Here is a 72,089-nt window from a genome sequence, read left to right as displayed (position 1 = left end):
CTGGCCACTGAAAACGACCACACTCATTTCCAGCCCCTGAACAGAATCTCGTCCTTCCAACCAAGATTTATAAGATGTTTTCTCTGCAACTGCTTATTACTCGTTAGGATGCTTTTTAAAAGCTCGCACATTCCCTTACAGCTTCTAAATGTAATGCAATCTCCTGCCTGCCTTCAAACAATTCTGCAGTGTTCTTCCCCTCACACTGACAAGAAATGTCTCCTGATCTGTGCCATTGCAGGTGGGCTGTTGTATACTTCCTGGATTGTGCACGCAGTTCAGGACGCCAAAGGTGGTGGCAGTCGGAGAGGTAAGTGGGGGGAAGAGAGCGGTAGGTCGGGAGGGGGGAACAGACTGACGAATGGTGCCGGGCGGGTGTTGTAGGGATGAGGGATAAGGGGTTACAAGCAGAGTCACAGGGGTTCTGGGGGTGTCCCCTGGACAATGACGATGGGAAAACATGGGAGAAGAGGAGGGAGGAGTAGGGACGCGAGGAGTAGGGTGGTGTGGAGGGGCACAAGGGTCCCAGGGGTGCTCCAGGGAGAGTGCAGGGTGGGAAGGGCAGGTTAGTGGGGAGAAAGTGAGAGAGACATTTTGGGACTCCTGTTGTGGAAAGACGAGCATGCAAATAACGTACTTAATACCCATTGTTTTTTAAGCAGGGATTGAACCTGTGTTGCTGCGCATCATCTTGCCTCCAAGGTGAGCGCGTCGCCCCTGACCTATCCTCACAAGAAAGGAACACACACAGTTGAACACGTCACCAGGATGCAGCAGCGTCAACAGTAGTTCCGTGACAAAAAGACGGCCTATCCTATTTAAATTTTGTACCTACCCCACAACTTATTCCTATTTCATTGTTCCACTTTTCTCTCAACTAAAGTCTATTCCCTCAACTGCTCTAGCAACTTCCTGCCTCATACTCTGCCTTACAGCACCTCTCCCGAACCTGCCTTATACTCTTCTAGCACAGACCACCCACACCCATTGGTCTGAATGACTGAGAACATTGGGAACAACTCAATTCACCACCAATGCTCACTATACATGGGATTAAGTTCGTGTCAGAAACCTTTCACCCAGATCTAGTGAGGACAAGGGCACTGATAAGGTTCTGGGTAAGTGGAAGGTAGTGAATGGGCAGATCTTGAGAACATTGTGTGGGTGGGATGCCTTGCCATCATCTGGGACCCCCAACGTGATCATCGTACCCCACTAAAGCATTTACAAATCCATGTCTTCTCCATATGATCTCTTTCTGCCCCTCTCCCTCTTTCTCTATCAGTTTTCCTTTCTCTCATCCCTTAAAGCTTTCCTTTTATTGCCACCTGCTTTTCCTTTCCCTCCTTGAGAAGGGCTACCATCCATGCACCTACAGGGGCAGCTTCTAGTGCGCGTTCCCCGCTATTAATGTCCACCGGGTGACTCTGGAACCTTCCGTATTGTACCCGGATGGATGCACACCAATGCACATCACTATCAAAATGCACCTCGCTGCATTTGAACTCCCCCTGCAATATCCCTGATCTCACACCTCACCATGAATGTATTAATCCATCTACAGAGCCCTGTTTGCTAGTGGGAAGCTTCAACTGCTTGAAGAGAACATGAGCCCTGGCTCTAGGACTTTACTATAAGTCGGATCTCCCTTTTGAGGGCGTTCATTATCAGGGCACTGGTTAGGGTCTGGCGTTGGCTTAATTTTGGATCCTGGCCGCTGTTTGCTCACCGTGTGAGGGGTGGAACAAGGATCCAGAGACAGGGGCGCAACAAAGCCTACATTTGGGAGGAGGGGAGAGCTAACTGGTGATGGGAGGGGCCACTTCAGAAACCTGGCAGGGCAAACTTGGAGGCTCCGCCCCCTCTGTTCTACTCCAAAGGTTGTCTGGCGTGCGGCCCAAGTATCAAATGGTACATTTCGAAGCACAATATGCCAGTGAGAATGACAACGTGATTGGATTTAAAGATAACATACACATTTAGTTGCTTTAATAATTGTTATATCTAAACCTAGGTATCCGATCATCACCCTTTAAGCAAAAGCGACTACCAGGGGACCAAGCGGAAGTACAGTGTGCCACAAATCCAACTTCCATATGAGCTACAAACGATCCATTTATGTTCATTATACCATTATATGCCAGTATAAAAACATTTTCACGCTGAGAGTACCCATACATTTATTTTCTGGCTGCACCATAATATGCCATATATGAACATACTCATGTTTGCTTTATGCATAATGCCAGTAATGATACTATAAGCAAACATCCATCCCAGTAAAAAATGTCAAGCCACAGAAAGAAATGGCTAGACAGGCTATACCAAAACGCCAGTCCAGCCACATAATAACACAGGTCATGTCTACTTTTTTTTAAAGTAACTCTTTATTGGCATTTAAAAAAAAAAACATTAACAGTTCTAAACGAGAACAAAGAAAACGAAAGAACCCCCCCCCTTCCCCTTTCCCCTGGTTCGAAAGTAGCCCCACAACAGGAAAGCTTGGCAAAACGTGGCAGTTCATGTTTCACTGAGAAGTCTGTCAGGCCGATTCATGTAATTCCTCACAAAAGTGTCGCACGCGGCTGGCGCACAGCGTGCCCATGCGAATGTCTGCGCCAGCCGCGTGTGATAAAATCAATTTCCGCGCACAGCGTATTCATGGATTCTCGCATCCAAAAGCAGACGTGGCGCAGAGTGGCAGCGACCCTGCAGCAGCGCCAGTTACGCCCCCAAGAACGCCCTCGCGCAAGGAAAAGCCATCAAGATCACCAAACCATTGCAAAGGACTGCGCCAACCCTGTACCAGTTTACCGGACTGGCAAACAGCAAACGCAAAGCGGGGAACGCGTATTACGGGTTCCGGGAACACGCGTGCGTGAGAATTTTCACACGCGATCTGTCCTGGGGAAGCGTGTGCGTGTATATCAGGGTTGCGCGAGAAGTCCAATACGCGAATGGCCTGGGTGCGTGTATTTCAGGGGTGCGCGAGAAGTTCCACACCCGAATGGCCTGGGCACGTGTATTTCAGGGGTGCGCGAGAAGTCCCACACGCGAATGGCCTGGGGGAGCGTGTATTTCAGGGGTGCGCGAGAAGTCTAATATGCGAATGGCCTGTGTGCGTGTATTTCAGGGGTGCGCGAGAAGTTCCACACGCGAATGGCCTGGGCGCGTGTATTTCAGGGGTGCGCGAGAAGTTCCACACGCGAATGGCCTAGGCGCGTGTATTTCAGGGGTGCGCGAGAAGTCCCACACGCGATTGGCCTGGGCGCGTGTATTTCAGGGGTGCACGAGAAGTTCCACACACAATTGGCCTGGGGGAGCGTGTGCGTGTATTTCAGGGGTGCGCGAGAAGTTCCACACGCGAATGGCCTGGGTGCGTGTATTTCAGGGGTGCGCGAGAAGTTCCACACGCGAATGGCCTGGGCGCGCGTATTTCAGGGGTGCGCGAGAAGTTCCACACGCGAATGGCCTGGGCGCGTGTATTTCAGGTGTGCGCGAGAAGTCCCACACGCGAATGGCCTGGGCGCGTGTATTTCAGGGGTGCGCGAGAAGTTCCACACGTGATTGGCCTGGGGGAGCGTGTGCGTGTATTTCAGGGGTGCGCGAGAAGTTCCACACGCAAATGGCCTGGGTGCGTGTATTTCAGGGGTGCGCAAGAAGTTCCACACGCGAATGGCCTGGGTGCGTGTATTTCAGGGGTGCGCGAGAAGTTCCACACGCGATTGGCCTTGGGGAGCGTGTGCGTGTATTTCAGGGGTGCGCGAGAAGTTCCACACACGAATGGCCTGGGTGCGTGTATTTCAGGGGTGCGCGAGAAGTTCCACACGCGAATGGCCTGGGCGTGTGTATCTCAGGGGTGCGCGAGAAGTTCCACACGTGATTGGCCTGGGCGCGTGTAGTTAAGAGGTGCGCGAGAAGTTCCACACGCGATCGTGCCTGGGGGAGCGGGGTACGTGTATTTCAGGGGCTCGTGGGTGGTTTCACACGCGATCGGGCGTGGGGGAGCGGGCTACGTGTATTTCAGGGGTGCGTGAGAAGTTCCACACGTGATTGGGCTGGGTGCGTGTATCTCAGGGGTGCGCGAGAAGTTCCACACGCGAATGGCCTGTGCGCGTGTATTTCAGGGGCTCGCGGGTGGTTTCACACGCGATCGGGCGTGGGTGCGTGTATCTCAGGGGTGCACGAGAAGTTCCACACGCGAATGGCCTGTGCGCGTGTATTTCAGGGGCTCGCGGGTGGTTTCACATGCGATCGGGCGTGGGGGAGCGGGGTATGTGTATTTCAGGGGTGCGTGAGAAGTTCCACACGCGATTGGGCTGGGTGCGGGTATTCCAGAGGTGCGCGGGAAGTTTTACACGCTGGCCTACAACACGTATTCATGGAATCGAACGTGGCTAATCTGGAAACACGTACGCCAGCAGGAAGTAGGCGTACGTCCACCCGCACAGCATAAAAGTGCACGCAAACAACAAACAAGCTCAGACGTCAGGATGAACATACCGTTCCTAGCAGCAGTGGCCGTGGGATACCGCAGGAGGAGGAGGAGGATAGTCCGGGCCAGAATTTTTACACCCAGAACCAGCCTTTTTGGGATGCCTGATGACCATGTGTATGGGAGGTACAGGTTTCCACCTCACATAATGCTGGACCTGGTCAGTGAGTGGGAGGATGACCTCACATCAACCACCCTGTGCTCCCAAGCACTCAGCTCCCTAGAGAAGGTCCTCAATGTACTGCACTTCCTGGCCACTGGATCATTTCAGCGAACAAGTGCCATAGCGGGGGGGGGTGTCACAGGCCACGCAGTCACGCTGCCTACACCAGGTCTTGGCCATCATCACTGCACGCCCATCAGTCCGCAGGCACATATACCTGCCCAGAACACCTGCAGAAAGGCAAGCTGTCGCCCAGGATTTCTACAGGGTGGCACAATTCCCCAAAGTGCTAGGTGCCATTGATTGCACCCATGTGGCTCTACGTCCCCCCAGGGCAACTGAGCACATCTATAGAAACCGCAAGCACTGGCATTCCATCAACGCCCAGGTAGTATGTGATGCCAAGGGAATCATCACCTCAGTATACGCCAACTATCCAGGCTCCACCCACAACAGTTTCATCTACAGAATGTCTACCCTAAACCGGGACAAAGAAGCTGGGCGGCATGGCGATACATGGCTGCTCGGTGAGTATAAATGCCACTGCGCATGCATGCATGTCAGATACTGAGTAATGTCACAACTCCACTAATGATACCCATCACCACCTCCCCAGGGGACAGTGCCTACCCTCTCAGCACCCACATGATGACGCCAATTCGGAACCCCACCACACCACTACAGGTAAGATACAACACAGCCCACATTGCAACCCAGGGCATCGTGGAGTGCACATTCGGAGTGCTCAAGTCACGCTTCCGCTCCCTTGACCGTTCTGACGGGCAGATGTTATACGCTCCCCCAGTAGTGTGCAGGATCATAGTGGCAGCATGTGTCCTGCACAACGTTGCAACATGCCGGGGCCTGGCCGTGGACATGGTGGTGCCCCCACATCCCCAACCACATACATGCCCACTGCGCATGGGAGGGGAAAGGGCACGGGGTGAGGCAGCCCGTACGCAGCTCGTGGCTAATTACTTCACATAAAATCACACCCCTGTGGAGTGCACACAGCCCTGGCACATACCAGCTGACAATCAATGATTGTAACTGACAATTATGATGTGTCAATGGACAGTCAACTGTCACAATCATACCAGCCTGAGATTGTACATCTGGAAGTGTTCCATTGTGTGCTTCCCTACCTACACAAACACCACCAATGCTGTGTTCAAAAGACACACTTCTATGCTGCTAAAATCATTACCCCCTTGCAAGACACAACATGACAACAGTGCCATGTCACCCAACCCCTCCCCAGCACCGCCACCCAACACACCATGGCATGACATGCCATGTGAGAGCAAACAAAGTCATCCCCCAAACATGACACGTGTCACAAAGTACAGTGTCCCCAATGGAAACTGGCCACACACAATATGCCCACATAAATGTAGAAACAACAACACACATGACCAAATACTTACCACAATACAATCGAATCGCATAAACATGACAGTACTAAGGCAAAGGATACGTAGTCTTACAACATGAGAATGCCAGCACATCCACCACCTCCAACTGTACAGTGTTGTTGCCACGCACATCTGGAAGTCCACTGCTCACAACATGCGCTCCATCCCCAAAGTGGACGGCCTTGTGAAGACATGAGGAATGAACCTGCAAATTAGGAGGGAGACATGGATGCACAAGCACACATCAATACACCATGCAGTGCACAATACAACAACAATATGCACTAGGAATGTATACACAGCATTGACTACAGACTGCCCACACATGTCGTGGGAGTCCAAAGTCACTGTGTAAGTCACTGTCACTTGGGCACACCCTTTGCAAGCCCATGGAAACGGGAAGCAGGAGGGGTGTGTGTCTTACGAACCCAAGCATCTAACCCAAACTCAGGACAAGCCTGCATGTGCCCAGCCGGAATACAGTGGATGCCCACGGGAGCCACACAAGGCAACACACTGCAACAAAAAATCAAAAATCAAAAATCAAAAATGGCCATGTGTGGGCCAGGGGGGGTGGGGGAGGCCACCCAGGAGATCCGAGGACAGGGTGCCCACCAACAGCCACCTGCGTGAATGTTGGGAAAAAAAAACACCTCCATGGGCTCATGGCCTGCACGGCTACTAAATTGTGGGAGATTCACTGCTGGATTCGCTCTCCTCAACCTCTGCTGCTGCTGCCACAGGAGGTGGTGGTGCTATGGGAGGCAGCCCACGCAAAGCCCTAGTTTGGTCCTCCATGGCAGCAAGCATGCGGGCATGGAAGGCCTCGTTCTGGAGGGATATGGTGCGGAGATCCCCATGCAACACCCGACGTGTTGCCCGGACCTCCGCCCGAGTTGCCCGGCCTCCGCCCGAGTTGCCTGCATCTCTGATGAGAGCGTAGGGGTGACGCGCTCCAGCAGCTGTTCCGTCCTGGTGACAGTGGAAGCCTCAAGGTCCACAAGAGTCTGCCTGAGGTGCCGGACCTCTCCCCTCAGGGCTTCCCTCTGTCCCTGGGCATCTATAGAAATTGATTCCCTCAGATTGTCCAGGGCCGCCTGTCTGTCCCTGTTGGACGCCAACATGTCCTCCCTGACTGATTGGCAAATGGAGTCTGTTGCCTGCTGTAGTAGCTCCATCTGCCTTTCTGGGGGGACAATGGAAGAGGTCACCCTCTCCATGGCTTGAGCAATCATTTCTGATGATGCTGCCTGTTGGTTGGCCATACCGTAAATGGATTGCTCCCATGCGGTATTGCCCGGTGGCGGACGGCCACCGCGTTGGTGGGCACCACACCTGTCTGGGGCAAGGCAACTGCGCCTTGCTGTGTCGGCACTGCCTGAGGCTGCAGGACTGCATTTCCCCTCTGAACTGCTGGCCCAGGAACAGGATCAGATGTTGCGGAGTGTGGCCCTGCATCCGTAACCACCACAGGCGCACCTACCAACACTGACATCCCCATAGTGGGCTCTACCCCTGGTGCAGGTGGGTCGGACAGAACAGTATCCCTTCCATGAACACATACCTGCGAATCCACATAGGTCTCATCCGAATCAACACCTGAAAAGAGTTCTGGGGAGGTGCAGCCAGGGACACCCCTGGACAGTATGGCCTGCAGCAAGAGAGGGTTCTCCCCACCACCAAACCACGTCCCCCACTGGTGCCTGGTCGTGCTTCAGATCCCTCCTGGGCCTGCACCATCTCCTCTCCCTCAACAGCATCAGGTGCGTCATCCTCTGCAAAAACATGAAAGACAAAAAATGGAAACAGGCATTAGCACCATGGCACACTATTAGGCCAGACAAGCTACAGTACCAGTACTTGATTTACACATGTCCCACATGACTATAACCCTCCCATGCATGCACTGTCCATGAGTTGGAAGGGGAGGAAAATGTCAGACACTGATGACACCAAGATGGGAGAGCAACACATCAGCTGCATGCTGGCTAGCAGTGCCATCACACATTGGCCTGTGAGTGGCATGTCCAATACACATACATGACACATGCCATCACACAGATGGCATGTACCATAGGCATGTCATATATGTGACAATAGGGCAGAGTGATGCGCAGTAGAACCAGGTGAATTTCTACAATCAGCCTGAATGAACACAGCTAAATACGGAACAATGTTGTAGCAAGATGCCACTTCAAGGGCAACTGGCGCGATGTAGTGCAAAACGCCTACTGTGGGCAGAAGGGATACTGTAATACCCAAATCCCGGGGCGCCGAATGCATTGGATGAAGCACATGGGTGGGCCAAACCACTCAGGCACACACACCCTGACCTGGCACTCAACCAGAACCCTTCCCAAAAACAACATACACATGGATCACACACACATGCATGCGCACTCACCGGACAATGCCTCATAATCTGGCAGTTCTCCCACACCTTGGATCTGCTCCTCTGTGATGTAGGTCCCAGCAACATGCTCATGTAGAGTGAGTTCAATGTCCTCTTGTGGAGACCCACCTCCAGTCACCAGAGTTGCGGCATGACTTGAGGCCAGCTTTTTCTTTGCCCTACTCTTGAGGTCGTTCCAGCGCTTGTAGCACTCAACAGCTGTGCGCCTCATAAACCAAAGGGCACTTATGCTGTCCGCAATGGACTGCCAGTGTGCCTGACGTCGAGCAGGTGTAATCCTACACCCTGAAGTGACCAACATTTCGGCGTCATGTTCGGACACATGCTGCACAAGTGCATCCAGTTCGGCATCATTGAAGCTAGGCTTCCTTGGCGTGCCGGACCGTGTAGCCGTGTCAGGGTCATCAGCCTGTACTGGACGAGCACTCTTCCTCTTTCTTTTTGTGGGTGGTGGGGATCCGGAGTGCCCTACGCCGCTCTGGACACTAGAGGCAGGAGCACCGGTGGACTGTGTAGTAGTAGTGTGCGATGGCACAATGACCACATGACTTTCTGGAGGCATTAGCTGAAGTGTGATGATGGCAGGGGGAACCTCAGTCTGATGTACCGGGACCAACACTGTCCTGGCTGGGAGAGTCAGAGCTGGGGTGGACGGAGCTGCAGCTGCCCCTGCAGCCTCCCCACCCCGCCTACTAGGGGCAGCAGATGACATGGCTGCCCCTGTACCACGTGGCCTGGTGACACTGGCTTGCGCCGCCACCCGTGGCCTAGACTTGGCGACCTGGAAGTCAGCCTGGGAGTCACCCTGTGCTAGGTCAGGTGCCACAACGGGCCGGTCCAACAAGGGCTGAGCAGGGATGGTGTCAGCCACGTTTCCCTCAACCATGGGGGGGGCGGATGTGTGTCCCTGACTGGTCCTTCACACGTGGGGGGCTAGGGGGAGTCTACGAATCCTGGCCACGTCCCCTACCACGCCCACCATGCCCACCTCTTGAGGCTCGGCCACCTTTGCCCCCCTTATCACTTGCTCGCCTCCCAGCCATGGCACTGGTGGAGTTGTGCGAATGGGAGTTGCAGTGGACAATTGTCCTGGGCAATTGGGGGTCAAAGGGGTAGGGTACTAGATGGAATTCGTACCCAAGTGCTCTAGCAAGGCTGTATGGAACCCCTGGGGAAAGATGACGGGTCACGCAACGCACAGGCACCCCTAAAACAGAAAATGACGTGCACGCGACCCCTCGTAGACCACGTGCGTGGGAAAAGGAACCTGCACTACGCTGTGGCACCCAGAAACACAAAAATGAACGTGTGCGTGTCACACGCAGCCTACAATGACCTCTGAAGGGGTACGCTACACACGGGGCTAGCACAGTTGGTAAATACGTGCGCGACTCACCGTCTGCCTGGGAAAAGAGCGTGAAAAATACGCGCGTGTGCGCGTTGGCAACACCCCCGCCAAAAGAAGATTTGTACACTGTCTGAGGAGACAGGACAAAAGGAGAAGTCAATGCTGTTTGAGGAAACAGGTCGAAGAGAAAATCAGAAAAATACTGACAGAGGTAACAGGGAGTACGAACTAGAAACGCTGTGAAGTAAATCGCGTGTGAACCGACAAGAAGTACAGATTTCACCCACTCGCTCTCCACGGGAAGCACGTACAAGGAAATGACGTACTACACGTACCTTTTAAACCACACCACACGTCCAACGTCACTTCCGCATATACGCACTGAGGCACTATCCTCCAATTACGAAGGCTGACACTCGGACGGGCAGTTTTTGGTCTTGTAACATTCCCCCGGGTACAGGGACACGCCCGCGCGTGTCACGTCACAGACGCGCCTGCGCTGTCAGGGCCTTTGGTCCAATGGAATCGCGTACACAGGCCAATCGCGTGTGGAACTTCTCGCGCACCTCTGAATTACACGCGCCCAGGCCAATCGTGTGTGGAACTTCTCGCGCACCTCTGAAATACACGCACACGCTCCCCCAGGCCTGATCGTGTGTGTAACTTCTCGCGCACCCCTGAAATACACGCACACGCTCTCCCAGGCCAATCGCGAGTGGAACTTCTCGCGCACCCCTGGAATGCACGCGCCCAGGCCAATCGCGTGTGGAACTTCTCGCGCACCCCTGGAATACACGCGCCCAGGCCAATCGCGTGTGGAACCTCTCGCGCACCCCTGGAATACACGCGCCCAGGCCAATCGCGCGTGGGACTTCTCGCGCACCCCTGGAATACACGCGCCCAGGCCAATCGCGTGTGGAACTTCTAGCGCACCCCTGAAATACACGCGCCCAGGCCAATCGCGTGTGGAACTTCTCGCGCACCCCTGGAATACACGCGCCCAGGCCAATCGCGTGTGGAACTTCTCGCACACCCCTGAAATACACGCGCCCAGGCCTATCGCGTGTGGAACTTCTCGCGCACCCCTGGAATACACGCGCCCAGGCCAATCGCGTGTGGAACTTCTCGCGCACCTCTGAAATACACACACACGCTCCCCCAGGCCCGATCGCGTGTGGAACGTCTCGCGCGTGTAGAACTTTGGCGCACATTTTTTTCCTGCTCAGGGACGCTACCGCCTGCTTTCGTGTGGCGGACATGTATGGGCCTGTGCGCGTCTTTGGCCGTGCGCTGTTTTTCCCTGTTCGATTCCATGAATATGTGTTGTAGGCGAGCGTGTGGGCGTTCTGCGCACTTGCCTCCTGTACTTCCCCCGTGACGCCCACATTTTCACGAGTTGTTCCCCATTCTGCGTGTAACGCCCCGTGTTACGCCTACTTTTGTTATGTGCGCCGCGCTATGTGCGAATTCGCTGTGGCCTTATCGCACGGCGTTCAGTGACCTGTGCGCCAGCGTACGCCAGCGTGCGCCGCGCACTTTTTCAGCGCACATCCCACATTTTGCGCATGCACGGACTTCCATGAATAGATGTGCGATGTTTTCTGTGCGATAATCGCACTTGCACTGCGATTTTTGCTATTTCACTGCGAATCGCACGTTTTCGCACGCGTGTGCCGTTTTTTCGGCGCACATTGATTCCATGAATCGGCCTGTGTATGCGAAGTGAGAGCTATTGTGGGGGGCCAAGAGTCTTTAGACCCCTGGTGGATCGCCTTGCCCAGGGCGTTCTACTATCCCCACGATCCACATGGCCCACGGGCACCATATCACCCTTGACCCGTCCATCAGGTACGCCGCAGGGCAGCCCAGTCTGAAAATTTAACATGGTGCCCCTGAATGCAGTACGTGAGCCACTCCATAGCCAGCAAATTCCCCATTTTTGCAACCCATTCATGGTCCTGGGCGGGGTTGCTTACCTTCCATTTACAGGCCGCTGCCATCATCATTATCACAAAAAGCTTTCATCCCACTTGGATTTTATTGATTTAAGTGCGCCCCCCAGACCTATGAGCGCAAAACCCTTGTAGCCCCTAAAGTCGATTCCCAGGACTTGTTTAGCCACTTCCAGGACACCTTCCCAGTATTTCAGGACATCCCCACCACACGTGTTCCCAAGTGCCCTCCAGTCCACAGTCCCTCCAACAGAGGTGTGTTAACCCTGGGTACATCCTATGAAGCTTTGAGGGGGTCAAGTGCCACTGAACCACCAATTTCAACCACATCTCCCTTATCTTGAGGGACCTAGTTACCTTAGGTATGTGTGACCAAAGGCAGGCCCAATCTTTCTCCTCTACTCTGCACCCTGTAGCTGCTTCCCACCTCCTCATGTATGGTCTCGCCAGAGGTTCCTCTCCTGCCTTCAAGTGTTTGTAAATTGCTGTGATCAGGTGCCTGTCCCCCGACTCCCTACTGAGATACCTTTCAAACAGGGTCAGCTGGTGGGTCACTGCTTGTAGTATAGTGGGGTGGTGGCGCCAATGCCATTACTGAACATATCCCGTAGCATCCTGCAACCACCTTGTTGCGAAGTGTCAAAAGCAGTTGTATTGTACCCCGGGGTAAATTGGGGATTCCCAAAAAAGGGGAGTGTAGGGCAAGGGGAAAGTCGTAAAATGGGCCTCCTGCACTGCCTCGTCCCAAGTTCGGCTCACCAAGTCTAGGAGTGCGCTACTATGCATGCGATTGGGCCTGTCCTGTTTGGGCTTCCATAAAACAATCTCTAGATCTTCTCTCATCGCCGCCCTGTCCATGGGCCTTCATATCTTGCCCTGGTTGTCTTTTTGCCAATCCCAAATCACCTTTAGTTGGGCGGCCTTATAGTATGCCCTAAAGTCAAGACTTCCCATGCCTCCTCAGTCCGTAAGGGCTCTCATAAGCCTAGCCGCCACTCTCGGACGCTTATTGGCCCACACAAATCTGTTGGTCATTCTATTCAGAGCCCTGAAGAAGGCAGGCGGAATATATACCGGGAGTGCCGCAAAGCGATACAGTACTTGTGGAAGCACAACCATTTTTAATGCATTAATGCGTCCCAACCACGAGACAGCTAGGGGGCCCCAGTCAACCAATTTGGTTCTAAGTTTCTCCAGTAAGGGTGGATTATTAGCCTGGTACAGTTGATCGATTGATTTGGCCAGTTTTATACCTAGGTAGGTAATGGAGTGCCCGACCCATCTATAGGGGGAATTACCCATTAAGATCTCGGCGCCTTCCCTTGGGATGGTCAGGTTGAGGATTTCTGTCTTGGAGGGATTAATTTTAAGGCCTGCTGCGGTCCCAAATTGCTGGAGCTCCCATTCCACAGCAGGTAAGGCTGCATCTGGCTGGGTGAGGGACAATATCATATTGTCTGCGAACGCTGCTATTTTGTGAGTAACTCCAGCAAAGGGGATCCCTGTTATGTTCTGATTGGATCTCACCGCCTCCAGAAAAGGCTCAAGATGGAGCGCATAGAGTATCGGGGATAGCAGCCATCCCTGTTTAGTCCCCCTCTCGACGGTCACTGGTTCTATCAGATGTCCATTTACCGCTAACCAGAGAGCTGGATGTCGATAATTAGCCTTGACTCTGTCTAAGAATTTGGGGCTAAAGCCCATTCTCTGCATAGGTGCAAAAGGGAATCCCCACTCCACCTGATCAAAAGCCTTCTCGGTGTCGACTGCCATAAGGAGAGCGGGGACCCCTCTTTTATTGACCTTCTCTATCAGATGAACCAGCCTTCTGACGTTGTCGTCGGTCTGCCGAACCCTAACAATGCCTGATTGGTCCGGGTGGACCAATTTGGGGATTATATGATCTAGCCTTGTTGCTAGCACCTTCGCGTGAATCTTGGAGTCCAATTTATCAGTGCTATGGGTCGGTAGGAGCCGCATTCGGTGGTGTCTTTCTCTTTTTTTGTGGATGAGGACGACCTTCGCCTCCTGCATTGAACTGGTGATCTGACTGTGCCTACCTATTTGGTTAATGAGGGCGGTTAGGATCAGTATTAGCAGTTCCTTATGGGTTTTATTGAATTCTGCCCCAAACCCATCCGGGCCTGGAGATTTAAGAGTTGGTAGGGATTTGATTGCTGCTCTAACTTCGTCCTCCATAATATCCTGTTCTAAGGGTTCCCTCTCCTCCTCTCATTGGCAGGGTAACTGGACTCTGTTCAAATATTCCAACTGGCTCGCATGTGACGGATTATCCGAGGCGTACAAAGAGGAGTAAAATCTAGTGAACTCCCGTTTGATGTCCTTGTTATTGGTGCTAACCCTCCCCTCCCGCACTTTAATTCCCAGTATTGTTTTGTCTTTCTGTTCCCTCCAAAGCATTCTCGCCAGCAGGTGGTCCGCCTTATTGGCCTTGATATAGAATTTTTGCCTAAGCTGTAAGAGATTGCGTTCTGCCGCGTGAGTCTGGATTGAGTCCAGCTGTCCTTGGACTGCCCTGTATGCTCTTTTGATAGCCGGGGTCTGGTTAATTCCCATTTTGGTCAATATCCCCTTCAGCTCCTCCTCCAATCGGGCCTCCTCTAGCCTTATTTCTTGATCCCTTCTCACCTTGACCGCAGTAATTGAGCACCTCAAGGTGGCCTTAAAGTCGTCCCACCTTACCTGGAGAGTCGTGTGCCCCACTTTATTGTTCGTGAAGAAGCATTCTATTTAGGAAGCTGGTCCTTGAATGGTATCGGGAAGTGCCATTTCCAGAGCCCAGAGGGTCTCCTTTTACCCTTGTTATTTAGGATTAGTGGAGCGTGGTCAGATAATATTGTGGTACCTATGGTGATATCGAAGGCCTCACCCAGCAGAATTGACGACAACCAGATGTAATCTATTCTAGAGTGGGATCAGTGGGCATGGGAATAAATGGTGTAACCCTCCATGTCCCCCGTACCCTCCTCCATGCATCGACTAGTGCCAAATTACTAATTTTGACCCTCAGTTCGTGTGATGGCCCACCCTGAGGGCCCACCGCCCCGGAGCTCCTATCTCTGGTCGGGTCCCAGGCGATATTCAAGTCGCTGGTAAGTATGATGGGATATTTGGCGAACCCCTCAAGGGTGTCTAGGGAGGTTTGAATAAAGGAATCTTGTGTTGTATTTGGAGCATAAAGGGTTGCAAGCGTGAGCGCCTCCCCACTCCCTTCCAAGGACACCGCCAGGAACCTTCCCTGGTCATCCAAGACCTTCCCTGTGATGTGCAGATACAACCCATCCTTCAACCCTATTAGGACACCCGCCTTTTTGTTGGGTTGCGTAGCTTGTAGGAGCCTGAAGAACCCCATATTTTAACCCATGTTCTGTCTCGGGTGTGAATGTGAGTCTCTTGCAGCGTCACAAAATCTGGGTGCTCACGTCTAATGTAGCGTTCTAGTTTTCTCCGCTTAACTGGGGCGTTGAGGCCATTGATGTTAAGGGAAAGAATCCTCAACATGCTCCTAGTTGGGTTATTGGGCCCAAGAGTCTCAGTTTTTAAGGCGCCTGTACAAATTGTGGCATTTGGCACTCCACCCAAGCAATCCCCCCACCCCCGATCCCTCCACATTGTTGCCTTCTTCTGAGAGCCGGGTACACTCGAACCTCCCCCCCCAACCCTCTCCTCCGGGTGAGCCGGAGCAACTGGCCAGTGGCCCCCCTCGAATCTAAACCTAGAGAGTCTCTCCGCAAACTGCCCCTCTGCTTGTCCAACGCAGGATGTCCCCAGACCATTCCAAGAATGAGCTCCCCTCCCACCCCGAGGCCCCTCCATTTGGTGCTGCGTGTGATTGTGTGCGTTCAACTCATTGTGTATGCCCCCCCAGGCATTCTTATGGTGATCCAGTGGACTGTGCCCTATAAACTGTTGCTCCCAGGATCTATTATCACTCCTGGGTCTCCTGCTCCTTCCTTGACGGAGGGCCTCGTAGGTGTGGTTGGACGTCGCTCCTCCTCGACTTTTTCGACCAGACTGTGGACCTCTCTCATGGCTTGCGCTCTGCCATTTGGGAGGTAGATGGAGCGGTCAGTACTGGAGGTTCTTCTTCCAGACCCAGGAGGGCTATTCCCTGCTCGCATGTCGTGACTTTCTGAGGGGTCCCCTTCCAATCGAACGTAAGGCTGAAAGGATGCGTCCATCTGTAGCGTATGTCCTGGGATCTTAATGGGCCAGGACCGGTCCCATCCTCCTCCTTTTTGCTAGGGTGACCTGAGTCCTGGTATAGTGTTATCTTAGCTCCGTTGTATGTGATCCTCCCGGCCAGGACTGTCACATGGTATGGTGAGGCCTGAGGCAAAATGTTTGGTGGGGCCCCCTTATAATTTTTTTGCACTGGTCCAGCTGTGGCGCCGTTGCAAACCGAAGACACGAGAAATCTCCCATTGGGTTTGTGTGGAGGAAACCAAATATGGTTCATAATTATAACAGCAAATCAACTACAGAAAAGTTATTTTTCTGTACTCAAGACAAGCTCACTCCAGACTTACAATTTTGTCATATGCATAAGTATATGTAAGATGGCGTGACGACGTGTGGTGCGTGATGCCAGCTTTAGGAAGCGCCCTGCCCCTTTGTGCACATTAAAACACACATCATACATTTTTGAACTGGAGAGGCCTAAATGTCTGCACCAATTATGTGGGATTGAGGGAGCCCAAACCAAACAAGGAGTCCTTGAGATGGTTTCTTGCCCCAAAATAGTTTTGAAACAAATGAAAATGGGGCATTTGACAGCACTTTATTGAAAAATTAGGTTAAAAAGCCATAGAGTTTGCAATTGGTTTTGTATGGTAGCACATGGAGAAAAAGAAACAATAGATGTAAGTCACAAACCACGCACAGGAGCATTTCACATTGCATTTCATGCCGACTTTGCCCACAGCATATGCCCGTATGAAATTTTGTTTATGTTGGCTGTTCCCATACATGTCTATGCAGGTTGCACCAATATGTGTCAGTATTACTATATAAGGACTCACAGCCAATACAGAATACAATACCACGAAAAGTATATCCTGACTGGCTATGCCCCATAAGTGTTATTACTGGCTAGACTGGCCAACATTCAATGTAGGCCAGTCTAGACACCTGGTAAAACTTATGTTTTCTTTACCGAGGCCTGGCTGAAGATGAGTTGGGGCCCATTTCAACATTACGGTTGGGTGCCCCAAATTGCTTACAGCGGACAACAGACTGAGGCACCTGTTCGGTGCCTACATTATAATGGAGACAGAAAAATACAGCCAGGAGTTAATAGCTGCTGATTATTACAAGACGGTCAGCCAGCAGGTAGCTGAAACACTAAATGCCCACTGAAAATCTTTAAATCACCTTTGTCAGAAGTTGGCTGATGTGGAGGAACCGGTGTTAAAAGGTAACAAGGTGATAACATTTCTGTACACCCCAGGAAAGTGACAACTGAAAGGCCCTGACGCTGTCGCTAGCTCTACCTTTATGTTTGCTTTACCCTTGATGCATGGATCCATGCATCCTGGGTAAAGCAACCCAGCAGCCGCCACCCCTTAATTCAGGGGTGGGGACTGGCACATACAACACTTTCATCCACCAGTCACACAACTCCTTGCATGCACGCATACATAAAAACAAACATCATTGTCACTAACATATATGAGCACATATATACACACACAGTTAATTTAAATACACATATATACACACAAACACACATTTAATTTTAAAACAAAACACTTACCTCCATAAAGCAACCCAGCAGACCCCCTAAATGTAGTGCCCCCATGGGCCAGTAAAATTAGGTGTGGGGGCTGGCACATATATATAGCACATTCACCTGCACATTCACCCACCAGTCACACAACTCCTTGCATGCACGCATGCATAAAAATAAACAAACCATTGACACCAACAAACACAGTTCATTTAAATACACACACACTTAATTTTAAAACAAATTTTAAAATTAAAATTTTAGCACCTAGACACAATGCCTGACAGGAGAGGAGGCCTCTCCTGTCAGTCAGCATGTTCATTTTGCTGGTCTCCGCATTGTGAACATGACAGGAGAGGCCTTCTCCCCTGTCATTCAGTGTGCCTGAGCTGCCAGCACAGTAATGAGAGGCGGCGGAGCTTACTTCTGAGCCCCGCCATCTCTCATTTCTCAGTTCAAACAAAAAAAGCATGTTGCATGGGACAGGACCCTGCTGAGAGGCAGGCAGGACTGTCCCCCATGTAAATTAAGAAAACGGGTGGACTGTGCTGCCTTCCACTCCGGTGCCGGGGGGTGCCGCAAGGCCCCTCCCAAGAGCGAGGCCCGGGGCAGATTTCCCACCCCTGCACTCCCCTTGTGACGGCCCTGCTCCTGGCCTTCCGTGCTTGCACCAGTATTTGTTCTTTTAGGGAGTAACTGTGCATTGCCGCCAAGACGTCTCTGGGTCTGGCGCCTGGGTCATTCGACATATCTGCCTTTAGTTTGGCTGCTTTGCACAGGTGGGCTTCGGGGGGGCGGGGGGCCCTCCCGGGAAGGGTGTTCCTCTGAAGCACCAGAGTGCTGCTGTCCGTCCTTCTTTCTTGCGGGAGGAGGTGCCTCCCTGATGTAGCTGTCTATGATACCCCAGCGGGGTGGTCACGGGAGAGGGGAAACGGTGGTCTCGTCGCAGCAGGGTGTATGTGCGAATGTGCACACGGGCCCCCTTCCTCTCTCGGACCAGTGTGTTGGTGCTCGCTCCAGGGCCCCCCACCCACTCAGGCCCAAGTTCAATTGACTTGTGGTGCGGGTCTTGGGTCCTGGAGAGGTGCCCCGGCTGAGCCCGCCAAGAGCAAGATGCACACAGCTGGAGCGTCCCGGCTATAGTATCCTGGCCCAGGGTTAGAGACTGGGGCTGGGCTCAGTGCAGCTTCAGTGGGTTATTTGTTCCCAGGGCACTCATTGTGTTCTCCAAGTCCTGGATGCCACGCGTATGGTGCTGCGCGCAGCGTCTCCTGATGGAAGCTGACTGTGATGGGGTGGCTTCTATATGCACTGTGGAGTAGGACCTGTGGTTTTTGCATGGCCTGTAGTGCTGTATTGTGCTGAAAGTCTGTGGGGAAGAGGTGGGCCACAGTGAGAGGGGGGAGCTGCACGTACCTCAATGGTGTAGCCTCCTGCAGCGTCCGCCCCTCAACGAGACTATCCATTGAATGTCCCCTGGGGGAGCGTTCCGGCCTGGAGCTGGGGTCCCCCCGCGCGGCTGTGGTTGCCGGATGTAGCTGGGTCGGGAGTGCTGATATCGCGTGGGTCCGCCCACTGCACTTATCTCCCGGTGGGACAGCACCCCGGAGCCGATCCTCCAGACCGGGGGTCTCAAGCTATGGTCCGCTGTGGCCCGATCTCTCTGGCGTCTCTTGAAGTCAGCTCCGCGGTCCGGCACGGCAAGCCCCGCCTTCTTAAGCCTGCTCTCCCCGTGAGTCTGTCAGTATGGAGTGGGAGCTCCTGGGAGACCCGGCGGCCGGTGTTGTGTCCTGCAGCTGCAGCTGTTGGGATGTGCTGTGCGCAGTGGTGCTGACACACCCCCCCAAGAGTGGGGGCTCGCCGCTGGTCAAAGTGGGGTGGGGCGGCCCCTGCACTTCCAAGTTGGGTACTCTGTGCCCGCCTCGAGGCCGCCCGCAGCTCCTGCACGTATCGCGTCCGGCACCACTGAGCATGTCATGTCTACTTTGTTATAGATGGCCAGTAAAAACAAAGTTATGCCACAGTAATAAATGACTAGACTGGCTGCACCAAAATGCCATTCTGGCCATATAACACATCATGCTTACTTTATTATGGATGTTCACTAAAATGTTATGTTTAGTGTAATCCCCCTTTCGCCACCTGTCCCTCTCCCACCAACCACCACACACCCCATCTCCCACCCTCAACCTGCCAAAATTAGTTCCTTGTCCTAGCGTTACACATAAGCGCACACGCACACACACAATTACACATTCACTCACTCATTTAAACATCCCATTCACCATACACTTGCTCATTTACATGCGCACCATCCCCTTAAATAACATACACGCATTCAGACACACTGGGCCTCATTCCGAGTATGGAGGTAACCATGCCGCTTTTAGCGGCATGGCTACCCCCATACAGGGTACCAGGTCCGGGTTCCTTGAATGGGGAAATACCGGGCCATTCCGACCTTGGAGGGCCCGGTTTTTCCTCATTCCCATTCGAGTCCCCATAGGGCTCAACGGGCCCGTTGTTAGCATCCTGGTCTGCTCCCAGGACCCGCTAAGGACGTCTGGTAAAACCAGGTGTCCTTAGCGGGTTCCGGAAGCAGACCTCGTAATGAGGTGGTAGAGGGTTAACGGGGCCGGCAGCTCTACCGGCGCTGTTAACCGCCTGGGTCGTAATGAGGCCCACTCACTCCTTCACACATACATTACATACACACTCCTTACACAAATGCATACATACATAATGTGTTAACATGCAACACCCTTTAACACTGCTAGTTTCAGAATAGGCTTCCCACGCCTCTATGTCTAACAGAAAGCAAGCGTGCACATCAGCCCCTCCCCTCGGGTGTGAAAAAACACTTAACATTGTTATATGTTGTTTCGCATCTGTGGGGACGGGGCTAATGTGTGCATTTGATTTCTGTTAGACAGGGAGGTGATGGAAGCCTTTGTTGAAACTAGCAGCTTTAAAGCTTTGCTGCTTTGTGCAGATTGTGTTCTGCACAAACACAACCCTGTGAAGCTGCCGGTTTCAGGAAAAGCTTCTCTCCATCTCCGGCTAACAACAAGTTATGTGAGGAAGCCCCGCCCCTGAGCTCACATCCGGAGGGTCGGGAAGTGAAGCCCGGTAAGCTCAATGGCGTTGCACGACTGTCCAGGGACCAGTCTGATCCTACCTCTGTGCAACTTCTCAGCACACGAAAGACGTCAGCTAGCGGCGTGGGTAATCGGCAGAACAGTTTCGCCTTTGTCCACTCAGCGGGACGGGATCCCATACAAATTCCAATAATGGACTAGTAGGGTGACCAGATTTAAGTAGTAAAAGAAACAGTACAGTTCAACTAACATAAAAGTAGGACAAACTCTTGAAAGTGGCTGTCAGGGCACTACACTTCAGTAGCAGTTGGAGGACATGGGAGTTTAAGGGCCTCATTACACGGATGGCGGTAAGGATTTACCGGTACCGGTAAAATACTGGTACCGGTAAATCCTTACCACTTTACTACGAGGTCCCTTTGCGGGTTGGGGGATTTAACGCCTGCTTTTTGCAGGCGTTAAAAACCAACCCGCAAAGGGACCCAGGGAGCTAATTACGGTACCGCAATTTGCGGTACCGTAATTAGCGCCTTCCCCATTCCCATTGAGCCCTATGGGCCAAAAATGGGAATGGGGAAGGGCAATGGTGGAAGGGGGAATTACCACCCCGCCAACCTTGGAATCGGGCGGTAATTTCCCTTTCCGCCAAGGCGGTGCCGGTATTTTACCGGCATGAACCATGGCGCTAATAGCGCCATGGTTCTCCGCCATCCATGTAATGAGGCCCTAAGTGTTACTGTTCAAATAAACACATGCTACAATTAATTTATCACAACCTAAATCTATCTTAAGTTGTAAAATGCAGCATTTATTCCGTGTGACATTGTGCATTCCAGCCTGTCAGCTATGAAGACCGACTGCCAAAAACCGGGACCACTGCAGCTTCCAATGGAAACATAATCTTGAGAAAGGGGATGTCTGGTTACCCTATGGACCAGCCATTAATGATGCAACCACCTTTCAAAGTCTGTGTTTGCAGGAAAATCGTTCCTAACTGTGCCTCCTTCCTGCACTGAAACTGTATTGTGTGTTTGAAAAATAATTTTTAGCTGTGCCTCCTTGCATTGTAACGCCGTGTGTGTTAGGAAATTGTTTCTAGTTGTGCCTCCTTCCTGCATTGTAACAAATTGGGCCTCATTACGCGGTAGGAGGTAGCCATGGTGCTATTAGCACCATGGCTACCCCCTTACCGCATACCGGGTCCGGGTTCTCAGAATGGGTACTTACCGGGTCATTCCAACCTTGGAGGACCCGGTAAGTCCCCATTATGAGAACCATTCCCCATTCTCATTTTAGCCCCCAAAGGGCTCTATGGGAATGGGGAAGTAGCTAATAACGGTATCGCAATTTGCGGTACCGTTATTAGCTCTGAAGTCCCTTAGCGGGTCCCGTCCTTAACACCTGGTCAGACCAGGCGTTAAGGAAGGGACCCGCTATGGGACCTCGGAATATGGAGGTAAGGGATTACCGGCACTGGCACCCTTACCGGTGCCGGTAATCCCTTAGCTCCTACCATGTAATGAGGCCCATTCTGTGTTAGAACATTTTTCTAGTTGTGCCTCCTTCCTGCATTGTAACACTTTGGGCCTCATTACGAGGTGGGCGGTAAGGGTTAACGGGCACCGGTAAGGAGACCGGTGCCGGTAAACCCTTACCACCCTATTCCGAGGTCCCTTAGCGGGAGCCGCTAAGGGACCAGGGAGCTAACAACGGGACCGCTATTAGCGGGCCCGTTATTAGCTCCATCCCCATTCCCATTGAGCCCTATGGGAGCTTGAATGGGGAATGGTTCTCAGAATGGGGACTCAGCGGGTCCTCCAAGGTTGGAATGACCCGGTAAGTCCCCATTTCGAGAACCCGGATCCGGAATGCGGTAAGGGGGTAGTCATGGTGCCAATAGCACCATGGCTACCTCCTACCTCGTAATGAGGCCCATTGTGTGTTAGAAAATCATTTCTAGCTGTGCCTAGTTCCTGCATTGTAATGCCTTGTGTGTTAGATAAATCTTTTTTAGCTGTGCCTCCTTCCTGCATTGTAATGCCTTGTGTGTTAGATAAATCGTCTTTAGCTGTGCCTCCTTCCTGCATTGGGTGTTTGAAAAAATCATGTCTAGCTGTCCCTCCTTTCTGCATTGTGTGGTAGCAAAATCGTTTTTAGCTGTGTCTCCTTCCTGCATTGTGTGTTACAAAAATCGTCTTTAGCTGTGTCTCCCTCCTGCATTGAAACTCCTTGTGTGCTAGATACATCGTTTCTAGCTGTGCCTCCTTCCTGCATTGTGTGTTTGAAAAAATCATTTCTAGCTGTGCCTCCTTCCTGAATTGTGTGTTAGATCAATCTTGTTTAGCTGTGTCTCCTTCCTGCATTGAAACTCCTTGGGCCTCATTACGATTTTGGCGGTAGCCATGCCGCTATTGGCGGCATGGCTGCCGGCAAAATTGGGTCCGGGTTCCCAGAATGGGGAATTACCGGGCCATTCCGAGTTCGGAGGGCCCGGTAATTCCTCCCTCCAGGAACCCAGGCCCGGACCTTCCCCATTCCCATTTCAACCCCCATAGGGCTGAATGGGAATGGGGGAGGGAGCAAACAACGGGCTGATTACGAGCGGCCCGTTGTTTGCTCCCTCTTCCCCTCGCGGGACCCAGTAAGCACGCCTGGTTTGACCAGGCATTACTTACCGGGTCCCGCGAGGGGAGATTGTAATGAGGCGGAACGGGTTTAACGGGTCCGCCTACTTTAGCGGGTCCCGTTAACCCGTTCCGCCTCACTTGTAATGAGGCTCCTTGTGTGTTAGATAAATCAATTTTAGCTGTGCCTCCTTCCTGCATTGTGTGTTAGATAAATGCTTTTTAGCGGTGCCTCCTTCCTGCATTGTGTGTTAGAAAAATCATCTTGATAGCTGTGTCTCCTTCCTGCATTGTAACGCCTTGTGTGTTATAAAATCGTTTTCAGCTATGCCTCCTTCCTGCATTGTGTTAGAAAAATTGTCTTTAGATGTGTCACTTTCCTGCATTGAAACTCCTTGTGTGTTATAAAATTGTTTTCAGCTGTGCCCCCTTCCTGCATTGAAACTCCTTGTGTGTTAGATAAATCGTTTCTAGCTGTGCCTCCTTCCAGCATTGAAACTCCTTGTGTGTTAGAAAATCGTTTCTAGCTGTGCCTCCCTCCTGCATTGAAACTCCTTGTGTGTTAGATAAATCATTTTTTTAATTTCTTTTAATTTTATTGTAAAACTTCAGTTCAATATATTCTATCAAACTTTTGTTACATTAATTCCAGAAAAAAAATGAACTCTCCACTCCATACCAATGGATTGTAGACCAAGATCGATGTTCTCAAAAGAAATAAAAAATACAAAAGAAATCAAGGTAAGATCAAAAACAGATCATAACAGAAGAAAATAAACACAGAAAAAGCACAGCCTCAGCAAGTTCACGAGATCGTATTTGTAGCTCAGTTTGAAACTAACAGCAACGATGCGTCGAGAAAATTCATTAAATCACAGGAGAGTTTTATGTTATGGCCTGCTACAACATGCTCCCACCAGTCATCAGGCATATAAAGTTGAGGTTTAAATTCACTTAAGTGGAGTTCACGCAAGTTCGTCAGCATCGGGCATGCGGTAACTAGATGTTTTAAGGACTCAATTTCATATGATTTACAGAATCGACAAGTGTTGGTTGTTGTCTCTTTGTTCTTACGTAGCCAAAGCATTTCATTGGTGTTTAAAGCATTCAATCTGAGTCTGAGGAATTGTGACCTGTGGTGACGAGATGGACAGTTCGTAAGATATTTGGGTTGCAAATGTAGTTTCACCAAACCTCTGATGGTCGGCAGAGAGGTTTTGAGTGCTAGGCGATTATTATAAGTTGTTATCCAGTCCCATGCAGCTAGCTTCTTTTTGGCATATTGGGGACGACAAAGTAGCTCTTCTTCAGATAAGCCAGCATCTTCCAATATTGCATGTAATTTGAATTTCCATGATAATATTAAGGAAGAGTAATGACCATCTTCATCATTCTGAAAGATTTTATATGCAAGAATGGAAGAACCAAGAAGCATTTTGCGTAAAGTGGATAATGATTTCCACACAATTGTCATGTAGATTGAATTTAGAGCTAGTTCATATCTCAGAGCTGACATTGAAATATAATTAGGAAGGCCTAGCACACGCCTCCAAAACATGCCTTCTAATTTTTGCCACAAGTTATGATCGACATTCCAGGCTGATTCGCCACCGAAGGTAAGAGTTGGAATTACCTTCTGAAGGTAGAACATTATTACAGGAGTTGTTGAAAATTTCCCGTAGTCCTTGTTGATTTTTGCGCCTTGGATACTCAGATTTTTTGTTTTGGTTACCAGGTCGCTAATCCAGGCGGCTTCACAGATTGAATCGTTTACCATTACGCCCAAGTAGCGAATTGACTTGACAACAGTTAGGGCCTTTTTTTCTATGAACAATCTATAGCTCTTATCCTTCTTTTACATGGATCGGCCAATACTCATGATCTTAGTTTTTTCAGTATTTAGCAGCAGGTCATTAGCAGTTAGGAACTCATGTAAACGAAGATTCAGGTGTTGTAATCCAATTTGGGTTTGGTCAACCAACACTATGTCGTTTGCGTAGACCAAGTATTTAACAAAGCAACCATTCAGCTTTGGTGGGAAGCAATGGACAGAATCTAGCCACTTTGGCAAATCAGCAAGAAAAAGTTTGAACAAGTCTGCTGCTAGTGGGCATCCTTGTTTGACCCCTTTAAATGTTCTTATTGAATCGGTAAGATCTCCCTGTGAGTTCACTCTTATTTGGATTGAAGTATTAGAGTGCAGGGCGATTATAGGGTCTAGCAGCATTTCTGGGCATTGGCAAGATTGTAGTTTGGCCCATAATTTGGTGCGATTAACAGCATCAAAGGCTTGGCGGAGATCAACAAACGCAAAGAAGATTTTTTTCTTGGCCTCCAGTGCTGACAATTTTAAGATTGACAGAATTGTGAGGTTTACATCAACGCCCACTTGGCTCGTGAAGCCCGTTTGGCGACAATCGACTATACCCGCAGAGAGCACCCAATTCACCAGACGTTGTCGCAGGATGGAGCCAAAGATTTTCCCAATTGTATCAAGGAGGGCAATCGGGCGATAGTTCGCTGGATCAGCACGACAGCCCTTCTTGTATATTGGCACCACAATTGCTTTTGACCAGGAGGATGGAAGTTTCTTGCTGTTTGTGATCTGAAGAAATAGCCCATTGATAAATTTGGCCCACAAAACTTTGTGCTTTTTAAGCATAAGATTTGAAATTTGGCCCAGACCGGCGGCTCGCGAGTTCTTTAGTTTGGAGATCAAGCTCTCAAGCTCTTCGCAGGAAGGTGTTATATCCCAAGTGGCAGATGTCACTATAGTTTGCTTCGGGGCTTCACACTCCGGCTCTTCATAAATGGCGGTAAAATAATCTTGCCATTTATTACTTGGGATTTCATTAGAAATTGATGGAATAGATTTAGAAGAGCCCTTGTTCAGGATTGCCCAAATTTCACGTGTGTTCTTGGTGACAAGGAGTTTCAGCATTGTTTCTGCTCGACTTTGGTCAATTGCAATTAAATGCGATCTTAGCCAGTTGCGATAGATCTTGCGTCGATCCTTAACTTTCTTTGCCTTTGCACAAGAATTGCTGAGTTCTCTTTTAATTTGACGTAGGTCCTTCCTTAATGATTTTTTTGCTAATGCTATTTCAGCACTGTAAAGATGTTTTGGAGAAGACCTAAGCGTTCTTGAATTAGAGATTTTCATGGTGTAGTCACTCAGCAAAGGGGCGTATTCTACGGTATGTAGCGCTTTTAAACTCTGGCTTAGAGATGCAATTGCTTTGCCGTTTGTGACCAACCTGTTACCTGCGGCATTTGTTTGTAATTGAAAAGGATATTTTTCTGACGTACAGGAATGAGCTTCTAGCCAAACAAGCCGTAGCAGATCATGGTCACTGTGTAACATCGGCTGCACATTAAGAGAAATAGCTTTGTCGAAAAGGTCCATCGAAGCCCAGATATAATCTACGGTATTTGAACTGCTCATACTGTGGGAAGTCGGATTAGGTGGATAGTCGCCATTAATAGATCCATTCATCATTTGACAATTGCGTTGGAGGAGATCGCGAAACCAAATTTGACCTCTACAAATGACTTCACTATCGGGAAGCCGAGCATTTGTCTTTGTGGCAGGATCATATCTAAACCAACTACAATTAAGATCGCCACATATTAGCACAGAGACGTTGTGATATGCTAGAAAAGTTTCAGCGGTTTCTGTCAATACTGCATCAATGAAAGATGAAGCTGAAATCATCGCCGGATTCCAGTATCCATTGATTATCAGCAGGTTTGAAGTATTGTTAGACAGTGATAGTTTAACCAATGTACTTTGAACAAATGGATTAGGATTGGAAGAAGCTACTAATGACCACCAGTTCTGTATTTTTAGAAGGGTTATCAGGCCGGAAAAGGGGCGACCTTTGGTGTCTTTACCGGCTGGATTTATCAGAATGGTGAATCCATCACAAGACGGTGGGTCGCGTAACCAAGTTTCCTGTAAGCAGATAACAAACACATTCTCCAGAGGTTCTTGAAAGGTGTTGAAAAGATGCTTAAATCCACATGTGTTCCCTGAGAGTAGAATTAATTCCTGCTGAACGGAATTGACTCATGGTTACTTTCTGGGGCCTTTAGGGAATCTTCGCTCATTTGTGGCCTTTCCTTCCAATGCTTGATGCATTGTGGAGTTGCAAATGTTTGATGAGGGCGCTAGAGATTGACGCAGGGCAGATCGTTGATCGATCTTGCGAAGCTCTTCATTATCATGGTTCGCCTTGAAGGATAAAGAGGATCTCGTAAGAGCGAGTTGAACAGTAAGATCAAAACCATAGAGCAAAAGATCCTCATTTGCCTGTAATAGCAAGTTTTTCACAGCTGCAGATGGTATATGGAGAAGAACTTGGTCGGATGCTAATTCCGTTATGTATTCCACAATCTTGATATCATCTGAGGAGATTGCTCGTAGTGGTGGGATACATGCGAAAAGTTTCAGAATATTTGCTCTATTCAGATTGACTTTGTTGCCGTCCGAGTGAATATTTTGAAGACGGAGTTTCCACCGGCAAGATGATTTTGAGGCGTTTGAGGGTACAATGGCTCAAAGAGGTTGCAGCGAGCTAGATTTCAACTGATTCAAAGTTTGTTTAGGGTTTAACTTTGAGCTTAGAATTAGTTGAGTAGCCTTCCTGATGGTAGCAGTGGGCTTACTTGCATTGGACCCAGAATACATCTTTCTCGGGATTCCAGTGGAAACTGATCTTTCCATCACCAGGGGCTCAATTAGGGTAACCCCAGAGGCCACACCAGAGACTTCATTAGTATCGTCAAGGTCGACCGAATAGTTCGATAGATTACATAAATCGATAGAAGAGTCAGGCGTGACATTGTTGGTGGTAATATCACTTGATTCCACTCGCCGGCGTTTGGCAGAAATCTTTGCAGGCTCCGGTAGATCTCCTGTATCTCTCAATGGACAGTTTAAGGCAGTAGAAACTGCATGGATTGGATTGACTTTCCGATCAAAAAGGCTTGTCTTTTTAGGGGTCATGATGTTTGTTATAAATTGTTTCTCAATGTGTTGTGCTTGTTTCAGTGGAAAACTTTTTTTCTTGGGTTGCTTTGCTTGTTTTACAGAAGCTCTTTGAAGCTTTATTTCAAGGCTCGATGTAATAGTTTTTGCAGGGCCTTTAAATATGTCAAAGGAGTTCCCTGAAGAGGCAACATGATCGGATGTTTGGACTTGAGCTGGGATCTCAGTTGTTGTGGAGTTGATGGTTTGAGCCACAGCAAATTCTGTGATCATGGTAGAGTCTGGACCTCCATGGCCGACTGCTAAATTGCTCGCCATGGGGCCAGACTGGACCGTGTTTTTGGCAGGCACGGCTGGAGCCTCTGGTCAATGTAGATGTTGAGATCCAAGCAGTATGTCATGTTTATTGGAAGTTTCCAATGGAAAAGAATTAGCATTCTTTCGCATCCATTTCACTGATTCAAGCAAACCATCCATCAAGGAGTCGTTTTGGCAGTGGTGACGAGCTTCCAAATCGCTCAACCTGTCTTGCCATCTCATTAAATTTTCGGCGTAAGACTCCATTTGGACTTGCAAAAAGCCTGAAAATTGCTCAAGTCTGTCAATAATTTTTGTTGTTAGGTTGAGAAGAGCAGCCCCTTGGGTCACTTATTATCCCTGTCATTGATTCAAGGAGTTTTGAAAACGGAGCTAGTGCAACAGCTGAGGCGGCAAGGACATTGTTATGAATTTGCGTAAGGGCTTCGATGGAAATGCCCAATGATTGTGGGATGAAATCATGAGACGTTGAAGAACACACTGAACTTTCAAGGATGTATTGCGGATTTAAGGAACTGAGATTTCCAGCATGGATTGGCTCATGAGTGACATTTCTGGGATGAGCCAAAGAAGCTTGAGGGGTACTTGCGTTCATCAAAGAGTTCCCACCCATGGAGGGAGTTGAGGGGGTACCCCTTGCTTTTAGCTCAGCAACCCGTTGCAAGCGGCTGGCATGAGCAATCGCGCTCCGCTCAAGGTGAGTGTGAGGTAGTTGAGAGTCCTGGACAAGAGAATGAACTGCACAGGAGGGAGGAACCTCCAAAGATGGTTCGTTTAAGTTCAACGTAGAGGGTCGACCATGCTCTGGCGCTTGGCAAGCTAAAGTACTGTCATTGCCAAATTCTACGTCATCGGACGCAGAGTCTGAAGAAGCTCGACCAGCTATCTTCATCACAATAGGATTAGTTGAGGAGCTTGGAAGAGTAGAGACGGACGAGGAGCATTGAACAAATTCAAGGGGCCTCGATACATTTTTACTTGCAGGTGATGAGATCTGAGTTGAAGACAGGATTCCATAGACAGTAGCAGAAGTCGTATTTAGTGCAGGAGGGAAGAGCACTCCCGTCCTTGTTGACGAAGGTTTTGACAGAGGACAGCTTGGAGATTTCACCTGCTGCAAAATGGCCCTATCAAAGGGAGGGCAATTTGTAACGGAAATGGGCATAGGAGACAGAGGAGCCGCCAAATGTTGTTTAAAACTCAATGAAGAGGCCAGTTGAATATTCAGCACAGAGTTCAAAATCTTCAGGAGTTCCTCATCGCTGATCGAGTGAGACAGAGTTCTTTTATAAGAAGACAAAGCAATGTTTTGAATAGGATCATTTAATTTGACAGTATCAGGCGCTGTGGAGGCAAATGAGGCAAACTCAGAGGAGATGGCAGAACTTATGGGGGAAGAGGGCTGTGTCAGCGCCACAATGTCAGATGAAGGACAGGGAATGAGCATGGAGTGGGTAGGGGGATCGTCCAAGGATTGTTGCTGATGGATGGCCTGGATGTCTAACAGGCAAACCGAGGGCACAATAGAAGCACTGGCCGGAACAGCATTTGCTGCGCCACAGGTGATAACATCAATTTCCACAGCGTGCGTTCTAGAGGACTGTTCATGAGTAGCGACTCGATTAGGGTCGATATTAGTATGCAAAGAAGAAGTGGCTTGGACTGCAGAAACAGCAGGACATGTGATTAAAGATTAAATTGGGGGCGCAGATACTTGACACTGTGCGTCAGGTTGCAACGCTGATGAAGTCTGTAGCGAGGCAGCACCCAAAGTCAATATTGGAACATTAGCGGAATGTAAAGCCAATAGAGCCCGTCCAGTGACTTTGCTTATCTTGTCCCCGGCGGCCGCCTTCATTGTGGACCAGGGATTTGGCAGACGTCGCAGCTGTGCAGACTTTTTCCGCATCTGAGGTCCCTCCGCAGACAGAGTCATTTCGCACGAATCCGGGCAGAAAAGTAGAACAGGAAGAAGTCAAGGCGAATGCAGCGGGCTGAGAGCAGGCTGGGACCCTGGCTCCTAAGCTTCACCAACCAGAGCCAAACAGCGGCTCAACAGCGCTGTAGTAAACACACTGTAGAATCACGAAGCACAGCCCTTTCCTCCGCGCAGGGCTTCACGCCGCAAGGGTGCAGAGCCCTGGATTTTATTTCCGGGTCCAAGACCAGGGGGCGTGGCTCCCTGCCGCACTTCAGGTGTCAGGTGTTTAAAAAAAAAAAAAAAACAAACAAAAGCGCTTCTCCTTCGGTAAGCGGCGATGCTGGGAACTTTGTTGGCAAAGTATTCTATTGTTCACGAAGTGTACAGACTTCAATCGCCTCAATAAGGATAGAAAACCAGAGCCACAGCGGCTCAACAGCGCTGTAGTAAACACACTGTAGAAACACGAAGCACGGCCCTTTCCTCCGCGCAGGGCTTCACCTTTCAATCATGTTTAGCTGTGCCTCCTTCCTGCATTGTGTGTTAGTAAAATCGTCTTTAGCTGTGCCTCCTTCCTGCATTATGTGTTAGATCAATCTTGTTTAGCTGTGTCTCCTTCATGCATTGAAACTCCTTGTGTGTTAGATAAATAATTTTTAGCTGTGCCTCCTTCCTGCATTGTGTGCTAGACAAATCGTTTTTAGCAGTGCTTCCTTCCTGCACGGTGTGCTAGAAAAATCATCTTCATAGCTGTGTCTCCTTCCTGCATTGTAACGCCTTGTGTGTTATAAAATTGTTTTCAGCTGTGCCTCCTTCCTGCATCATGTGTTAGAAAAATCGTCTTTAGCTGTGTCACCTTCCTGCATTGAAACTCCTTGTGTGTTATAAAATCATTTTCAGATGTGCCTCTTTCCTGCATTGCAACACCTTGTGCATTAGATACATCGTTTCTAGCTGTGCCTCCTTCCTGCAAGGAAACTGCTGCTGTGACTCATCCAAATTGTTTGATCTTACACCCTGTACCCATTTGGCCTACTGTGCCAAGTGGATCATGTTCAGAACCGTGCTTTGCAGCATAGTCACCCCTCCTGTCCTCTCACTTTCTGTCTGCCTCTCTCTTCCTCACTCGCTCCGAGATGGCACTTTCCATCACCCCTATCTTCTCCAACTGCTATATCATCACCTATCCTCCGTGTCTCCCTAAATCTGGACATAAAAAACAAAATGTTTCTTCTTCCTGCATTGAAAGTCCTTGTGTGTTAGAAAATCGTTTCTAGCTGTGCCTCCTTCCTGCATTGAAACTCCTTGTGTGTTAGATAAATCATTTTTAGCTGTGCCTCCTTCCTGCATTGTGTGTTAGAAATATCATCTTTAGCTGTGTCTCCTTCCTGCATTGTGTGTTAGGAAAATCGTCTTTAGCTGTGCCTCCTTCCTGCATTGTATGTTAGATCAATCTTGTTTAGCTGGGTCTCCTTCATGCATTGAAACTCCTTGTGTGTTAGATAAATCGTTTCTAGATGTGCCTCCTTCCTGCATTGAAACTCCTTGTGTGTTAGAAAATCGTTTCTAGCTGTGCCTCCCTCCTGCATTGAAACTTCTTGTGTGTTAGATAAATCATTTTTAGCTGTGCCTCCTTCCTGCATTGTGTGCTAGATAAATCGTTTTTAGCAGTGCCTCCTTCCTGCACGGTGTGCTAGAAAAATCATCTTGATAGCTGTGTCTCCTACCTGCATTGTAACGCTTTGTGTGTTATAAAATCGTTTTCAGCTGTGCCTCCTTCCTGCAATGTGTGTTAAAAAAATCGTCTTTAGCTGTGTCACCTTCCTGCATTGAAACTCCTTGTGTTTTATAAAATCATTTTCAGCTGTGCCTCCTCCCTGCATTGTAACGCCTTGTGCTTTAGATACATCGTTTCTAGCTGTGCCTCCGTCCTGCAAGGAAACTGCTGCTGTGACCCTTCCTACTTGTTTGATCTTACACCCTATACCCATTTGGCCTATTGTGCCAAGTGGATCAAGTTCAGAACCGTTCTTTGCAGCATAGTCACCCCTCCTGTCCTCTCACTTTCTCTCTGCCTCTCTCTTCCTCACTCGCTCCAAGATTGCACTTTCCATCGCCCCTATCTTCTCCAACTGCTATATCATCACCTATCCTCCGTCTCTCCCTAAATCTGGACATAAAAAACAAAAAAGACATCCTTACTGCTAACCCTGGCTTCCCAATTGCAGACACCTATATCAGTGCATCCTCAAGAGAAATCTTCACTGACATCCTCTTTTCTGTCCCATCTCCCGACCTATGGACTTCGCACCTCACTGCCACTCCCCCACCTTATTCTTCAACTTCCATTAATGGCGGCACCAAGTGGGAAGTCCTCCTTGCATGCTTCTTCCCTTCTTGCTGCTGTATCAATGTTTACATCACAGACACAGTCGTGGTTCAAGGCCCTCAGGCCAACCTCCTCCTATTTCACAGGCTCCTGCCTTCTCTCAACTTCTTTCCTTCACATGCCTCTCCCCCTTTCACCCCGTCTACTCCTCTCCTCCAGACGGATGCCTCACGTCCCAACACTGCCTCAAAAAACATTCAAAGGCAGCAATCGTCTCATCTGGCAACCCTCAACTCACGCTCATCCATCAAACATTCTGCTGACATCTGCCTTCTACTTGAAGACACTGACCTAGACATACTTGCACTCACAGGAACTTGGTTCAACGCCAGCTCAGTTACTTCCTTTGACTCACTCCTCCCGGATGGCTATAAGATCACCTCTAAACCTCAACCCCACCATGCTGGCGGTGGTGTTGCCCTAGTTGCCTTAATCTTCCCAGAGTGGATTCCTTCTACCGTCCTACCCATTCAGCACTATTCGTCCTTTGAGAGCCTAGTGTGAAAATTGGTCATCTCTCCTTCCTCCACCTTGACCATTTCTACCATCTATCGGCCCCCTGCCACTCCTTCCCTTTTTCTACCTGAGTGGGCAGACTTCTTTTCTTCCCTACTCTCTACCACCTTAAACCTGGTACTAGTAGGGGACCTCAACATTCACCTAAACTCTCCTTGTACAGCAACCACCCTCTTCACTGACCTCTGCTCCTCCCTATCCCTCTCCATTCTTCCCTCTGGCCCTACACATACTGCTGGTTACACGTTAGATGCCATCATCCACTCCAACCTCACTCTCCCTTCTCCTCTGGTCACCCTCACTCTCATAGTCTGACCACTCTCTCCTCTCCTCCCATGTGGGTCCCTTAGGTCCAGTGTCAGCTCCTCATAAAGCTCTGCCAACCTCGTCCATGAACATCCGTCCGATGAAACGAGTGTCAGATGCCGCCTTCTCTTCCACCTTCATTTCCCCTTCCCCACCCAACACAGACGTTTCCGCTGACTCTGCCCTCAGCAACCTCTGTCCGTCCATCACCAACACCCTTGACATCCTTGCCCCAGTCACAAGGATCTGCCTGAAACCTGCCTCCAAACCTAACACCTGGTACGGCTCTGATCTTGCCGGCCAAAAATGTAATTGCAAGGCTGCTGAACGGAAGTGGCACACTTCAGACTGACCCTTTTAACAAACTGGCCTGCCGCCTGACCCAGAGACACTACAGACTCTCCATCCGTGCAAGAAAAAGAGGCCCCATTCAGGCGCGAGTGTCCAATGCATCCAACAGCACAGCTGAACTCTTCAAAATCTGCAGGGAACTCGCCAACCCATTGGCAGCATCTTCTGCCCCTACTCCCTAACAAGGTCCTCTACAATGCAGTCTCTTCTCACTTCCCTTCTTAAAGCCAGGATACACTGAACAGCCTTGTCATTTACTCTCCCAACCCAACCCTCAACCCTCTGCCCCCGCACCTTTCACCCTCCTCCTTCCTCCTTCCCCTTCTTCACTCCTGTCTCCTCTGAAGAACTCACCAGAGTTGTCAACTCCATGAAGGTTTCGTCCAAACAGGTTGCCCCTTGCTCCTCCAGAACCATCAAGGTTAATATCGTCCCTCTCACCCCTTCTCTAGCTGATCTAGCACTCCCTTGTGCGCCCCTCCTTAAAAAACCCTCTGACGACCCTTCCTGCCCAGCCAACTACCGCCCCATTTCCATCACCCCCTTCGTGGGAAAACTACTTGAGAAGCTGGCCTTTCCCCAACTCAACTCTCATACTGAAATTGTTGGTGGTCTACATGACTACCAGTCTGGTTTCCGAGCATCCAGAGACACAGAAACTGCTCTTTTGAACACCTGTGAAGAACTGCTTGCATCTTTTGACTCCAATTCCCCATCTGTCCTCATCCTTCTAGATCTCTCTTCTGCATTTGACACAGTGAACCATTCCATCCTCATAAAAAGACTCCACAGCACCCATGGAATCTCAGAGCGGGCACTGGACTGGCTTACCTCCTTCCTAACTGACCGTTCCCCTGAAACCATTCTGGGCCCTTTCTCCTCCCCTTCTTCCTCTGCTACCTGTGGCATCCCCCACAAGGCCATTCTTTCGCCCTAACTCTTTAACATATGCCTTTCTCCTCTGGCACAACTCATTTCCTCTTTCTCCCCCAACTTCCAGTGCTGCAGCGTATTGTTGAGTCATGAACTTGTTTATTCCTTCTTTGATGGTTGGTGTTGTCGAGGTGTGAGTCTTGCTCAATGTAGATGTTTGAAGATCCAAATCTGAAGACGTTTGTGCCAGGACGAGGATTTCCGCTAGCGTGTGTGATATCTGTAACAATTTCTTTTTTAGTAATATTGACTCACACCCGGCAGTCACCTGGGACTTGATGGCCTCCTCATTGTTGTACAGGTGGAGTTCACAGTGTTTGACTCTGGATTTGAGGCATGTCACGAAATTGTCTATGCTTTTGCCTGGGAGTTGTGTCGTGGTGTGGAACAGGTGCCTTTCATAATCAAAGTTTCTGCGGGTTCCAAAATGTTCCTTCAATATTTTCTTGAGGCCTTCATGTTTATAATCTACGTCCTCTGGCAATTCGAAAATGATGTCCCGTACCTCTGGGCCAGCCGTGATGGTGAGCAACCCAATGATGCGATTGTCTTCTTGCAGGCCCACTGCATTTAAGTAGGCATCATATTCTTTCATCCACCTAGTCCATCTTGAACCTAGGCTGGTGTTGCCTCTGGTGTCAAACGGCATTATCGATGGTACCGGGAACACATCTCTCCCTTTTTGAGCAGGACCAGGAGCTGGCACAGCCTGATCTTGGCCTTGCACCGGGTCAGACATGGTGCTGGTGCATGTTGGGTCACTCAACCCTGGTTGAATGATTCACTGTGTGGCTCTTTATTTTGGTTCCTTTCAGGGATGTTGTGGTCGGAGTCGTGATGGACTGGTGTTGCCTGAGACGATGCCCGGTGATCTCCCAGCCTCTCCCTTCTATCCCTGGGCCTTTGCAGGCCTCACGTGCCCTTCGTCTACAGGCCCGTGGTGTGGCTGCTGTCTTCTCCCATCAATTTACACTCCCAGCATTTCATTTGCAGTGAGCGGGTATCGCGGACGCTGCGCGAGATTCTCACTCCCTCAGGCAAGCTCCTGTCGAAGCTGTGAGAAGGGTGCCCGGCCCGCTGAGATTCTGCCCCTCCCCCGATCCACTGTTCTTCCGAGCTGATGGGGAGTGGTGTCGCTTAGATGAGCAGCAGCACGCTGCAATGTGCTGGTTCTGTAGGCTCGCTTCATTGCCAGTGTATGATCTTGGCCTTTGTTGGGGGCGCGTGTGTAGTTCGCCACTCGGAAAGTATACAGAGACAACCACGCACCATGAAGGTTCAACAGTAACTAACTTTATTTGCGCTCTCGGTGCATTCACATTAACCTTGGTCATCTGACCATAGCACGTGCACTGGCGTGTCCTGTGTCAGGTGATCACGGGCAATGATACAACAATGCTGCCACAATTGTTTTACATCCTCAACCCTTTCATTTTTAGTTTTTGCCCGGTGTGCTGCAGTATTATCACTTTCCATATGGTGTGTCAAGCTCTTATAAGCAAGACACGGACACTAATGGTAATAGCACCCACCTCAGCATGTCGTCCCAGCCACTAAGTGTCACTGACTCACATTCAGGGCTGGTCATTGGGCCGGCTCTCACCGGATCCGAGATCTGGCTGCACATCTGGTGCCGGATCTCAGGATCCGGCCAGAGTCAGCCGCCCCAAATCCCAAAAAAAAGCAAACGCGAGCAAACTAACTTCCTCTGGTGACCCCAGGCAAGAGGTCACAAGAGGAAGTTACAGTCCTCAGCCAAGACCCAGATTATGTATTTATTTATGCAATGTTTGTTGGATTCTTGTATCCGACAAACATTGCATAAATAAATATACAGGTATCCGACAAACAATGCATAAATAAATTGCCCTTTTAACATCATACACGATTCAGCCATCCAATTGTTTTCAGAGGGGAGCTGCAGTAGCTGTGCCGGGTGTGGTTCAAGTAAAAGAAAACGTTGCTAATGGCGAACAGAAATCACTGTGTTTGATTAGTACCCAAGGGGAAGTTTTTTTTTAAAGAAAATGGAATGCAAATTGTGCATTTTAAAGAATATTTACTCAGCAACACTGGTCAAAACTATTTTCCACATAGTGAAGTAACCCATCACCAGTGCCATGGAAGTGGTTTAAAGTGGAATTGATATATAGTTTGGAAAAGAAGCAGCATGAAAGAAATAGTGCCGTTTTAAACTATTATTTTGGATATTTCCTCTGATCGGAGGTCAACTGCGAGCTCCACTCCCTTAGCCCCGCGGCCTCGTGCGCCGCCCCCACCCCGGCCCTTGTGGGATCCCCCACCAATTTTTTTCCATTTCCACCACTGCTCCCATTAGAATTTGCTACTCTCGGGTCTGAGAGCTCAGGCTTGTGTGTCGTTAACCAACGGGTATTAACATCTACATGGAATCGATTGCTCCTGTAGGAAAGACTTCACTGTACAATTCAGGAGCTAAGAAGACGGAAATCGTAATGACACTATTGTGTGTCCAGGCTGGCGCTGTAGAGTTTTGTTACGATCCCACATTCAGTTGGTAACCAAAGTGAAGTTTAGTTTTGCTTTCTGGATTTCAGGTTCCAGCCAGGCTGGCGTTTTAAGGGTGTGATGTTTTCAGGTCCAAAGCGAGGGTGTAGCCCAGAATGTTTTACTGGCTACAAATAGGTTTTGGCTTTTCCCGGAAGTTCAAAATGCACGTATGATTGTTATCTAATGGGTTAGCTCTCAGTGTGTGTTAAGGCCCTTGTGTCAGTCACTGCGTATACTCCCAGGTCCTTCCTGTGGGCTTGGACTGCTGACAGGTGTCACACGAACCAACTACCCCCACTGCGGTTTTGGGACCTGTGAGTAGACATAACATAGGGCTCCGCAAGCCCAGTGGGGCAAGAGGGTTAGGGTCACGTTGGTTGGATAGGAAGGGGGTCGCGGGAAAACCAGTAAGAGGGTTAAGCAGAGGTAATGGATGAGTACAGGGGGTCTAGGGAAAGACACTTGGAACCACCAGAATCAATGTAGCCATATCCTTGGGTGCTTTTGCTCATAACTCTCTCGGCACACGTCTACACGCATTCACACACAATACCACTGTTGTATCCCCTACTCTGTATTCATACATCATACTCTGTAAACTCAACATGAAGCACAAAACATGTATGTCAGCGTTAACACGCATGAACAATAGTGACACCATACGTTAGCACTTAGCTTAGGATAGTAGTTCGCGTGGAGTGTCACTCGTTTTCTCCTGCGAGCACGTTACCCCCTTCAGTTTGTGCGTGGTCTCAGTTTGTATGCTGCAAAAAAGTGCAAAAGTGAGTGCACGTTCTCTGTGGATGCCGCGCGTGGCTATTCCGTATGCAAGGGTTTATAAACTCAATGTCAAACGTTCGGGTACAAAGCCGCATGTGGCTTTATGGCAGGCATTCCGTGGCCACACGTGGCTTGGCAGCATGCGTTTAGCATCATGCGGGATGCTGAGTGGTTAGTAACCGCCTTGGCTTTTTGGTATGGGTGGCGGAAGTGCCTTGGGGTTCTCCGTGGCGCGATAGGCTGAGTAGTGTGGGCTCCCCCCTGCTCTTATACCTGACACCTGTTACCTGCGATAATGAAATGATAGTACAGACCATATTTTTTGCTTTGTGGAAAGATTATGGCCGTAGGCCCTTTTATTTTCTACAAAAATAATGCCACACAATAATCATGACAGCAAAACATCATTAATAATCGCTTTTGGGCACATCGTGTCCAGGGGTTATGGATGCCGAGCCTTCCCTTAGGCTAGTTTTTGTTGCCCTGTGGCATCCCTTCCTGGACACGTGCCGCCCGCCGCCTACGACTTTCGTCTACCATGTACCGATGACGAGTACTTGGCGTTCTTGAACTTGTTCCTTCTTCTTTTTGCCGGGTGGGTTGGGTGGTAAACGTTTCTTTATCCCCCTTTCTCAGGTCCGGGGAGCTTACCCGAGTGAGGTGAGCTCCGGACCTGTTTGTGTTTACCTTGGTTTTTACCGGGGTATTTATCCTCCCAGTCCCCTTTGTTGTGTTGTTGGGGGCCGGGCTTCCTGCCCTCCCCTGCTGTTTTTTCTTCGCACCTTTTGGTGCGCTCCTCCGGCAACGCTGAGGGTGGGGGCGCCGCTTTGGCTGCCCCTCCCTCTGTGTTTCCCGCCGTTTGGCTCCCCCACCCTGCGCCTAACCCCCCAGGCCCTCCATCGTGTCACACTTCGTATGGCACGGGGCCTGGGGCATAGGCTGAGTAGTGTGGGCTCCCCCCTGCTCTTATACCTGACACCTGTTACCTGTGATAATGAAATGATAGTACAGACCATATTTTTTGCTTTGTGGAAAGATTATGGCCGTAGGCCCTTTTATTTTCTACAAAAATAATGCCACACAATAATCATGACAGCAAAACATCATTAATAATCGCTTTTGGGCACATCGTGTCCAGGGGTTATGGATGCCGAGCCTTCCCTTAGGCTAGTTTTCGTTGCCCTGTGGCATCCCTTCCTGGACACGTGCCGCCACGCCTGAGGGGGTGTTGCCTAACCCGCTCAGGTCCCCCCAAACAGCGAACCTATTTGCAACCACGAGCTGCCAATGCTTGAAAGATGTTGTCCGTAAATCTGCCCATCCCTTTATTGGATAAGTGCACCCCGTCCTGATGAAACCACTCTGGGTCATTATGTGATAGCCCGTGCCTTATGAAATGGAGACCCGTGCTCCTACAGTATTTTTCTACAGATTTGTTTAGTTTTTTCCGTGCTGTCTCAATGGCCTGCCTTCTGCGTGCCCCATACCAAATTCTGCGGGTAATTATCTCTGACATGAAAATTTCCGTTTTCCACCAACAGTGTGCTATCGCCTTTAAGGACTCGCACATGTTGCGCATCAGCTCGCCCCTATTTGTTTTAACCAAGTCATTGCCCCCGAGGTGGATGACCAGGTATTCAGGGGGATCCCTGAACCCGATCAAATCCGATAGCCGGTCGTGGATGTCCTCCCAATGCATTCCTGGGAGGCCCCACCAGGAAGTTATCGTCCGTTTAAAATGCAAACCTTCTCTGAAATCCTCGATCCACCTGCCTGCACGTGTCATGAATGAATGGCCAACTATCCATGTCGACTTGTAGGGGGTCTCATCTGCGTGGATGGGAGATGAATTATATCAAATATTCTCGCACATATCTTTTGAAACATTGTGACTTCCACCCCCCAATTTTCTTTACTCCTTTTGCCCCTAGCCCCCCTACCCATGCAGAGGTGGCTGCCCCTATCCTGAAGGAGTGGGTTCCAAACTCGGCTGCGTCCCACCCTGCTTTCGCTATGGTTTTCTTTAGTACGGCTTGGAATTGATATCTGCTGAGGGCTCTGCCGTCTCTATGTATCAATAGCTGCCCCCCAACTTCAGGACGCACTTTGAGAAATTGCTCGGTAATGCACCTGGGGCAGTGGTCCCTTTCTTTAATACAATTTAGCTCAATTGTTCGCCCCTTCCCTCCTTGGTCCGTTTTTGATCTCCTTAGTATTATGGACATACCCTTAGATCCTATGCTGATGTCGCTCCTTGCTAGCCCGTCTCCCGCCATCGTGTTACTTGCTACCAGCTCCCCGACCCTGAATGCCCCATAGTATGCCAATGCGAACGCTGCCCTGAACAGCATACTCTCATAGCTGTCGCTACATGTGCTATGCAATAGTTGTAACAATTTTACTACTTTCAAAAAATTCAGGGGCCTCCTGTTGTCTGGTTTCTTGCCTTCTAGCCTAGACCACCCCTTTATTGCGTATTTTAGACGAGGGCTCGTTGTCGGGTCTGCAAACCCCGCCACCTTAGCCGTATAAGCTACTGCGGCCAAATGTGCTGCCGCCCAGCTTTTCCTCTTCCCTTGTGAAAATGCACTCCCCAAAAAGTCACACAAATTGGAAACTGTGATATCCCCCACATCTTTCACTTTTGATTCTCTCAACACATTATTCACATATTGTTTATATTGCTCACGAGTTTTGTATGTTATGGCGTTTCTGGCCAATCTTTCTACCACTTGCTCCCGTGGGCCTTCTTCCTCTTCTGAGTCAAACTCGTGGCTAACCGACTCTTTTCCCATGCCTCCAGCGGTACCCATGCCTTTTTTGGCGTGGGCGTTTTCATCCTTCTTGCATCTGGCCGTAGTTCCCTGAACCTGCTCCACTGAAAACGAGACAAGGCATCAGCGACCATATTTGCTTCACCGCCGATGTGTCTCGCCCTTATGTTAACATTATTATTCAGACAAGCCAGAGTTATTGCCCTCATTAACTCCAAGACCAGCGGACAAGAAGCGTTTCCGTTATTTATTACATGCACTGCCGCCATGTTATCCGACCATACGTTTAACTCCTTGCTGTTTAGCTTTGCTTCCCATGCACACAGTGCCACCCAGATCGGAAATAGCTCTAAAAGTGTAATGTTACTTGTCCATGCAGCCTCATGCCATGCCTCTGGCCATTTTTCTGCGCACCATTCTGTATCCAATATTGCACCAAAGCCAAAACCACCAGCTGCATCCGTGAACAACACCCTTTCACTTTCTTCGTTTACAGGTGTGCGCCAGATCACTGAACCATTGAAAGCTTTTAAGAATTCTGCCCAAACCTCCAAGTCTTTCTTTATTGCTCCACCGATCCGCACCCTGTGGTGCCCCACCTTAGCACCCTTTGTTCTTTGCTTGACCCTTCTCTGGAATATCCTGCCTTGCGGTATGACCCACCCCGCAAAGATCAATTTCCCTGCTAGTGATTGCAACTACCTTACTGTGGCCTTGTTCCTCCCTTTCAGATCTGTGATTGTACATAGCAAGTCCGCCACCTTCTCCTCCAGGATCCTGCACACCCCCACCCGTGAGTCAATTTCGATGCCTAAAAATTGTATCACTTGAGTTGGCCCCATTGTTTTTTCTTCTGCAAGCGGAAAACCCCACTCTTCTGTTAATGCCGTGAATTTCTTCAAGGTATTTTTACACAGCTCGGAACCTTGTGGACCCACGCATAGAAAGTCGTCCAGGTAATGGACTACCTGTGCTCCCTTCATTTCCTTTGTAAGAGCCCATTGCAGGAAAGAGCTCACTTTTTCAAAGTATGCACAAGAAATGGCGCAGCCCATAGGGAGACATTTGTCCACAAAGTATTTGCTCTCCCAGTGCATGCACAACCATCTCTGTGATTCGCTCCTCACTGGCAATAGGCGAAAGGCTGACTTAATGTCTGCTTTCGCCATCCAAGCTCCCTGCCCCGCTTTCCTGACTAACTGCACTGCTTCCAGGAAATCTGAGTAGTTTACCGACGACGCCTCTTGTGTGATGCCGTCGTTAACCGAGGCCCCTGGTGGATATGAAAGGTGGTGAATCAGCCTAAACTCGCCTGGCTCTTTTTTTGGGACTAAACCCAAAGGTGAGCATATAAATTCTTTAAAAGGAGGAGAACTATAAGGGCCTCCCATCCTACCTAGCTCAATTTCTTTTCTGATTTTTTTGCCCACCAATTCCTTATTTTCTAAAGCAGAATTCAGGTTTTTTGGAGTGTTCTGGGAGCCCTGTCCATTAAACAGTATTATGAAACCTTCTTGGAAACCTCCCCTTATTGCTCCTGCTCCATCCTGGTCTGGAACCACCCTTAGCCACTTTTCCATATTCTCGATTTTCACTGGTGAGGCCCCTTTCTCTCCTTTGCTCCTAGTTCCGTTTTTCTGGTACCCTGTACTTACTGGGCGCTGCTCTGGTGCATTTGGTAGTAATATGTTCTCCTCCGCAATTCTCGCATTTGTGATTGAATTTACATTTCTTCCCCCAGCTGCATGGTATTCCCTTCTCAAAGTTACGGCATTGTGCTGGCTCTGACTTTGCCGTCCCGCTACTCCCTCTACCACCCCCTTGTGCTGTCGGAGGTATGTTGCTCTGCCACCCTCTCTGTGTCTCGTACTGTCTACTCCGAAAATTCTGCTCCCTTGGTCTGTCATAATAGTTATCGTATCTCCTGTTGTTGTATCTGTACTCGCTTCTATAATCGTTCTGGCCATACTGTTTCCTATAATAGCTCCCTGCATTATACTGTTCCCTGGTATCCCATTTCTCTTTTAGTACGTTAAATATGTATAGATTGTAATTTTCTTCATCCCACCCTATATCCGGGAAGCAATCCATTTCTTTCCTGAATTCATGGTCGTATTCCTTCCATGCATCACCCCCAAATGCTTTGTACACCCTCAAGACTCTCTGTTGATATGTCACTAGCGATGGGCCGTCTTCGGGAAATTTCTGCAAGATGATTGAGGACATTATCTGGAATGCTGCTGTCCAATTGTCAAAATTCCTTGACACAGCTGTTCTTTTTAATAAGCCCTTCTCATCCTCTTTTATGTCTTCCTTTGATACATCATGACCCCTTTTCTGTACGTCTAACAGGGAGAAGATATCTATCAACTCTTTTCTCCATATCTTTTCCTTCACTTTGTCGCTAATGTACCAGGCTTGTGCTTTTAAGGACCGCCCTTGTGCATCCTTGCCTATCGTGGGCCTGCCATATTTGGTCATAATTGTGGTGGGTTCTGTCGTTTTTACTATGGTGGGCCCTATCATAGCTACTGGAGTGTCGGTAGGTGACCCCTGGGGACCAGGAATTTGGGGAAGCCCCTGTGAGATGGGAACCCCGCTGTCTGTTAGCCCTTGCTCACCTGCCCCCTGATCTCTACCTGCCTTATCCTTTTTTTGTTTTCCTTACTTATAAACCCCTTCGTTTTCACCCATGCTTGAAGGTGATCCCTCTCTTCGTCTTCGCTACTTTCTGTTTCAGATGCCACCATTCTGTGCTCTTTTATTCTCCCTTTACTGGCTCTGGGCGACTTACCCTGAGCCGTGATACATGCAGGTAAAACCTTCACCATTTTGTTAATATTGTTATTCAATTTTACGATACCTTTCTTGGTTCCTTTCTTCCGTTTTATTTTTGGCATCTCCGGCTCTTGTGACTCCCTTGTTATCTCTCTTAACCTCTTTTGGCCTTGAGGTATTGCCGTTTCTTCATCGCTGCCAGCAGACTCCTCGAGCAGCAAGGGCGACATTGCCGTAGCCCTTTCTTCCGTCTGCACCACATCCAGCACCCATTGTGCCCCATACTCTTTTTCTGCCTTTTTAGCCCATGCGCTGAATTCCTGTGCTCTCTTTGCTCTTTCCTCTGCCATTTATGCCTTTTCGACTTTTCCTTCCAATTTGTTGACCCACTGGGATTGAACCCCAACTTTTGGCTTTTTTATATTGCCTAAAATCTATTCCCTGCTTCCAGGATTCAATTCAGTGTTGCTGGCGTGATTTTTAAACAATTATTTAAATATCTATTCAAGAAATTCCAATGCCAAAATTCGACTCTAGTGGGACCCGAACCCACCCCTTTGAAAGACTTAATTCGCCAAGACCGACGTGCAATCCCTTGCGCCACCGCGCCCGATGATTATCTTTGTCTACCGAGCTCTTGCAGGCTCACTCGCGTCACAGCTGCCCTCTGCGGGCGTTGCCAGCCGTGCGCGCCGCGTTGTAGCCCCACCCCTTTTTTGCAATGAGCCCTTTGCCGGCTCGTGTTCACCGGCTGGCCCTTACATTCTAATCGGGGCGGGCCTGGTGCCGCTCCTGCAACCAACGCCACGTCCCGAATAAAGATACCCGATCAGTGGATTAGAGCGCAAGCCTCCTGCAGTGCAAGTCCCAGCACTTATCGCTTGCGTAACTGGTCTCCTCCCTCGTAAACTCCGACTGCTGCCGAACTGCCTTTGAAGCCCGCGCCGCTTCCCTGCTCTGCGGCGTCCTTCTTCCTGAAGCCGATCTGCCTCTTCCGACGCCTCCGACGTCCGTGGACCTGACTCCGTAGCTCGCCGATCCCGCCCGTCCTCCGGCTTCCTCGCTGCAACTCGACGAAGGATGTCCCCTGCAGAAAGGGAAAAGACACAAAAACGGTAAGCCCGCCGAGGCAAACGTTTCTTTATCCCCCTTTCTCAGGTCCGGGGAGCTATCCCCCTTTCTCAGGTCCGGGGAGCTTACCCGAGTGAGGTGAGCTCCGGACCTGTTTGTGTTTACCTTGGTTTTTACCGGGGTATTTATCCTCCCAGTCCCCTTTGTTGTGTTGTTGGGGGCCGGGCTTCCTGCCCTCCCCTGCTGTTTTTTCTTCGCACCTTTTGGTGCGCTCCTCTGGCAACGCTGAGGGTGGGGGCGCCGCTTTGGCTGCCCCTCCCTCTGTGTTTCCCGCCGTTTGGCTCCCCCACCCTGCACCTAACCCCCCATTTGTTAGTTCTACGCGGGTTAATGGATGCTACGCGACACACTGGGTGTGATGGCAGATCTTATCTGTCATGGGCGCAGGGGCTGGTTGATCCAGTGGAGCTGGGCCCCCTGCGTGCCCCCCTGCTTCCCCAATGAGCTCTAACAGCACTGCAGCACTTCTCTTTAGCAAGCGAGGGACCAGTATGCTTCTCCGGTGGTGCGTGGCCCCTCGCAATTAGATGTAGTGCCAGAGCTTCTTGGAGACATGTCTGCTCCTGTGAAGGGCTTGAGTGCAAGCCCTGAGCTTGCCGTTTGGAGTGTGCGCATTGGTGTGCCACGCCCAACATGGCTGTCTTTTTGTGATTCTTAGCCCTGGTGCTGCTGAGTGTTGTGGTTTTCGTGTTGTTTCTCCTGCAGTAAGGGCAAAGAAGCCGTTTATAGGAATTCACAGATTTTACAGTGTTCTTCCTTCCATCCACATGATATTTCTGTTCACACATTTTAATAGCAGGCATCTTCTGTGCCATTTCTTTTGGTGGACACGTGCCACAGTCCCTGTCCCTGTCTGAGATGGCACAGCATAAGCGGCTGCAGTTTGGGAACGCTACCGGGCTGAGAACAGGAAAAACATTGAAGTTTCATACCGGCCGGGAGGCGCAGTGAATAGACATGAAAATGGGGGCCGCCTGGTAATGGCGTCTTCATGGAGGAGGCGCAGCGAGGTGCTGACCGGCCTCCGCTGACCAGCGAGTGGAGAGCGAAACGGAGGCAGATTGCTGTACCCGCCGTTTGGGGTGCGAGGCAGTGGAGGCCCCAGCAGGGTGCCTCCTGTGTGGGGACGCAGACTGCAGCAAAGAGGAACAGCGGGGAGTGGCTCCCTGCCCCCCGGAGGAGCTGCCTCACTCAGTCCGAGGTGAAGACACAGTGGAAAGAGAACGCAGCTGCTGGGCCAGTGCAGGAGAGCTGCGCATAGCCCCTCCGGTTGGTACCAGGGGTGAGTGTGGCCCTCGGGGTATCGTGAGTGACTCGGTCTCTACTACCCGGCAAACGGGCCCGGGCAGGGATTATATCACAGCCCATCCAGCAGCCCAACCCTGTCCGGGTTGGTTGCAGGTGCGCACTGCAATGAAAAGGCGACAAATAGCAGTGAGGAAGGTGGCACTATATGTGACATATCAACTTCTGGGGCACCAGTGGTCCAGGCATGAAAATCCTTAGCGTGGGCATCCCAGTGCCTTGTCCTCCCCCCTCCTCCATGTCCTGGCCCCTCGCCCCCCCCTTTTCTCCCCCCACCAGCCACCCGGCATATGTCATACATCACATGTTGAGCCAAAGAACGACACAGACACTTTGTTTGAAGTTGGAAAATTAAAATGCCTCAGCAGCTTTATTTGCATAAAGTCTTAGAGTTATCTTCAGGCGATCCGTAATTCACCGCCACCGGTTTACTACTCAGTGTGCGGCTACCTAGTTATCCCTTGCTCCCCCCTCCCTTATCGTCCTCGTCCGGTGGACGCCTCTGATTGAGCCCGGCCCTTGCTAATAGCCTCTCTCTACCCCGGCCGTTTGTAGATTTCCCATGACCGTGTTTTTCTTAAGCCCCCCTTTGCTCTAGGTCTTTGTTGGGTATGCCCAGCCCCCCCGCTCCTACCCTGACACTTACCCTGTGTCCTGGGTCTGGGTCTAGATAAAACCGGCAGCCACGCGGTGCCTCGCTAGTGTTCAGGTTCCTATATCGGCACCACCACAAGTGCCCCAACGTTACACATATCCCCTTCCGTTGTTAAGGCCGACACCGCCCTCCGATGCCGGCCCACACTTTCTGCCTGCCTAGTTGGTCATCGCTTTGCGATGCCCATCTATTATTTGTCCTTTCTACTCTACTATGTCCCCCCTTTCGTCCCCCAATTGCTGCTTGTACTGGAAGCCCAATCCTATCTATGCTATGCAGCCCCCCAGGTCTCCCTTCCGTCTTGCCGAGCCCCTGAGAACTTCCCTGTTCCCTCTCCCCCAAGGCCCCCCTGTGAAGTCTGACCCAGTGCCCCCCCTGCCAGCGTAATGTCTCTTCCGGGTACCCTATCCCTTCTTTTCCCTTGCTTTCCCAAACTTGCTCCTCCATTCCCCCGGTCCGCCCTTTTTTGAGTCCCGCCAAGCCCCCTTTCCCTGTCATTTCTGGCCCTCCATGTCCTGGCTCCCTTTCCCCCCAGATGCAGACTTCCCAGCCTTGTTCTTCCGTACCTCGTCTCCTCTCCCCCCAGCTTTTTGTCCTTGCCCCCCCTTCCTTTCCTTGGTACTGGCTTCCTCCCCCCTGTTCCCTCTATTAGCCTTGCTGCCCTTTCTTGGATCCCCCTCCTCCCTCCCACTCATGCCCCCCTCCTTTCGTGAAGACTTCCCCTTGCTGTTATTTTTTCACCGTTACCTGACCCCCCGTAGTCTCCTCTTGTTCCCCCCCAACCGGCTTCCCTTGCTGCCCTTGTTTGAGTTTGTTATTCGTTCCCTCCCCCCCCGCAATTTTGGTCTTGGGATTGGCTCCCAAGTCCCCTACATCCCTCCCCTTTTTCCCCAGGGCCTCCCCCGAGCCTATTGCTCTTGGGGCGCCGTACATCTAATCTGTTGGCTGATCATTCCCCTATGGGTCTGCCAGTGCTTTGTTCAAGGGATTGACCTGTGACACCTCCAAGACTCTCTGTTGGCTGCCGGCGGCGGAGAGTCCCCCCCCAGCTTGCACAGGGCACTCCCTTGCTTGGTTTCGTAATCGTTCTACCTCTGCATGCCCCCCCCCGCTCCTTCGTGAGGATGCCGGGGCGAAGGGGGGTCGTGGGGCGTAAGCTGGTACGGGGGGGGTGGAGGGAGGGGGGCGGAGCCAGCAAGAGGAGAGGTGGCCTCCCCCTTTCACCCCCCCCTCCCCCTTGATCTGCACCCCCTCATGCACATCCCGCGTTTTTTAATGCCGTCCTCCATTCTAAGGACATTATGGCTGTGCCCACCTTGGACAGGTGCGTCCTGTCTTTCTCGAAATACCCAGGTACTTTTAAGGTGATGAGGGGGTGCCGAATCCATACCATCCCCCTACTTTTCAGGAACCCCCCCATGCGACTGTTAGTTTTCCTCCTAGCTTCCTCTATGGCCCCATGGCGTAACGCACCCCTCCATTCCTGCCTTGAAATTATCTCAGACCACATCACCTCGCACTCCCTGAGTGTCCTCCCTATTCTGGTTAGTAAAGTTCTTAAAAGCTCTGTCAAATCCTTCCTTCCTTTAGCCACCAGATCGTTTCCTCCTATATGCAACAAGATAATGTCAGGCGAAGGGTGTTGCTGGGCCGCCTGTTCCAATGTCTCCCATAAGGACGTGCTTTTCAGACCTCCCTTAGTGATCCAGCTAATCTGCGTATTCCGTAGGCCCAGGTTACCGTCCAAAGACGCCATCCGTGCTCTGGCAGCTGCCCGGGCCACGAAGGAGTGGCCCACGACCCATACCCTGTTGGCTTCTGTGGAGACATGATTGGTCATATTAGATTGTGTGGCCTAGCTAGTGCCCCTGGCCCCATATGCACCCTACCCCCCCTGTACGCCATCGCGTTGACCCTATTATCGCATATATAATTTGTATTTGTCGGATGTCCATCTGCCTATCTTTTTGACCCTGTGCTCCCCCAGGCCTTCCCTGCTTGCTGTCGTTGCTGCGCCTATGCGGAATGAGTGGGTAGAATATTGCCCCGGATCCACGCCCGAACTTGCCAGGGCCCCCTCCAAGACTCGCCTGAATTGAATCTGGGTAAGGGGGGTTCCATCCTTGTGTCGGAACAAATACCCCGGATCGCCCCCCCTAATCGCAAAATATGCTGTCGTATTCTCAACCGGGCAAAACGCCTCCTTTCCCAGTTTGGCCAACACCAGCTCGCATCCTTTGGCCTGCTGGTCTGTTTTAGATATCCTGATGGTGACTGATATCCCCCCTCCGATATGGCGTACATCTCCCCATAATAGGGCTCTGAAACTCTGGTCATTCTTTGCTTTCGCCACTAACTCGCTAATCCGAAAGGCCCCAAAAAAAGGCCAATGCAAAGCATGCTTTGAACATAGTGCATTCATATTGCGAGTAGCACACCCCTGCAGTTGCTGTCATAACCTTCTGTAATAGTTCAAAATCAATGGGTCTCCTCACTAAGGTAGATGCCACCCCGCCCTTGTTCCAGCCTTTCAGTGCAGCTCTTACCAGAAAGCCCTTCGTTGGGTCATGCTGGCCTGCCAGCTGGCTATGAAATGCCACCGCGCTAAGATGTCCTGCCAGCCAGGATCTGGATTTCCCCGCCCCCTTTGCCCAGAGCACAAAACAATCCACCCTCTCTACCATGCTATCCCCCCCAAATGTTTCCTGTGCTCCAAGAATGTCTCATAGTTGGCCTTGTATCGACTCCATGTGCTCCCCGCCAATGCTCTGGAAGCGAGCCGCCTCATTCCTTGACCCAACTCACTAGCCTCCATAGTTCCTTGTCGACCGGAGTCATGATGGGCTGTGCTTGTATGTGCGCTTTCCTGAATCTTGTCATCTGCGAACGAGAAAGTGCATCAGCCGCTGTGTTATCTACCCCAGGCACGTGACGCGCTCTAACGGCTGTATTCATCATCAGGCATTTGCGAACCATGTGGCGTAGTAGGCACAACGTGGCCGGGCATTTTGCTGAATGCGTGTTCACCGCCTGCACCACTGCCATATTGTCCGACCATACCACTAGTCGTTTGTTACTCAGTTCGCGCGACGAAATGTGCATTGCTGCCACCACCGGGAATAGCTCCAACATGTTGATGTTTTTGCATAGCCCCTTCCTGACCCAAACCTTAGGCCAGTCGGCCCGACACCATTCCTTTCCTAATATGGCACCAAATCCCACCCCACCAGCCGCGTCGGTGAACAACTGTAACTGTGCGCATGCCATCCAAGGGGCTTGCCACAGGCATACCCCATTGAATTCTCTTAAAAAGGTGTGCCATACTTTGAGGTCTTCCCTCAAACCCGCCCCGAGGCGTATCTTATGCCACCCTTGTTCGTGCCTTCCTGTCACCGCCGCCAGACATCTTGCAAAGACTCTACCAGCTGGTATCACTCTGGCGGCAAAATTGAACTTGCCAACCAAAGATTGAATGGTTTTTATGGTTACCTATCCCCGGATAATGCCCTGTCTATGTCCCCAATGAATTCCTCTATCTTTTCTGCCGGTAGCCTGCATGCCCCTTCCCCTGTGTCTATTTCTATCCCCAGGTAAGTTAACTTGGTGCAGGGTCCCTGTGTCTTGTCACCCGCCAGAGGTACTCCCAATTCCTCAGTTAATATCAAGAAACTCCTGAGAAGTGCTGCGCAAATATTCGTGCCCCCCCGCCCTACGAACAGAAAATCATCCAAGTAATGCGTTTCCCCCCCCTGCTCTCCCGTTTATTGAGTGCCCATTCGAGGCAGGAACTGAATGCTTCAAAATAAGCACACGATATGCTGCACCCCATTGGCATACACTTATCCACATACACCTGTCCCTCAAACTGGAAACTCAGGAGAAAGAAACTGTCCGGGTGAACTGGGAGCAGCCTAAATGCTTCTTCTATGTCCACCTTCGCCAAGAGCGCCCCTTTTCCCGCTGCCCGAGCTAGGCTTATGGCTTGGTCAAAAGACGCGTAAGTTACTGAACAAGCCTCTATGTCCAGTCCATCATTCACTGACCCTCCTTTGGGGTGCGACAAGTTGTGTATGAGGCGAAACTTACCAGGTTCCTTCTTTGGTACCATCCCCAATGGGGAGATAATGAGATTGCTCAATGGGGGACCCTGTCAGGAAAGGAAGAAGGCAATGGATATGGCAGGGGAAATGTGCACAAAATACACAGTAAACAACCTTGAATATAACAACGTGATTTCAATACCCAAGACTCGTGTATACCACTATATGAAAAGGAATGTAGAGTAAGCACTTAGAACCTCCTTATGACTGAAAGGAAAGTCGGCAAACTCCTTACCCACTATGCTATTACAGATACTGACAGCGCTAAGCCCGCGTAGAGGGCAAGCAGGGACAGAATCTGTAAGCTGACACTCTAGACGGTACTGAATAAAGAATTTGGAAACAGTACTGACAAGGACCGGAATGACCACATGAATGCCAGTACTCACGAAGACCGGAAAGACCACTTGGATGTCCGTATTCACGAGGACCGGAAAGACCACTCAAAAGTCAGTACTAACCCACAACCCTGTAAATCAAACAAGAACCCAGAAGGCAGTAAAGACAAAGAGTGAGGATTACTAAATACCTAAACCCAAGTCAAAAGGCAAGAAGGAATAGTACAGCGTGGAAAACAAAAGATAATCACACGGGAGCTAGTTACAACAGCTTCCCACACCTAATAATAAAATAGGAAATAAATGTAAAAGTGTAAAGGAAAACATGGCATGGATCCCAATAGAAGGCAAGGATCAGGAGCAGTGAAAACGATATCAAAAGGGAAACTTTCCCACCCATCCAAGGTGAAAAGGCAGGAAACTAAACCTGTAAAGGAAAGATTAATGCAACAAGTCTTTCAGTAGCAAAGGACAATTTCTAGGAAACAGTGAACACAGGCAATTGGGCTACAGCAAAAGGAAAGCTCAGAGAAAGGCTGCCTGCAGACAGAGAAAGGGAGAAAAGGATTTCCAAAAGGCAGAAATCAATTAGGCATACAAATACGAATTCCAGGACAAGGAACAAGAAACACTAACTAGAAACTGGGCACAAAAAACTAGGAACCAGGAACAAGGGACCAGTCAGGACAGGAACGCTACAACAATGACCAGCGCTGGACTGAAGCAAACTGAGGCTTTTAAAGCTGCTTAACGAGCACACCCCTCAGGCGTGTCGCCTGCTGCACCTGCAGCCACAGGTGTTGCCTATCCTCCACCCAGCCTTGTCCTGCAAGGGAGGAGGTGAGGCAGTGAGCCAGGCATTCTGGGAAGCATAGTAATTTGATTAAAGTAGCAGTAGCATGCTGGCTGCCAAAATCCTGGAATGGATCCGGAAGGGAAGTAATTTGGGAAATAAGGTTTTAGCGCTCCCAATTCATCGGGACACTGTAGCATAAGGTTCGGAGGAAATGTCCAGTAGGGAAGAAACCCCAAAACATGCCCCCAAGTGGCGGGAACGGGAGCGAAGGGAGCGAGCCGTGACACTATACCCCCTCCCACGGCCGACTCCAGGCGGTCGTTACTCGCACAAAACATCTTCTTTCCATGACAGGAGCGCTTTGTCTTCAGAAGTGGCACTGACGGAAACGATGACCCATGGGCAGAAGCAGAAGGACTGGAATGAATAGAATCAGGCCGCAGTCTATAAGAGCCATAGGCGGGTTTTCGGTGAGGAAGAGACTCATGGGTCGAAGAAAGGCATGAAGGACTTGCAGGACCCGAAGCAGAGTTGGAAGGTCCAGGAAGCTTAGTCACTGGAAGAGGATATGCATACATCTTTGAGGAGAGAGGCAGGCTGGTGCTACATGCCTTAGACAACGGTAGAAGTTCTGTTAGCCTCACTGCCGAGAGTGGACACACAGGAGGTGAGGAAACAGCAGGTTTCAGGAAATGTTTATGTTCGGAAGAGGAAGGTGGCGGCTGAGGTAGAGGTTCGGATACTCTGTCATCCATCTGGGTAAAGGTTTGTGGTTGAAAGTGACAAAGATTCGCCTGCATAAGTTCCATGCCTTGGAGGTCTGGAGATCCAATGGGTTGTACGAGGCTGGCACTCCCATTGACAGTCATGTAGCCAGTCAAGTAGCCACCTTGTTGCACGTGGGATACAACCGCAGGAACGTTTGGCATACTGATAGGAGTGTTAGACACAGTACTCGGAACATCAGGCATACTAGCAGCGGGAGCAAAAACAGGCACATCTTGAACTGCAGCAGACATTCCCCTCCTTTGGCTACTAGCACCCAACTGGTGCTGCAGCTGGAGGGCCGTGCCCGTCCCTTCCCTCAGGCTCATGTGGGATTCGGCAACAAAAGGGTTGTCAAGCGGTTGATCCAAACCGGACTCCAAACGCGGACCGTCCAGCCCGCTATCCTGGTCGGCTACTCGTTCGTTGACTGGGCCGTGGCGGATGGCATCCGTTTCTCTCTCGTGATACTCCAGGCAAGTCCAGCGGCCTCGCATGTAAGGCCCTCCCGAGTCGTGAGCCGGCTTGATGTTTCTGAAGAGAGAGCTGGCAGAAGTCTCAGGCTCAGATATTGCATATTCGGGAGGCGCTGATGCTACAGTCAAGTAGTTGGGAGAATTGTTTTGTGTACAAGGCAGACATTCTGGTGATCCCCCTGAAGCATAAGAAGGGCAAGATGGACGTTCATCAGTAAATGGTTGGGATTCAGGAGGAATCTCTGGAGCAGAAGAATATGCAGCAGGATCCGACAGTGTAGACAGGTACACCTCCGATATTGGCAGCGAGGCTGAGCAGGATACAGGTCTCTCATGAACTGAAGCCAAACTAGCAGTAGGCTCTGGGACCGAAGACATGCACTTAGAATGTACTACCGGAGGCTCCATGGCTGAAGGATAATCTGCTGGATGAGTCACTATAGCCGAAGACAAACATGCCAGAGGAAATTCTGAGGCTGAGGGCATGCAAGCTGGAGCCGTCTTGTTAGCTGAAGACAAACTTGTCAAGGTCTTTGGCTCTGACTGCGTACATGGTGAAGGCTCTTGGGTGACTGGCAGACATAGCACTTTTTTGTTGATCGAAGATACGTGTGCCAACGATGACTGCAGAGCTGTGGACAGGATTATTGAAGAGTCAATGGTAGTAGGAGGACAGTCTGAAGTCCCAGAAGTCGACAGACACACTTGTGGTTCAGGAATGGAAAGCCCCTTTAAGGTAGTTGACCCCTTGGCACCAGTAACCAAAGTCTGAGCTGTACCCCTGCCGTCCCTCTCCTTAGTGGATGACACAGAGTCTCTTCCTTTGTAGAAGTCAAAATCAACCAGAGGAATCACCATAGTAAAGTCTCTGTTAATCAGGATTTCGTCAATTGACCATTCCTCTGTCTTAGCTTCTGAAAGTGGCTGATTAACAATCAACAGTTCAGGGATCGCCTGCCGGGTTTTTGGTTCAGTAAACTGTGGAATGAGTCCATCAAAACATGAATGCTGCACTGTCTTTGACTGCTCGTAGTGACCGAAATTGGCGTAAGGAAGAGCGAACACAGAGGTAGCATCGTTTTCCACATCAGCTTGAATGTCTACTTCAGTCTCAGCAACTAGATCAAGGGCAGAACCTAAGCCTACTGTTGTGACTGATTCTGTGTATGCCACCATTGTGGATTGTGTTTGGAAATCAGAAGCATGTATGTGTTCAAGCTCAGAGTTATGACAAACTGCTACACAGGAAGCCTCAGGTAAAGGAGTGGCTTGTGAATCTTCAGCTAACACCAATTCCTGACAAACGGTAGGACAGTTGTCAGAACCTGTGCCCTGAATAAGCTCTGTGCTTGAAAAAAGACTTTCACTCCCAATAGATCTTACATATTGACAAGTATCATGATTTACAAAAGTCTCCGCACTCAGGGACTGAACAGTATTCACTTCATCAACGGATAAAGTTGGAGGTGTATTCAGAAAAGACTGTAACATCTTATTCTCCTCTTTTAAGGAAATGTATTCTTGTTTTAACTCCTCAAATTCTGCTTTTAGCATGTCCCGCATTAACTGTACATCCCTATCAGTAGGCACAGGGGAAGGCATGATGGCATCAGGGCTGGATCCTGCCCTAGCCATCTGGAAGTGCACTGATTGTATATTGTCATCTACTGCTTGCAGGTCTTGTGATCTATACTCTCTCTTACCGAGGTGGTCTGTGTTTCTTTTAAGCAGACTATTGGCATCAGACCCCTTGGCATTAGAGACCACAGTAAGAACCTGTGCAGAGGAGTAAGCTGTAGACTGAGGGCAGAAAACAGAAGATATGCAAGGAACCCCTCCATTCTTCATGCTTGAATCATGAAACTGTTCAATCTGAGGTAAAGCACAACCGGAGTCATGGGGTTCAATAACAGAGGTACTTGTGTGTATACATTCTAGCAGTGTGTTGTTTTCCACTGCTAAGGCTTGTGCGGACATAGACTCTGGATCAAAATTAAAGACAGAGCTAGGATCAGGCAATGTAGGATGGGCCTCCCAGTGGGTAAAATACTTTGCACGTAAATACCCATTCGTGTCAAGGAGTTCATTTAAGTCAGGAGCAGAGATTCGATTTTCACGGGTAATTGTAAGGGAAGCTTTCTGTATAAGCTTGTTAGAGGCCTTGCTGCCTTTCCTTCGTAATCTGGCCATGTTCAAACGGGAACAACGGCTGGTCATTCTGTCAGGAAAGGAAGAAGGCAATGGATATGGCAGGGGAAATGTGCACAAAATACACAGTAAACAACCTTGAATATAACAACGTGATTTCAATACCCAAGACTCGTGTATACCACTATATGAAAAGGAATGTAGGGTAAGCACTTAGAACCTCCTTATGACTGAAAGGAAAGTCGGCAAACTCCTTACCCACTATGCTATTACAGATACTGACAGCGCTAAGCCCACGTAGAGGGCAAGCAGGGACAGAATCTGTAAGCTGACACTCTAGACGGTACCTAATAAAGAATTTGGAAACAGTACTCACAAGGACCGGAATGACCACATGAATGCCAGTACTCACGAAGACCGGAAAGACCACTTGGATGTCCGTATTCACGAGGACCGGAAAGACCACTCAAAAGTCAGTACTAACCCACAACCCTGTAAATCAAACAAGAACCCAGAAGGCAGTAAAGGCAAAGAGTGAGGATTACTAAATACCTAAACCCAAGTCAAAAGACAAGAAGGAATAGTACAGCGTGGAAAACAAAAGATAATCACACGGGAGCTAGTTACAACAGCTTCCCACACCTAATAATAAAATAGGAAATAAATGTAAAAGTGTAAAGGAAAACATGGCATGGATCCCAATAGAAGGCAAGGATCAGGAGCAGTGAAAACGATATCAAAAGGGAAACTTTCCCACCCATCCAAGGTGAAAAGGCAGGAAACTAAACCTGTAAAGGAAAGATTAATGCAACAAGTCTTTCAGTAGCAAAGGACAATTTCTAGGAAACAGTGAACACAGGCAATTGGGCTACAGCAAAAGGAAAGCTCAGAGAAAGGCTGCCTGCAGACAGAGAAAGGGAGAAAAGGATTTCCAAAAAGCAGAAATCAATTAGGCATACAAATACGAATTCCAGGACAAGGAGCAAGAAACACTAACTAGAAACTGGGCACAAAAAACTAGGAACCAGGAACAAGGGACCAGTCAGGACAGGAACGCTACAACAATGACCAGCGCTGGACTGAAGCAAACTGAGGCTTTTAAAGCTGCTTAACGAGCACACCCCTCAGGCGTGTCGCCTGCTGCACCTGCAGCCACAGGTGTTGCCTATCCTCCACCCAGCCTTGTCCTGCAAGGGAGGAGGTGAGGCAGTGAGCCAGGCATTCTGGGAAGCATAGTCATTTGATTAAAGTAGCAGTAGCATGCTGGCTGCCAAAATCCTGGAATGGATCCGGAAGGGAAGTAATTTGGGAAATAAGGTTTTAGCGCTCCCAATTCATCGGGACACTGTAGCATAAGGTTCGGAGGAAATGTCCAGTAGGGAAGAAACCCCAAAACATGCCCCCAAGTGGCGGGAACGGGAGCGAAGGGAGCGAGCCGTGACAGACCCAGGTAAGGTCCTGCTATCCTTCCTAATTCAATTTCCTTGTTGATCTTAACCCTGGCCACATCGGCCCACTCCAAAATAGACTTGGAGTTATTCGCTGTTCTGGCTCCCACGCGCCCTTTGTAAGTAATGCGGAACCCCTCCACAAACCCCTGTGCTAGTGTGTCCCTCCCCAGTGAAGCTGGGTACCGTGCCAGCCAAACGAGCAAGCTATCGACCTTGATGGGGGAAAAACCTTTGTCATTGAGGCCATTCCCCGGCCCCTCCTGCCCCCCCCACCCTAAGTCCCCCTGCCCCCGTCATTACCATTGCTGGCTCTCGTGCCTGCTCCTGGTGCCGTGAGTGCCCATGCCCCCTCTTTTCTTGCTGAACCAATTATCGAGGCACCTTTAAGAAGAAAATGTTTATTTTAGTATACAGTATTTGTTTTGATATGTAATGACAAAATATATTGACAACATTAGACCATTGCCCCAGATGTTCCCTGCTGAAGCCCCACGGTACCTATTTTGGTTGATCGCTTGCCGCTGGCCGTCCCCTGCACATCCGAGCTGGATGGCCGTGGGTCCTGCACGCAGAGCAAGCATGTCTGAATTTGCAAGTCACGCCCCAGTTGCATACCCCTTCATTGTAAAATCTGCAGCATACCGGTGTCCTCCCCCTGCCTGTGTTCGGTCGCCCTGCCCCTGTTGGCCTTGTTATTGCTTCCGTGTGAACCGGCTGTACTGTTCCTGGATTGCCCCGGACCGGTTGCGGCCCCATGTTATTGGCCCATGCTGTTGGTTCCATCCTCCCTTCCCTTGGTGCCACTGGTCTGGGGGCCGTAGCTGCCCCGTTTAGCCCTGTCCCGACTGCCGATAATCCTTCCCCTGTCTCTGCCCAGGGATTGATGCGCCCTCCCGCCAGGATGATTGTCCCATCCGCTTGCTCTATTGTCCCACTGGAAGACTCCAGCCAGTCCTCGACTGACTTATGATTCCATCTAAGTTTGGGATCATGTTCCATTCGCAGACGAAATCGCTGGTCTCTCAAAACCATTCATTTCCGCCCTGTTGATTATATTCATGGATGACGCATGCCCTGTATGCCATCAAGTGTGGACCCAGGTCTGGGTCCTTTTGATTAAGAGTTTGGGATAATATCTTAAACGCTGCGAGCCAATTTTCCAGGGTTTCAGCAGGCCTTACTCTTTTCCTAGCCTTGGCTAATTCCCTCCCTCCTGTTCCCCGAAGGGTGTCATTGCCCTTTGTTTCGTGTTCCAAGAGGGATAATATGTCAATGAATTTGCCCTCCCAAATTTCTTGCTTCACCCACTCAGGCAAAAGCCATGCTGAGTAATTGCCGCCTGTGGCTGGCGGTAATTTGGTATTCGTGCCCTCTACCCCGGTGCTGATTGTAGCGCCGGTGGCTGGAGTGCCGCTTATTGCCCCGTCTTCCCCCCCCGCCAGACCTTGCTTGCTCCTGTGGCGGCCGCCCGAGGTGCCCCACTTGCTGTGGGGGCCAATGCGGCCGTTGCCCCTTGCGCTGCCAACACTGCCCTCACTAATTTCTGTATGAATTCGGACTCACCATCACCGCCCGTAGGCACACTGCCTGGTGCTAACCCGGCCACCCGGTGTGGAGGGGTTATCAATTTCGGTTGGGCCTTAAGTGGCGGGGCGGGCGGCTGTGCAGGGGTTGGTACATTTGGAATGCCTGCGGTTGCCGCCGGTGTTGCCCCCAACCTCGCCTTTAAAGCTGCCAGTTCTTCCTCCAAATCCCTTTTTGTCTTTTTTATGTGTGGGCCCCCGCTTGTCTTCGCCGTGCGCTTCCGTGGGGGGCCCCCCTCATGTCCCACACCCGCAGGTGAGTTCTCGTGGCCGCCGGCACCTTCGCCACTTGGCGAGTCTCTGTTCTCCGGAACGGCTTTGCCACCTTCCGGGTTGCTTCCCGGGGTGGCGACTATGTTGGCGATTGTCAGCCCCCCCATCCTTGCCATGGCGGCCTGCCACCCCAGGACCTCGGTGAGGGCTAGAAATTCATCCCAAGATTGTGCGTCCATTCCGCGCACCGTGGTTAATGGTCCGGCTGCTTCCTCCATCGTCTGCCCGTCTTCAACTAGCACTAGCTCTACGACCTCAAGAGCAGAGTTAACTGCGCTCACGTGTACCGACATGTCGACCTATGTGAAACAAATGTTTGGGTCACTGAGGGGTACTTACAACTTGTTTACACTAGCAGCATTTGATCCGTGATTTTGATCCCCCACTCTACTATCCCTCAGCGCTCAACCGCTCCCTTATACCGGTCCCCCCTAACCCGCCCCCCGTTGCTGCTCTCCCCCTCTTCAAAACAGGCCTTTAAACCAAAAGTAATATTATCCGGGTTCCGCACCTGGCACTGGTATGTTTCTGCAGTCAAATAATTTTGTTCCCATAATTTAGCCATATTTAACCTGAAGAAAATGAAATTCCCAGTGATTACGGGTTGCTTTCGGCAATCATCATTGCCCCATTTGCAATGGTTTCAGGCAACTGTGTGTAGCCCAATGTGGTTTTAGGCAGTGCCCTCCTGTGCTCGCCACTTAAGTAAACTTGGATGGCACCTTGGGTAACCATCTTAGTGTGCGCAAACTGCGCAGTTCTCCTGTATTCTGGGATGAAATGACGGACGGCGAAATGGATATGAAGTCTCCAATATTGTAACCTGCGTGGCGCCAACGTGGGGACATCGTTGAGATCCCAACACTAACTCTTCCGTTAATTTAGCGTGGCGCTTTTCCCCTTTTAGCCACAGCGTGCCTTAAACCACCCCTACCTGACTTGCGCACTGGGAGCATGAACATACCGCCTTCTCTTGAGTAACGCGTGGCCAGAAACCCCTGCTGCATGCCTCAAATGCTGAAACAACTTGCTGGCTTCCTCCAACACAGGAATAGAATGCCTTTGCCTAACAATACGTGGCACGGCGGCCCTCGTGAAAGACCCACATGCTAGATCCCTCCAGTAGCCTCCCTCCAACGCACCATTAAAATAGGCACATGAAAAGGACCGCCCACCCGTAAGCTATGGAGCGTGCTCCTGACTCCTAGCAAGCGAACACCGCATAATATTTCAATAATAAACGAGGCCCAGCGCAGTCGAGTAAGCATGCACTGTGCGTGTTTCAACCGGAACCAAGCCCCACTTTCTATCAAGCATCCTCTGCGTGAACACAACCTGAAGTTTTCTCCTACTAGTGCGTGCTTGTCTCAACAAAGCATTTATAAGGAATAGCACATATCATACTTGGCAGCATGTTAGCGCACCTACTCCCATCAACAAGCCAAAGTCCTTACATTATAGCGCACCATCTCGCATTGTATGGCCGCGATCATCCTCGACATTCCACCCCCGACATTCAAGAGTTCCATCCCATTTATGAACGTGGCCGGCGGCCCAAACAAAATTCCCATCATAAAATGCACATGCGGGTTCCCTAAAGGCTGACTTGTGGTCGCGCTCGAGACATATGCTCACCGACCCTTTTGCCACTAAAAGGATCGCATCCTCACATTACAAGCCTGCTGCATTCAATACTATTATGGCCATATGCCGACATACGCGCAAGGGGCCCCTCCCATCCACGGACCCTGGCGCGGCGGTCAAACAAAGAAGACTCTTTCCCCACCCAATCCTGCCCCTCGTGTCCCATCCCTTTAACGGGACATGGCACGGCGACCCAAACCCAAGATCGCATCATAGATTACCAGCATGCAGCAATACATACCATTATGTCCCTGCGGTTACGTGCACGCAAGGGTGGAGGGCCCCTCCCCCCCATGAAACATGGCGCGGAGGGTCGTGCATAAATGCCGTCCTACTGAACCCGGTGCGACGGCCCCTTCCCCGAAGCAGTGCTGGAAAATGTGTCCTCCCTCCCCCCGGCAAGGGGGAAGGCAAAGAAGCAAGCCCCGTTGGGATCCGAATCGGGATCTCCTTCCTCTAGGCAGGCGCTCCAAACACCCGAGCCACGGCGCCACATATAGCCCTGCCATCGAGCTCGCGCACCTTGAACCATACAAGTGTGGCGCAGCGGGCCACGCAAAAAACTTGCGAATACACCCCTTCACCAACCCCTCCCCACAACTGCGTGACGCTGAGGGCCCAACAATCCCAATTGTGCATCTGTATGGCGCCATAAACCCCCCGGTATCTGAGCGCTGCATATCGTCACCCACGTTGCGTGGTGCACAGTGAAAACGCTGCGCTTGGCCCTCCCGGGACTCCAACCTGCCTCGACAGGCTCTGCACACCTAACCTTACCAGCATGCTGCATTCGATAATATTATGACCACATGGCGACATACACGCAAGGGGCCCATCCCATCCCCGGAACATGGCGCGGCGGCCAACCAAAGAAGATGCTTTCCCCACTCGATCCCGCCCCTCGTGTCCCCTCCCCTTAACGGGACATGGCACGGCGGCCCAACCAAAGATCCCCTCATAGATTACAAGCATGCAGCCTTACATACTATTATGTCCCCGCGGTCACATGCACGCAAGGGGGGAGGATATGTGCATAAATATGTGGATCAGAGGTAACGGGTGGTTTGCATTTTTTGGAAACAAACATGCCCGCTTTGACACAAAACCCAACCGACGCCCCCGATGCCCCCCCCACTGCCACTGCCCGCCCTCGTAGAACACAACTATCCAGCTTGCGCACTGGAAACTATACACATTGCATGGCGACACGGCCAGGCCCGCGAGCAATAGCCTACAACCATAACTTGCACTGCGTGACGCAGGCGGGCATTGTAAAACCTTTATAAACCATCAAACATATGTAATTACAGCCCGATGGTCATCACATGTGAACCTTCTTTCCCCTTCCGGCCAAAGTTTGGTTTAAATTCTGCGTTAAAGCATGCCGTCTCACTGACCCGGTGCAACGGCCCCTTCCCTGAAGCAGTGTTGAACATTTTTTTTTTTCTTCCCTCCCCCCAGCCAAGGGCGAGGGGAAGGTAAAGAAGCAGGCCCTGTCGGGATCCGCATCAGGATCTCCTTTTACTAGGCAGGCGCTCTAATCATCTGAGCCACGGCGCTACATATATCCCTGCTATCCAGCTCGCGCACTTCGAACTGTACCAGTGTGACGCTGCGGGCCCCGCGAACATTCGAGAATACACCCTTCGCTAAACCCCCCAACAACTGCGTGATGCTGCGAGCCTGATAATCCTAATTGTGCTTTTGTATGGCGCTTTACACCCTCCGGTATCTGAGCGCTGCATATTATTACCCACGTTGCGTGGTGCCCGATGCAAATGCCGAGTTTGGCCCTCCCAGGATTCAAACCTGCCTCGACAGGCTCTGCACATATGCCAAAGCGGACGCTCTAATCGCCGTGCTATGGCGAGACAAGGTGCGGAAAACACACTACAAATAGTCATAACTGATGCACCACACCTCGCATACCCACGGAACCGTCCTTTTCGTGACGACACCCCCCCCAGCCACTATCCCCGCCCCCTTGAACACGATACCCTTCCGGGCCATATTCCGTACCGCTAGCGCAACGCCGCCCACCCCGGGCCTCTATCCCCCCAACCATGTTACCACCAACGTACCATATGTAATATTGGCTGGAACCGAACCCCTGCTACGACAGGAACTCCCGAGGTCGATACGTCTTCGACTCCTGAAACACGCTCGGAACGGACCGCGATGCCGACGACGCCCGAGGAGCAGGATGCAGGATCCACGATGAAAACGAAACGAAACGACGATCCGGTGAGGGGGGAAACCGAGGGCGAATGTGCGTTTGTTTTCAAACGCCCGTGCCTTTATGGGCCGACTTCTCCCTCAGTTTCCCACCCCGCCCGTTTCGCGCGCTTCAGGGGGCGGGCTAACGTGTTCCTCTCCCCCTCCCGCCCCCTGACCAATAGTCCTCGTGGGGAGGAGGTCGGCTGGACCGCCCCCACTAAAGGGCGGCGCCCGCCATGCCATCTTCTCTGGCGCGTTTGCCCGCGGGGGTCCAAGTTACCTTCTTCGGCATCTTCTCGGAAGTTACACCATTCAGGGGCATGGCAATGGTCCCATACCCCCTGATGAATGACCGCTAGTACCCAGAGCCGGTCTTGGGGGAGGATGCCCCCCAGGGCACCTTTTGCCCCTGCCATGCCAGCTCGGGGGAGTCTTTCAAGGGCTCCCCCGAGCTGGCGTTGTGGGGCAAGGCGCAGCAGGCGGCCTTTTACTGTAAAAGGTGCCTGCGGCAGTGGGTGCATTTAAATGCGCCCCTCCGCCGTGGACACTTTTCACAAGAAAAGGCGCCATTAGCCCCCCACCACGCCAGCTCCAGGGAGTCTTTCAAGCGCTCCCCCGAGCTGGCGTGGTGGCAGAAGATGTGGCAGCTGCCACATTGTCATTGATTAACCTGCGATGGCAGGCTCATTCAATGACAATGGGGTGCTAAGGGCACCTATTTAACCTCCTTGTCGGAGCGAGGAGGTTAAAAAAAAAAAGAAAAAGTTGCCCATCCTGGCCCCGCCCCCTTCCGCACTGCCCACTGTTAGCCAGGGGGGCGCGGTGGGCGATGGGGGGGGTGCCAGTTCACCCAGGGCGCTGCTGGCCTCAAGGCCGGCCCTGCTAGTACCCAGTGAAACCTAAAAAGGCTCTCACCTGTGTCTGTGTAGTGGGATGTCCCACTCCTTCACAGCCTGTACCTTTGCTTCGAGAGGTTGTTTCTTACCTCCACCGACCAGGTGGCTTAGGTAAGTCACTGTACCCTGCGCTGTCTGGTACTTTGTGGCCTTGAAAGTCGGGCCTGCATTCTGCAGCACCTTAAATACTTGTTTCAGGTGGGATAAGTGATCCTCCCAGGTGTGGCTGAAGACAGCAATGTTGTCTAAATTGGCAACAATTAAGTTTTCCTTACCCGACTAAACCTGGTTAACCATCCGCTGAAAAGTGGCAGGGGCATTCTTTAATCTGAAGGGCATCACACTGAACTCATTATGTCCTCCCAGGGTTGAGAATGCTGACCTCTCTCTCACTCCATCTGTCAAGATGACCCGCCAATACCCTGCCATGAGGTCAACGGTACTTGGCAGCGCAGAGATGGTCAATGAGCTCATCTGCCCGAGGAATGGGGTGAGCATCTGTCTTTGTGACAGAATTGAGCCCCCTGTAGTCCACACAAAAGCCAACTTCAGTCATCCCACCACTGGTCTTCTAGGCACCAGTACTTCTGGGCTATTCCAGGGGCTATGGGATGGCTCTATCAACCCAGGGACAGTATCTTGGAATTGTCCTCCTTGATGGTGTCCCTGACCTTATCAGACATCCAGTGAATCCTACTCTTCACCTGCTTACTGTCTCCAGTGTCCACATCATGGGCGCACCAATCTGTGCGACCAGCAGTCAGAGAAAACAGTCCGGCAAACTGTCCTTTTTCTGATAGGTCGACTGCAAGGTTGACACCTTCAACTGACCCATCTGTGGCTTCAGTGGGCAAGAGGTCTGGGAAGGGATCGGTCTCCACCTCAGTGTCTCCGTTAGTCACTAATGCCATGACCAAATCATTCCGGGTACGGCACATCTGTTTAGGCCCTTTCACGTCAATGAGGTAATTAACCTCACTGACTTTTTCCAGCACACAGTAAGGCCCAGTCCATTTGCCCTGAAGGGCACTGGGTTTGACAGGTGCAATAATCCACACCCACTTACCTGGAAAATAGACTGCCACTGTGGCCTTCTGGTTGTGCCGGTACTTCATTAGCTCCTGACTGGCCTTTAGGTTTCTCTTTGACTGTTCCATGTACTTTGCAATCTAGTCACGAAGGCCAAATACATAGTGCACCATATCTCACGTAGCGGATGAGGGTTTGCTCTTCCATTCCACTTTCACTAGACCGAGGGGACCTCGTACAGGATGTCTAAACAGAAGCTCAAAGGGGCTAAACCCTACTCCGTTCTGTGGCACCTCCCTGTAGGCGAACAGAAGGCATGGCAGGAGAATATCCAGTTTTCTCCTCAGGTGCTCTTCCAAACCACTGATCATGCATTTCAGGGTCTTGTTGAAACGCTCAACAGGCCAATTGGTTTGTGGATTGAAGGATGTAGAGAACCGGTAGGCAACTCCACTCTTCCCACATAGCCTTTCTATATGGGATATGAAGTTTGATCCAACATGGGAGAATATCCCAATCAGATCGCCTTTGCAACCACGGGGGTTTTGATGCTCCTCAGACGGACAGCCTCAGGGTATCTTGTGGTATGGTCTACCACAACCAAGATGTATCTGTTCCCTGAGCAATTTTGAGGGCTCAAGGGACCTACAATATCCACGCCTATTCTCTCAAAAGGCCGACCAACCACAGGTAGTAGAATTAAGGGGGCCTTTGAGGCACCACCTGCGACCAGTAAAAGTGTGCAGTAAACTGGTCTGATGTCTTAGTCCCTCCAAAGTGACCCATTAAAGGAATTTGGTGAGCCAAATCCAAAAGGAACTTTCGTGGCATGCGATATCACCAACCTCCTGGTGCCCATTGACCTCAGAGTCTTTTGGCTCACTGTACAGGAGTCCATCGTCCCAGTACACTTTGAACAGGCTAGGGGTCTCGCCCTTAGCTTGCTCCTCTGCCTGCTTCCGCAGACCCGCCAGAGTGCGACACTCTTTCTGGGCTTTAAAGAAGTCAGTCCGATCTGGGCCCTCAGCTGATGTGAACTCATCCAGCTTGGGCGGGCTCTTCAGATCTGTGCCCACCTGGTCCTACTTCTCAGGTTCCTGCACCCGGCCAGGCAACTTTGAAGTCACTGAGTCCCCTAATACCAAAGTAGGGTCCTCAGTGTCTACAGGCCACTCACCCAAAGAAGTAGATGACTTAGCAGTCTGTGGAACTGGACTAGGGGCTACCGGCCACGCTGGTCATTCCAACAAGCTTTCTCGAAGCACTGCAGGCCCTAAGACTCTGAGAGAGTTCAATCTGGCTATCTCTTTGGCCCTTGATCGGGTAGCCGCTGTGACTATTTCGGGATCAGGAAGATCATTACCCAACAGACATGGGGATAGAATCTTTACTGCTACATGGTGCTGGGTCATTTCACCTCGCCATCTGAACTCTACTATCACTAAGGGGCATTTACTCTTTCCATCAAACCCACTTACTCTACAATCAGTCCCATCAATATACTGGACTGGCTGTACCCACTGCCGGGTGACAGAGGTGACGCTAACCGCAAAGTCTCAGACCGCAGGAGTTTTGTATCCATTGATGTACACATGTTCTAGATAGAGTTGAGTATTATTGGGAACTGGGATCTCTTTTGGAGACCCGGTACCGTTCCCACTCAGTGTAACCAATCCAAATTCGGCCACTACCTGGCCCAGTGGGAAGTCCTCCTCTAGGAGGCCCACACTAATGATGGGCTCTGCCATGAGTCCAACATTCACTATGGCTTGCTTGCCCTTGCAATCAGGATCCCCGTTCCTATTAAATAACCTTTGGGTGGTGAGAATGCAGGTGTCCCAGTGTTAGGGGTGCCTGCGCTCTTTTTTTCAGTGTGCACAGCTGAACTACAGTTTTGTATTTCCATTCATTCTTTTTGGGGACCTGACTTCGAATAGGATTGGGTTGGACCTCTGTCCTTCCCATCCTTGTTTACTTTTTTGTCTGCCGATTTCTCTTCCGGTTTAGGTGTGCTCGCCTGAGCCTTTTTCTGGACTCGAATACACACAACCCTGTAGGCAGACTTTGCAAGCTCCCTAATGTATGTGATAGTCTTGTCCACAAGATGCTGGTGTAGTTCAACCTCACAATCTTTCAATACATGCTCACACGCAATGAAATTGTATATCCCTTTAAATGTGTCAACTTTGTTACCAGTCACCCACACGCTCAGATATTTCAACAACAAGTGTGTGAATGCTTCAAATGTCTGCCCACTTTTCTTTTCGAGCTCTCTGATGCTCTTAAAATACTGTTTTGGGTTTTTTAAAGAACTTCCTGAGGAGGGCCACCTTCATGCTTTCAGAATCAGGCCTTTCCTCAGGAGTTAACTGAAGAATTGCATCAGTCCCTGGTGTCGGTATGCGACTCATCAGGGCTGCACCCCACAGTACCTCATCCACCTCCTGTAGCTGAAAAGCAATCTTGAGCAGTTCAAACAGTCATAAATGTCCTTCCCCACTTCTTAAGCATGCACTAGGTCTCTGGGGATCTTATCCCAGGTACTCTGGTTTAAGCCACTACTGCTAATTTTGCTAAAGGTGGACCTGTTGGCCTCCTTCTTCTCATCAAGCGCCAGCTTGCGCAGCTCAATGGCTGCCCTGTCCTGCTCTATGGTGATCTTGTCCCGCTGTTTCTGTTCCTCTAGCACTAGTCTCCTCTCCTCAAGCAGGAGATTTCTGGCCGCTACCTCATTAACAGCCGGAACAATTACGGGGCCGCTTAGAGACTGTGCTGAGGCCTCAGACCTGTGGGATGCTGCACTAGCCCCTATCCTCACTGACACTCTCGAGTGTTGAGAAACCACACTTGCCCACTGGCGGGATGATTGGCGAGAAACACTGCTCATGCAGTCGTCTTCGTCCTTTTCCCCCTTCAGGAGGTTTTGTTCATTCGGGTACATGGGGCCTACCCCATCCCCTGAGGTCTTGTCCCCAACCGCCCTCACTTCTACCCAAGCTTGGAGGCGGATCAGCAACTCAAGTTTAGTGCTGTGGTGAAGTCCTCTCTCTAGACAGAGGATGCTCAGGACATTCTTGGCCATGCCTTTTACGGTCTCTATGTCAAGATCCATAACTATTACTAATACCTAGCAGTGACTAAACGTTGTCTGCAACAGTACTTTTATCATTGGGCGACTAAGCTGTGCGCAAGGCTCCAACTGATCCAACCGCTTGCCACCAATGTGATCAATCAACTTCCGGGACACCACTGGTCCAGAGATGAATATCGATTTCTAAACTATCAATCAGCGCCACACCTCTATATAGTAAATTATAAACTTCCTTGTCCAATTTTGGTAATGTGGACGGAACGGAAGGCTTATCTCTTCAAGGTTGAGGATTGTTAGTTTGTTGTAACACGGCAAACATACAATTATTATCCACTTATAAAAGGGATTGTCCTGTCAAGGTTGTATTAAAATATCTACTTTATTATTATTCGAAAAACAGTTCTAGCATGCTACAAAATACAACCCACCCTGTAAAGGATCACAGAGGACAGACAGTTTCACGACGGAAAGGGATGCACTCTGGATACTGACAGGAGGGTTGTCGGTAACGCAATCAGTCGTAACTGTTCAAGGTTATTTGGTTTCAGCACCAATTGAGCAAGGGGTCATATATGTCACTAGGGGCCTTCAGAGAAAGACCTGGGTGGGCAGAGCCACAATGTACCTGCTGCTTGAGATGATCTTGATGCTCGGCAGCATTGAGTCGATTCCAGGATGCTTTGCCGCTCCTGCAACAGAGTTCAAGATGGGAGACAGCTGCAGGTATCAGGTGACTGGCAGTTCGGCCAGCAAGGCTGGATGAACGGCTGCAGGCTAGCCTACATGGTGGCTCAGGATCAAGAATTGTTGTCTCCGTGCTGGTTGGCTGATCTGGAACGCTGGTTGAGGCGTCTCAAACGACCTTAGTGACTGCAGCATGATAACAGTCAGTGGTGCAGTTGGTCATGGTTTGAGGGCTCGGCTGCCTTGAAAATGTCCTTAAAAGATGAACGCTGGTTGATGCTTGTTGTGGCCCTCCTCCTAGCTTCTTTGCTGGGCACGTGTCATCCTTTAAGGTGGAAGGCCCAAAGCTGAGGAGAGTGCTTGCAGACAATAGTCTTTTCCTTTGGTCAGAGGCTCTCTGCCACTTCCCACCTAGGAAGATTGCTGGCAGAACCTAGTAGGGCATGCTATGTGGTGGCTGGGTACCGGTTCTGGAGCTGCTGGACGGGTCCTCTGAGGTCGGTATCTCCCTATGTTCCCTGGGAGCTGTTTAGGAGAGGGATCTTGCTTCCTTCTTGGATGTAATGGCCTTCCTTCACTGGTGGAAGGCAGACTGTACCTCCAGCCAGGGTTCAAATGAGTCCTTCTTCTTACTCCTTTCAAAGTCATCGGATTATCTGCCAAAAATGGGGCTCATTCCCCTTTTAAAGCCAAATAGGCCCAGTGATTGGTGCAGGCTAAGCCTACCTTAATGAACCAATCCTGGGTCCCCATCAACAATCTTTGTTTATGTGTGAGGTCATAGCCAGAGTGCTTTGCAACAGGAAAGATAAAGGGGTGACAGCATGTACTACCTAGTCTCACCCATCTTCCTGTCTGTTGTGGATCAAAGTGTCTCTCTGTTTAATTGAGCTCTCTGTGGTCTCCTGATCAAAGCTCAGGTCTCCCTGGAAGTTATGGCAAGAACAGACTTTCTGTTTCCATCAAATCACATACTCATACCTTCCTGAATGGGGTCCCCCTGTGGGGATGACCAATGTAAACAGTTGTCCCAGACATGACATTCACTGCCCTTCAAACTAAGGGGTGGGAGCTGACTTCAAGTTGACACAGATGCATATAAAAAGGGTGTTGAGTTTCCTCTCCCCATTGTCAGTCCTGCGACCGGGCCTCCCGCGGGCCTGCTTCTATTAACTCTCATCAATATGTGCTGCCACCAGCAGGAAGACAAAGCATAGGGCAGATCCATGGACTCGTTGATATTTAATTAGACTGGCCATGGCAGGAGGAAGGTGTTGACCTCCTCCTCTTGCTGCTTTCATGTACTCCTGGCTGTCACATTCCAACTGTATACGACAGGAGGACTACACCTACAGGCAGTGTCCACCCAAAGTACATGTGGCTATGTGTTTTTTGTGCGGTGAGCATGGGAAAATGTGTGCAGGTTAACCCCACACCATTTTTGAGGTTGATCTCCCATCATTCCATTTCTTAAAAACTATCAAAAAAGCCTTGGTGAGAGCACACCCGCCATGCAGATGGTTGAATTCCTCACAGTATACCTAACTATGGGCATCATAATTAAACAATTAAGAACAATTCAGCTACTGAGCCCAATGTCTGGACGCTATGTTGCCCACTTGAGTGTTGGCTCAGTGGGGGTTTTGGAGGGTCCCCAGAGGGGCTGTCTCGGGGTGTGGATCTCCCGTTGCCATCTGGGAGTGTGCACAATAAATGGCCAGTGTGGAGGAGGCGGGGGCACACTGCAGGTTGTCAAGTCTCAGAAACCGCCACAGTAAAAAAGGGGCTTAGCACAAACACCCCTGCACGAAGTAAACAGGTCAGTTGGCACTTGGGCTGGCAGACAAAGATTTAAATACACACTGCGCTGAGGCCGTTAAGGTGAGGGAGACAGCTAGGGGGGTCAGCACCACAGGTCAACGTGGAAGACTTTTCAACAATAGACAGCAGCAAGTGTGCCAGATTAATCTGTGCTGATCCCTGGGGGCGCTCAGTGCTCTGGGCGGCCACCAGCTCCTGGATAGATTGGGACAGAGATGCTGAGGTGCGGCTGGGGTTCCCATGGGCCCTGGAACATAGCCTACCCCTAGGGGACAAGCACGAAGATGCCGCAGCCATGACCAAAGACAAGGATAAGGGGAGAAGACCAGTTGACCAAACCAAAATAGATGCTTATGCCACAGGGGGTGTGGATAGACTCCCCCCAGTGGAAGCCCCAGGCGGAGGGACATGGCGAAAAGAGGATGACTCAAGTGCCACCCAAGACATTATCAAGGCAATGTAGGAGGCAAGGGTGTAAATGGAGCAAAGGATAGAGGCGGTTGGCATAGATGTTGGACTCCTGAGACAAGACCTCCGAAATATGTCCGCCAGGGTGCAGGAAGTTGAAGGTTGTATATCAGCGGTGGAAGATGCACAAACCCCACTACAGTGGGACACACATTCTTTAATGCAATGAACGGCACTACTGTACAGCAATATGCAGAATGCTGAAGGGCAATCCCGCCAGAACAATATTCGGCTGAGTGGCTTGCTGGAATTGTTGGAGGGCCCCTCGATGGAGCTGTTCCTGGAGAAATGGATCCAAGAATGGATTTAGCCTCCAAGACTATCGAAATTCTTCTCTATTGGATGCGCACACAGGGTCCCGGGAAGAAAGCCTCCCCTGGGGGCCCCACGCAGACAAGTGACCCTAAATTGCTTAACTATCAGGACGGGGACACTGCCCTACAAATGGTGGGAAAGAAAGGGGCCATGGAGTACAATGGGGTGGCAATGGTGATTTACCCGGAATTCACCAAGCCGGTTCAAAAAACGAGGCAATCCTTCGACGCTGTGAAGAGGAAGCTCAGGGAGAATGGAATAAAGTACGCAATGATGTTCCTAGCCAGCATGTGGGTTGTGGACCGCGGAGGGTGGGTTTCTTCGCCAAGCCGGCAGATGGGATTGAGCTGAAATGATTGTTGGACACCAGAAGATCGCCACAGAGGGCGACCACTGGAAAGGCTCAGCCGGGTCCGTCCAGTGGCAGGACCTCGGGCAGCATGACTCCCCGGCCAATCGCTGACTGGCCACGGTGTGTGCCCAGACCGGGTGGCTGGGCTCCCGGATGGCAATTACTGTATTGTTTTGGTTTGTATTAGGCCTAGAGCAGAAAACTAAAGAGATAGCTCTGGTGGTGGCATGAGCGTGGGAGTAAGGGCAGAGCAACTAATCTGCAAATACCAGGTCCCGACTCCACAGGTACGGAGGGGGGCAGTTGTTTGTTATGGGGTATCAAATGCTTCTAGTTGGGGAGAATTATAAGGGGAGTGCAGATGGGGCTTAGGGGGTATGGGGACAGTTGGGGAGGGGAGTATGGTTTATATTGCACAAGGAAGGATGATCATTACCAGCCTACACCAGCATGCCAGGACGCCCACTGGCTGAGAAAAGGCACAAGGTCTTTGGCATGGGGAGGGAACATAAGATGCTCAGATGCCTGATATGGAATGTCAACGGCATGCTAGATAAGATCATCAGGGGCCGGTTATGCCCCATATCAGGAACCAGAAAGCAGAGATAATCCTATTACAAGAAACCCACCTGATGGGGATAATGTGCCACTGCTTAGGGAAGGGGCAGTACAACGTTGTGGAACATGTGGGATACCATAGGGGCTCCAG

This window comes from Ambystoma mexicanum, chromosome 9, assembly GCF_040938575.1.
Source record: "Ambystoma mexicanum isolate Mex_15411 chromosome 9, UKY_AmexF1_1, whole genome shotgun sequence".
NCBI classification, from domain to species: Eukaryota; Metazoa; Chordata; class Amphibia; order Caudata; family Ambystomatidae; genus Ambystoma; species Ambystoma mexicanum.
The sequence above is the reverse complement of the archived record's forward strand: the minus strand, read 5'-3'. Positions refer to the sequence as shown.